The sequence below is a fragment of the Triticum aestivum genome, chromosome 1B (assembly GCF_018294505.1).
Source record: "Triticum aestivum cultivar Chinese Spring chromosome 1B, IWGSC CS RefSeq v2.1, whole genome shotgun sequence".
NCBI classification, from domain to species: domain Eukaryota; kingdom Viridiplantae; phylum Streptophyta; class Magnoliopsida; order Poales; family Poaceae; genus Triticum; species Triticum aestivum.
The window spans coordinates 598351429-598423517 of NC_057795.1; the positions used below are offsets into that span (position 1 = coordinate 598351429).

Genomic DNA, 72089 nt, shown 5'->3' on the forward strand with positions numbered 1-72089 from the left:
TTTGGCATGATTTGTGCTAGATAGTAGGCATATCGAGTGCTGGCGCATAGATTTCTTTTTTATGTCATTTCTCATTTTTTTCATACTTTTAGAAATAAATGAGGAGACTTAATCATAGGAAACATGTCGAACAACGAAGAAACTGGGCCTTCTGACCAAGATGCAGATGAGATGGATTATGAGGGTGAACAAGAGTACCTCGAGTATTTGACTGCTAAGCAAGGTTTGCAGGTTGGCCTCGATGATGGTACTGACGCCGACATCGACACCGATGGCGCCGGCACCGATGGCAGCGCCGAGACCGGCGAGGAAGGTACCAGCGGGGAACATACCGGCGGGGAAGGTACTGGCGCCGATGTCGCTACCGAAAAGAAGCAGAAGAAGCATAGGATACGAAAACCTAACAAACTAGGGATTGGACGACTAGTGATCACAAATATGGCACCTGGCAAGTTTGAGCCATTAGAGTCAGAAGAACCTCGCAAGTGCTATGGGAACCAAGTAGGATGTATGCTACGGGAATGCGCGAGCATCAACGACGATGACTTAAGGAGTAAAGAACATTTGACGCAGTTGCTCCTGACAAAGTTGCACAAGAGATTCAAGTTCCTCGACCGGGATGATAACATAGAACAACCGTGGGATGATCCAAAGATGAAAAATATTAACAATCACGCCATGGGCATGTTCAGCAATGATTTGGCCTCCTAGAAAGGGAGGGTGGAACGAGATATTGAGGCTGAGGAACCCCTGTCCAAGATTCCGGAGGAAAGTCTGACACTTACGGAAGAGGAGTTCGAAAAGTTCAAGGACACTTGCGCTACCGAGGCAGCCAAGGCTAAGGATGCGTAATTCAAGAGCGTTCAGCAAAGGAATACGGGGAAGCATCGCCTCGGAAGCCGTGGCTACCTCGGTAAAAGTCCCATATGGGATAAGGAGGACGCGGAACGTGAAGCCGCGGGTATCCCAGATCCCTTCGCGAAGTTCACCAACCCCTTGGAGCGTGACTTCATCAGGGCCCGCTACAAGTGGGACAAGGAAAAAAAGGTTTGTTACACGGACCAGATCACGAGGAAATTGATTAGACTACTGGTAATTATTCTTTTACCACCTTATATTTAGCTCCATATCTAGTCGACTGCACATTCCTAAACAGTTCACGCTCCTTCTGCAGGAGAAGCAACACTAGCTTGCAGCCGAAAGCCCTACTTCTCCGGTGAGGCCCAAGTGGGACACCCCTCTCAACCGGGCCTTGAACGAACTTAAGGGACTCCCTTTGGGCTAGCAGCCGCAATATGGTCGTGTGCATGGCGCTGGAAACGACGCCACGTGGAAGGTGTTTTACAACGAGGGCCCGGAGGCCAAGAAGCAGAAAAGGAAGTTTAGTTTGGCGGACATCAACGCGAAGGTGAAGCTTGCGGTCGAGAAAAAAGCAGCCGAGGACGCGAAAAAAATAGCCGAGGAGAAAAATGAGTTGCTACAGCAGGCAGTCAATGCAGCTGTAACTGCCTGCAGAAATGATTTTGCTACTAACTTGGTTCGAGCTATCATCAACTGGACGAAGGAAAATCCAGACAAGACGGTACATGATTTCCCGATGCCCAGTTTCGTCGGGAGCAACTCCATGAACAACAACAACACCGCACCATCACTTGCTCACGCAATCGGGCCTCCTCTCGCAGTCGCTCCCGCTCATAGCAGCCCGTCCTCAGCCTCTGGCACGCTAGGTGGGCCTTCGTCTTTGGCTGAGCTTGACGCCGTCATGGTAAGTACATGTTGCACCAACACACACACACACACACACACACACACACACACATATATATATATATATATATATAATATTCCATTTTCGTTGCCTTTCGGATGTTTTACGCCACAGACATATGTGTTTGCAGGCCGAAGAAACCTCATGCACCATACTCTACTTGATCAAAGGCCAGAAGGTGGACGTGGGAAAGGGGATGACAATGAACCCCTTGCAACCCATTTCCACAACCAGCCGATCCCCGCTGGACACTTAAGGGTTAGCTTGTCCAGTGTGAAATTGGGGCACGAGGCTTTGCCTCCTCCAGTATAGCATGTGGGAGAGGACGACGAGACCCCGCCGTAGATTGGAAGCTGCAAGGGTTGGGTGCTTCTATGGCCGAAGAATCTTATTCGTCTGGAGCCAGCCGAGAGCACATCAATAACCACACATCAACAAGCATGTGCGGAGACCACCACCCCGCCTACGCAATTACCAGCTCATGTAGTGCCAGGTGAGAGCGGTGGACGACGTGATGAAGGGGGTGCAATACTACTGGCTGATGTAATCGGTCCTGTAGAACAGAGAATGGATGATGAGACGGAGGTCGACCCTATGGGTTTCCTCAATACAAACGCATATGACTGTGACATAGATATGATGAGTCAACCATATGACGAATCGGGCTATCAGCATGCTAATGAGGATATGGATGATATGCCCGGGCAGGAAGGTCGTTGGAAGGATTGCAAAAAGTCTCTCTTCATGAATTCCTCACAGGACACGCCTGAACATGCCGCCTCAACACAGGCTCAACTAGCCGGGGGGTCGTACAGAGCTTAGCCTGGGAACCCTAGGGCAGGGGTTAAGGAAGGGTCTGGAAGGCGTGCCCAAGAAAAAGGAGAGGAAGAGATCGGGGAAGATAACTGCCTTCAAACAAGCCAGAGCACATAGCAGCCAGACGATGGATTCTGAAGAGCGTGTACCTGTGAAAGGTGTGGCCATGTTCCATCTCACGGGCGAGCCGATGCTACCGCCGAAACCGTTGGAGGCACTATCAGGGGATCTCAGGAGAATGCATGACCATGTGCTATCAACTGAGAAAAGCCTACTAGCCTCAAAGGATCCAGGATATCCGACATACGCGGCTCGTGTGCCTGAGGGGAAGTGCTACGTCGACACACGGCCCGCGGAGGTGTTCTTCCTACGGTTTGACCATATCTTTGAGATGTTTTTGACAAGGCGGCTCGATTTTACAATCGTCCGCCTTTTTGCGTTACATATGAGCTCCGTCATGAAGAGTGAAGAAGTCTCGCAAATCTGTGTGGCGGATCCATACTACATGCACGAGTCTTTCTTGAGTCTCGGCGAGTTTGAGCGTGAAACTGCTAGGGACTACCTCCAAAACTTCATGGTACAGAATAAGGACCAGTAAATTGTCCTCCTGCCTTATCATCCAAAGTAAGTCAGTTCCGGACAACCCTTTCGTACATTTCAATCATTCCTTCTCGCTCGTATGGAGAATAATTTGAGGTGTATTTTCCCCGTAGCAACGGGCGCGCCGTCCTTATCGTTCTTTACCCGCGAGTCTCCCATGTCGTGTATTTTGACCCTTCCAGAGACTACGAGAAAAAGGACTACACCCACATAATGAATATTCTAGATGATGCTCTCCAAGGCTTCAGCATTAGAGGTAGCCACATGCAGATTAGGAAACAAAGGAACAAGAAGATGGGTTTCGCGCATAAAACTAACTTCTCCTGCATCCATGTCCCAAAACCAAGCAAGAAGGATGGATTCTACATCGTCCATCTCATGATTGAGTTCAGTACGGATCACCAAAAGCTTCGCATGACAAGCAGAAATGATGATCATATCCACAAGTGGCTAGAATCTCATGGAGAAGCGGATTATAAACTTAGAGATGACTTCTTTCGCATCCAAAGGGACATTGCAACGATCATCATGAAAGAAGTCGTCGATGAGAAGGGGATGTTCCACCACGGCCCTATATTGCAAGCTGACGTTCGAACTCGCATAGGCATGCAACGTCTATACCTCACGTCGTTCAAGGAGCTAGGGTCCATCCTCGGTGATATGGAAGGATGGAACTTCTAGTGATTTACGATGCCGATGATGATGATATGTGTCGGTTGAACTTGTATACTTTCTGTAGCGATGAAACTTTGTGATGTCCACGGTCCGTCCCGAACTTGCATACCGCTACTTTGTTAGTTTGCGTACGATGAGCTGCGTACCTCTAGTTAATTAGTTTGCGTACTGTATGTTGCATCTAGTTTCTAACCCTTTATTTTTCGTGTTGCTCTAGTATATTTTATTGCATATGATTGTACATCCTCTTCATGAAGATGCATCTTTAACAGGTACCTAGTTTCTTGATGGCGAGATGGCAGTGCTATGTCGTGTACAAAGGGAAGCTTCCGGGGGTGTACAACGAGTGGCCTGAGTGTCAGGCGCAAGTGAATGGGTTCTCGAGCGCCGGCCATAAAGGCTTCAAAAGCAAACAAGAAGAAGAAGCTAGTTACTTGAGGTTCACGCTAGCGTGAGAGAGGACTCGTAACCACCGCCTCATGTACTGCATAGTTCCGCTCTTACTCATAGTGATAGCTCTTCTCGTGTATACCTTTGTTTAGATGGATGACGTTGTAGTCGCAAGTATTCGAGACTTGCATGTATCGCTATTTTCGAGATGATGACAAGATACCACTTTGTGTTGGATGATGATTCTGATGAGACTATTTGTATGTATATGCTATTATTACATTTGTGGTCTCACAGCCATTTGTATGTGTATCATGATGAAATTTGTATGTGCTAAAGATTCTTCTATAAAGCATGTTCAAATACAAAACAAATATGCAGAAAAAAACAAAAACTACTAAAATTAGCAGTAGCGAGTGGAGAAAAGTTAGCAGCAGGGTGACAATAGCAGTAGCGCGCACAGGAAAAGCGCGCTATAGCTATTAGCAGTAGCGAGCTCCCGGGAAGAACGCTGCTGCTACACTTGTATATCAGTAGCACTAGCGCGCACGCGCTGCTGCTACGGGTTAGCTGTAGCGCCTTATTAGTAGCGCCATGTCCCACGCTACTGATATACGTAAAACCCGTGCTGCCGCTAGGCTTTTACCTAGTAGTGATGCCTTATTTACCCCCAGATAATGACACAAGATTTCCTTTTCAAATTCATGTTTTTGAGAAAAAAAAACTTATTGTGCACTTGCCTTCTAATCAATTATTTGCAGGCAGTCCCTGGAATGGGTTTTGACATCATGCGGCCAGGCTCATTAGTTGCAACCTCCCTTATTAATGATGAAGCAAAACCAAAGCATGTTCTTTTGTTAGAACTTAGAAGTCAAGGTCAAATTTGATCTTCTTTTTATGTAAAACATGATGCATTTATGGTGTTCAGAGTTTTATTATTTTTATATACTCCTTAAATAGGTAAACCATGATACGCCAAAACAAACTTCCTTTGACGTCCATTAGACCTTTTGAGTATGCTGATTTATGCCACTCCTTAGTTAATGCTTAGTTAAGCAAGTGTATGTCAGGTTCTCACAATGCGAAATGTGCAAGTTGTTTTGAAAGATGTAAAAGATGTCGACCCACATGATCTGGCCTCTATTTTCATTTCAATAAAATTGCGAGTGTCAGGTTTTCTGTTTAGTATTTCAAATGTTGTTCCTTTTCCTGTAAGCACGTGGCCTTGGTGGGTACCTAAGAGATTGATTTCAGATCAGGAATCTGAGTGAAAAAATAGTCAACTAAAATCCAGTAGATTAGAGCCCAAACTTTGATTAATTCGAATCAAGGTAAAATATTAATACAAGTGCTCTGATAAAGAATAAATTTTTTTCTTTGAAATTCTCATACTGTTCTGCATGTAGATCACTCTTGGTTTACAAAAATGAAACAACAACTATTTAGTCAGAAGTATGCCGGCAAGGTACCTTGGGAACTTATTTCATTGTCTCGTGTTGTAAGGTCATGAACCCCCAACACATTTTCATTTTCTCAAAAGCAGCGAAGAAGCGCAAGACTACATGAGGTATTTTGCTATGTTTAAGAAAACAGTGCACATAATATATCATTAGTGAGAAAATAGACTAAGCTATGAGAAATTTTATGCTAGTGTGTGATTGCCCAAGTGCTTGTTGTAACAGGCTGCCAAGTCCCTCTCTTTGTGGAGTGAAGAGGGAAGGCAACAATCAGTTGGCTGTCAGTTGACCTGCAAGATGAAGGTTACTCCTTCATACTTCCAGGGGTTCAAGTCTCAGTTTGCATTAAAAAGTAGAAATGTTGCTGCAAACATCCATGCAAGAGAGGTTGTACTAAACTTTGATGTAATCATGTATTGAAATTTCATGAAATCCATGTATTTCTGGATGATTTGATAGGATTACATAACGTGTTGCATATATTTAGCATGCCAAATTCACTTCTTACATACAATCCATTTTGCACTGGAACAATAAAAATGCATAAATGACACAGAAGCACAAATGGACTTGAATGGATTGATTTCCAGTATATGAAGTTTACTCTAACATGACCTCAAATATTTATTCTAGCAACGCATCAGTGAAACTGTCACATCTACTTCTCTGGGAATTTTGTGATGCTCTTTGCCTGGCAAAGAATAACGAAACCACATTAATACAACATCAGAAAGTGCATAAACAACATTTTACATTGATGCTCTTTGGCCCTTGGTGTCTCCATTCTTTACCCTACGGTTATATCGTTGATCTACTGAATCTTGCTTCTTCAGGTTTATTTGTTCTTCGGGTTTCACACACGGTCAGCACTACTAGTTATTACTACATCTTCTAAATTTTTTCTGTGGAATGTAGTGAACTTTATTTCAGATAACAGATGAAGTCCATACTATTCAATCCAAATGCTACTTGTTTCAAACAAATCGGAGAAACTGGGATTGGAAACTAGACTATACATGGATAATAGCATAACCAAATTTTGAGCTCATACCGCAAATCCTTTAGTAGTAAAAATAAGCAAGCTGTTGGTGGACCACATGATTTCGATCCTGGCCACTCGTGGTGTTTCAATGCTAGAAGCCGGGGCAAGGGAGGGAGGGCAATAGAGAGGCAGACCAAATTTCTCTTAACCCTAGCTCGAGGCTGCTGCACGGGTACAACAGATGGAAGGGGAGGTTGATGAACTCAGAACGGGGAGGTCAAGTCGCTGGGTTTAGCTAGACTTGAAGGTCTATTTTGCAAAATGGACCAGCAGCTGCCTTTGCACTACATCTAGTCCCTATCTTTTTAATCCAAAGGCTCACGATCCACCAGGGCGCCTGGTGCACCAGTTCGCCTCGTGCACAGGATACGTTCTCTCTCTCCATATTACCATATCTCTAGAGCCAATAATTTTCTCTGAGGAAGTACTGAACTCAATCACTTGCCGCCGTTACTCAACTGTTTTCTGTTGAGGTCTATCATGTAAAGGTAGTAAAATTGTACCGGCATTTCGAGTACCAGGACCATATACATCATGTATTTTCATGTACCAGGACCGTATCGAAGCACTTTTGAACCACGAGGACCTTGTTGGGCCTGTGACTACGAGGATGATATGTGCAATTATCTCGTTGTTGACTTGGTGGGAGATTTTGAGGTACACGATTTGGTCTTCATCTCTTCAAGAGCTTTGCAGTAGCAAGTAGTTGATCACTTGCACGTTGTTGTTGATCATCGTCGTCATCAACCCCTTCTTGATATGGCCGCATGTCTTCCTGTTGAAGGCGCCACAGTCAATTCGGTGAGCATTATGATATTCCTTGAAATCCTTGATCTTCCCGCTCCCATTGGGTGTTCGTGCCTGGAGGCAGATCCATAGGCCCTATGCAGCATATGTCAGCCACGCCCGCCTTGATCTCCCTGTGTTCCGCCTTGAATTCCCTGTGAGCTTTCATGACGGTGTCAGCATGGTTCTTCTTATGCTTCTCCTTGTGCTTGTTGTCCTCCCCGGTATGGTGCTTCATCTTTTTCATCTTATCCTTGCTCTTGTGCTCACCCTTATCTCCTTGCTGGCCTCCTTGTGATGTTGTGGCTTGTGTTCTTTGTATGTTGTGCCCTTGTCGTGGCCGTGGCATTTAGCTTGACCATGTCAAGAGGCTAGTGGACAACAATTTTCTCCAATGGTGGGAGCGGAGCAGACATGATCCAGCTTTCGTCGGACGGCTCTGACTCCAACTTCGGCGGCTTCGGCCTGGGCGACATGAATAGGGTGAAGATCAGGGCCTAAATATAGATAGAGTAAATGAATAAAGTGTATTTGTTTTGTTTATTTCGTTCAAATCGACTAGTTTAAATCTATGTTATGTAATGTAGTTTGAGATGATTGTGCTATCTATGGTTATATTTGTGTTTAAGCAATGCACTTTGAATCAAATTGGGCTAGCGAGGTTCAAATTCGTGTGAATTTTTTAGGGGGTTAAGTTTTGTGCTTCATCTAGGAAATGATATTTAGCGGACCTAATATTTTTTTGATGGAAAGATGTTCATGGCTAGCTTTATTAAAATCAAATCACACTTTCATCATCCACTAGAAGACTATAAATAAAGCTTGGGGGTGTGTCCAACCACAAAGCTGTGGGATCAACACGCCCTTGCTAAGCTAGCACCCGAGCAACCATATTAAACTCTATTACAATGTGTTTAGAAAGAACCTTCCCAAACTCTTCACTCAAACTTCGACATTCTTCAGCGATAGGAGCAGACACCATAGAATGTCCAATATTTAGGTTTGACGCTTCTACGACAACCAAATTATCCATCTACACAAGGAGTTAATTAATTTCTATAGTCAAGGCCAGTTTCAAACCTACCACTAAAGTTGTTGCTTCCACCGAAAAGATATCCCCAACATGCTCAAGTTTTGCACTAGAAGCACCTATGAGCATACCCATATGATAACAGGCAACATCTCCACATTAACCATCATGATCATCCTAAGAAAAGAATCTACATTTAGTACGAGTTGTCCAAACATAGGCTTCTTCCATCGGTTTAAGCGTGGGGCAGGTATCGGCTTCCCATTTGCATGTACATAGTTCAACATAAAACGCTTGAACGACTATGTATGCATCATCAGCGCCTCTCGTTGCAGATGAGTAGCGCCCATCTCCATCATTTTTTTCTCTTCATCATCACGGAGACCTGCCCAGTATCAAATAAAAGAACATGCATAACATATAAATTCAGTCGGATATCTAACCATTTTCTGATCAAAACAAGCTCTATTACACAATTTCCAGATGGCCCCGCAGATCGTTGCGACCCTGCTATCTCTACATTCCTACTCAAAGGGATATAATGAGGTATCCACCAGAAGTATTGTGAGAAGCGGGTTGGCCAAGCTACAATTGGGAAACGTTACATGGAAAACAAAAAAAATCTACGCACACGCAAGATCTATCAAAGAGATGCATAGTAACGAGAGGGGAGAGTGTGTCTACGTACCCTCATAGACCATAAGCGAAAGTGTTTCACAATGCGGTTGATGAAGTCGAACTTTCTTCGTGCTCCAACGATTTAGTACCAAATGCATGGCACCTTCGCATTGTGCACACGTTCAGCTCGGTGACGTCCTCCGCCTTCTTGATCCAGCAAGACGGCAAGGTAGTAGATGAGTTCCGATAGCACGACAGTGTGGTGACGGTGATGGTGATGTGATCTCCGCAAGGCTTCGCCTAAGAACTACAGAAATATGACCGAGGGAGTAAACAGTGGACGGGGGCGCTGCACACGGCTAAGACAATGTTGTGTCCTTGTGTGGTGCCCCCTCCCCACATATATATATAGGTGGGGGGAGAAGGCAGCCTAGGGCATCCAGGGCGCGCGGCTGGCCGCCGGCACTAGGGCTCGTACCCTCCTGCGCCCCCCTTTCCTTGTAGGACCAAGGGGGAAGGAAAGAGAGGAGGGAAGGAAGGGGGAGTCCTACACCACACTTTCCTTTCCCTCCCCTCTTTCCTTCTCCTCCTCATAGGGTCGGCCACCATAGGGGCGCCCTAGCCCCTTGTGGGCTGGTGCGTTCCCTCTCTTGGCCCATAAGGCCCATAGCTTTCCCGGGGTGCCCGAAACTCCTTTCCGGTGACCCGATAAGCACCTGGTACCCTCGAAACACTTCCGGTGTCTGAATACCATTGTCCTATATATCAATCTTTACCTCTCGACCATTTCGAGACTCCTATTCATGTATGTGATCTCATACGGGACTCGAACAATATTCGATCACCAAATCACATAACTCATATAATACTATATCATCATCGAACATTAAGCGTGCGGACCCTACGGGTTCGACAATTATGTAGACATGACCAAGACATCTCTCTCGTCAATAACCAATAGGGGAACCTAGATGCCCATATTGGCTCCTACATATTCTATGAAGATCTTTATCGGTCGAACCGTTATGACAACATACGTAGTTCCCTTTGTTCATCAGTATGTTACTTGCCCGAGATTCGATCGTCGGTATCTCTATATCTAGTTCAATCCCGTTACCAGCAAGTCTCCTTACTCGTTACGTAATACATCACCTCATGACTAACTCCTTAGTCATTTTCTTGCAAGCTTATGATGTGTATTACCGAGAGGGCCCAGAGATACCTCTCTGATACTCGGAGTGACAAATCTTAATCTTGATCTATGACAACTCAACAAACACCTTCGGAGATACCTGTAGAGCATCTTTATGATCACTCAGTTACGTTGTGACGTTTGATAGCACACAAAGTATTCCTCCGGTGTTCGGGAGTTGCATAATCTCATAGTCAAAGGAATATGTATTTGACATAAAGAAAGCAATAGCAATAAACTGAATGATCAATATGCTATCACATAATTCTCCTAACGACGTGATCCCATTATCAAATGACAACGCATGTCCATGGTTAGGAAACCTTAACCATCTTTGATCAATGAGCTAGTCTAGTAGAGGCTTACTAGGGAAACGGTATTTGTTTATGTATTCACACATGTATTTAAGTTTCTGATCAATACAATTCTAGCATGAATAATAAACCTTTGTCATGAATAAGGAAATATAAAATAACAACTTTATTATTGCCTCTAGGGCATATTTCCTTCAGTCTCCAACTTGCACTAGAGTCAATAATCTAGTTCACATCGTCATGTGATTAACACCCATCGTTCGCATCGCCATGTGACTAACATCCAAAGAGTTTACTAGAGTCATTAATCTAGTTCACATCGCCATGTGATTAACACCCAAAGAGTATTAAGGTGTGATCATATTTTGCTTGTGAGACAGGCTTAGTCAAGGGGCCTGCTACATTCAGATCCGTATATATTTTGCTATTTTCTGTGTCTACAATGCTCTGCATGGAGCTACTCTAGTTAATTTCTCCCACTTTCAATACATATCCAGATTGAGACTTAGAGTCATCTAGATTAGTGTTAAAGCTTGTAACCCTTTACGACAATCCCTTTATCACCTCCATAACCGAGAAACATTTCCTTAGTCCTATAAGGATAATTTTGACCGATGTCCAGTGATCTACTCCTGGATCACTATTGTACCCCCTTGCCAAACTCATGGCAAGGCACACAACAGGCCTGATACACAACATGGCATACTTTATAGAGAACCTATGGCTGAGGCATAGGGAATGACTTTCATTCTCTTTCTATCTTCTGCCATGGTCGGGCTTTGAGTCCTACTCAATTTCACACCTTAAAATACAGGCTAGAACTCCTTCTTTGACTGGTCCATTTTGAAATCCTTCAAAATCTTGTTAAGGTATGTACCCATTGAAAGTCTTATCAAGTGTCTTGACCTATCTCTATAGATCTTGATGCCTAATATGTAAGCAGCTCCACCGAGGTCTTTCATTGAAAAATTCTTATTCAAGTATCCTTTTATGCTATCCAGAAATTCTATATCATTTCCAGTCAATAATATGGCATCCACATATAATATCAGAAATGCTACAAAGCTCCCACTCACTTTCTTGTAAATACAGGCTTCACCGTAAGTCTGTATAAAATCATATGCTTTGATCACCTCATCAAAGCTTATATTCCAACTCCGAGATGCTTGCACACTTTGTTAGCACCTTTAGGATTGACGAAAACTTATAGTTGTATCATATACAACTCTTCTTTAAGAAACCCATTAAGGAATGCAATTTTGACGTCCATTTGCCAGATTTCATAACTGTCGAGAACCTTTTGTGACAAGTCGAGCTTTGTAGATGGTGACATTACCATCAGCGTCTGTCTTCTTCTTGAAGATCCATTTATTCTCAATGGCTTGCCGATCATAGGGCAAGTCCACCAAAGTCCACACTTTGTTCTCATACATGGATCCTATCTCAGATTTCATGGCCTCAAGCCATTTATTGGAATCTAGGCTCATCATAGCTTCTTCATAGTTCATAGGTTCGCCATGGTCTAGTAACATGACTTCTAGGACAGGATTACCGTACCACTCTGGTGCGCAACGTGCTCTATTCGACCTACGAGGTCCAATAATAACTTGATCTGAAGTTTCATGATCCTCATCATTATCTTCCTCTCTAGTTTGTGTAGGCATCACGGGAACTGAATTCTTTAATGTGCCACTTTCCAATTCGAGAGAAGGTACAATTACCTCATCAAGTTCTACTTTCCTCCCACTCACTTCTTTCGAGATAAACTCCTTCTCTAGAAAGGACCCATTCTTAGCAACAAAGATTTTGACTTCGGATCTGTGGTAGAAGGTATACCCAATAGTTTCTTTCGGGTATCCTATGAAGATGCACTTCTCCGCTTTGGGTTTGAGCTTATCAGGCTGAAGCCTTTTGACATAAGCATCGCATACCCAAACTTTTAAGAAACGAAAACTTATGTTTCTTGCCAAACCACAGTTCATACGGTGTCGTCTCAACGGATTTAGACGGTGCCCTATTTAACGTGAATGAGGCTGTCTCTAATGCATAACCCCAAAATGATAGTGGTAAATTGGTAAGAGACATCATAGATCGCACCATATCTAATAAAGTACAGTTACGCCGTTCGGACACACCATTACGTTGTGGTGTTCCAGGTGGCGTGTGTTGTGAAACAATTCCACATTGTTTTAAATGAAGGCCAAACTCGTAACTCAAATATTCGCCTCCATGACCAGATCGTAGAAACTTTATTTTGTTGTTACGATGATTCTCCACTTCACTTTGAAATTCTTTGAACTTTCAAATGTTTCAAACGTGTGTTTCATTAAGTAGATATACTCATACTTACTTAAATCATCTATGAAGGTCAGAAAATAATGATACCCGCCGCGTACTTCAACACTCATCGGACCACATACATCGGTATGTATTATTTCCAATAAGTTATTAGCCCGCTCCATTGTTCCGGAGAACGGAGTTTTAGTCATCTTGCCCATGAGGCATGGTTCGCAAGTATCAAATGATTCATAATCAAGTGATTCCAAAAATCCATCTGCATGGAGTTTCTTCTTGCGCTTTACACCAATATGACCTAAACGGCAGTGCCACAAGTATGTTGCACTATCATTATCAACTTTGCATCTTTAGCATCAATATTATGAATATGTGTATCACTACGATCGAGATTCAATAAACCATTCACATTGGGTGTATGACCATAGAAGGTTTTATTCATGTAAGTAGAACAACAATTATTCTATGACTTAAATGAATAACTGTTGCAATAAACATGATCCAATCATATTCATGCTCAATGCAAACACCAAATAACATTTATTTAGGTTCAACACTAATCCCGAATGTAGAGGGAGTGTGCGATGGTGATCGTATCAACCTTGGAATCACTTCCAACACACATCGTCACCTCATCCTTAACTAGTCTCTGTTCATTCTGCAACTCCTGTTTCGAGTTACTAATCTTAGCAACTAAACCCGTATCAAATACCCAGGTGCTACTACAAACACTAGTAAGGTATACATCAATAACATGTATATCAAATATACCTTTGTTCACTTTGCCATCCTTCTTATCCGCCAAGTATTTGGGGTAGTTCCGCTTCCAGTGACCATTTCCTTTGCAGTAGAAGCACTCAGTTTCAGGCTTGGGTCCAGCTTTGGGCTTCTTGACGGGAGTGGCAACTTGCTTGCCATTCTTCTCAAAGTTACTTTTCTTTCACTTGCCCTTTTTCTTGAAACTAGTGGTCTTATTAACCATCAACACTTGATGTTTTTTCTTGATTTCTACCTTTGCTGATTTTAGCATCACAAAGAGCTCGGTAATCATTTTCATCATCCCTTGCATATTATAGTTCATCACGAAGTTCTAGTAGCTTGGTGATAGTGATTAGAGAACTCTATAAATCACTATTTTATCTAGAAGATTAACTCCCACTTGATTCAAGCGATTGTAGTACCCAGACATTCTAAGCACATGCTCATTGGCTGAGCTATTCTCCTCCATCTTGTAGGCAAAGTACTTGTCAGAGGTCTCATACCTCTCGACATGGGCATGAGTTTGAAATATGAATTTCAGCTCTTGGAACATCTCATATGTTCCATGGCATTCAAAACGTCTTTGGAGCCTCGATTCTAAGCCGTAAAGCATGGCGCACTAAACTATCAAGTAGTCATCATATCGAGCTTGTTAGACGTTTATAACGTCTGCATCAGCTCCTGTAACAGGTCTGTCACCTAGCGGTGCATCAAGGACATAATTCTTATGTGCGGCAATGAGGATAGTCCTCAGATCATGGACTCAGACCGCATTATTGCTACTATCATCTTTCAACTTAGTTTTCTCTACGAACATATCAAAATACAGGGGGGCTATATCGCGAGCTATTGATCTACAACATAGATATGCAAAAACTATTAAGACTAAGTTCATGATAAATTTAAGTTCAATTAATCAAATTACTAATAAACTCCCACTTAAATTGACATCCCTCAAGCCATCTAAGTGATACGTGATCCAAATCAACTAACCCATTTCCGATCATCACGTGAAATGGGGTAGTCATCAATGGTGAACATCTATATGTTGATCATATCTACTATATAACTCACATTCGACCTTTCGGTCTCTAGTGTTCCAAGACCATGTATGTACATGCTAGGCTGATACGTCCATTTTGCACCATGCTTTTATATCGATATTTATTGCATTATGGGATGTTATTACACGTTATGTCACAATACTTATGCCTATTATCTCTTATTTTACAAGGTTTGCATGAAGAGGGAGAATGCCGGCAGCTGGGATTCTGGCTGGAAAAGGAGCAAATATTAGAGACCTATTCTGCACAAATCCAAAAGTCCTGAAACTCCACGAAAGTCATTTTTGGATTTAATAAAAAATATTGAGCAGAAGAAATACCAGAGGGGGGCCACCCACCGTCCATGAGGGTGGGGGCACACCCTACCCCCCTGGGCGCGCCCCTGCCTCGTGGACCACCTGGCAGCCCTCCGGTGCCCATCTTCTGCTATATGAAGTCTTTTACCCTAGAAAAAATCATAAGCAAGCTTACGGGACGAAACTCCACCACCACGAGGCGGAACCAATCTAGGGCTCTGGCGGAGCTGTTCTGCAGGGCAAACTTCCCTCCGGGAGGGGGAAATCATCACCATCGGCATCACCATCGATCCTCTCATCGGGAGGGGGTCAATCTCCATCAACATCTTCACCGGCACCATCTCCTCTCAAACCCTAGTTTATCTCTTGTATCCAATCTTTGTACCAAAACCTCAGATTGGTACCTGTGGGTTGCTAGTAGTGTTGATTACTTCTTGTAGTTGATGCTAGTTGGTTTATTTGGTGGAAGATCATATATTCAAATCCTTAATGCATATTAATACCCCTCTGATTATGAACATGAATATGCTTTGTGAGTAGTTATGTTTGTTCCTGAGGACATGGGAGAAGTCTTGCTATTAGTAGTCATGTGAATTTGGTATCATTCGGTATTTTGATGAGATGTATGTTGTCTCTCCTCTAGTGGTGTTATGTGAACGTCGACTACATGACCCTTCACCATTATTTGGGCCTAGAGGAAGGCATTGGGAAGTAATAAGTAGATGATGGGTTGCTAGAGTTACAGAAGCTTAAACCCTAGTTTATGCGTTGCTTCGTAAGGGGCTGATTTGGATCCACATGTTTCATGCTATGGTTAGGTTTACCTTAATACTTCTTTTGTAGTTGTGGATGCTTGCAATAGGGGTTAATCATAAGTGGGATGCTTGTCCAAGAAAGGGCAGTACCCAAGCACCGGTCCACCCACATATCAAATTATCAAAGTAACGAACACGAATCATATGAGCGTGATGAAAACTAGCTTGACGATAATTCCCATGTGTCCTCGGGAGCGCTTTTCTCTATATAAGAACTTGTTCAGGCTTGTCCTTTGCTACAAAAAGGATTGGGCCACCTTGCTGCACCTTATTTATTTTATTGCTTGTTACTCGTTACAAATTACCTTATCACAAAACTATCTGTTACTGATAATTTCAGTGCTTGTAGAGAATACCTTACTGAAAACCGCTTGTCATTTCCTTCTGCTCCTCGTTGGCTTCGACACTCTTACTTATCGAAAGGACTACGATAGATCCCCTACACTTGTGGGTCATCATAGGCTCATCAAGTTCAACCCAAGTATTCTGCATGTGCAAAACTGTCTTACACCCGTTGTATGTGAACGTAGAGTATATCACACCCGATCATCACGTGGTGCTTCGAAATGACAAACTTTGGCAACGGTGCATACTCGGGGAGAACATGTTTATCTTGAAATTTAGTGAAGGAATCATCTTATAATGTTACCGCCGTTCTAAGAAAAATAAGATGTATAAAGGATAAACATGACATGCAATCAAAATATGTGACATGATATGGCCATCATCATCTTGTGCTTTTTATCTCCATCTCCATCTCCAAAGCCTCGTCATGATCTCCATCATCGCCGGCTCGACACCTTGATCTCCATCGTTGCGTCGTGGCTGTCTCGCCAACTATTGCTTCTACAACTATTGCTAACGCATAGCGATAAAGTAAAGCAATTATATTGCATTTCATACAATAAAGAGATAACCATAAGGCTCCTGCCGGTTGCCGATAATTTATAAAACATGATCATCTCATACAATAACGTATATCACATCATGTCTCACTACTAGAAAAACAGCTATAGCCAATATGGACACTAATGGCGCACTATACATGTGGTGCGCCATTACTAAATAGTAATGGCGCACGTAGGTGCGCCATTAGTAACCAAAACAGTAATGGCGCACCAGGTGATAAGTGCGTCATTACTAAGTTTGACCAAGGTTTGACCCAGTCATACACATAGTAATGGCGCATTTTGTATAGGTGCGCACTTAGTAATGGCGCACATTTACAAAGTGCGCCATAACAATGTGTATGACTGGGTCAAACCTTGGTCAAACTTAGTAATGGCGCACTTTGCATAGGTGCGCCATTACTATGTCAAACTTAGTAATGGCGCACCTTCACAAAGTGCACCATTACTAACTTTGACCAAGGTTTGTGATATGTGGTCTAGTTGTTGGGAAAATTTACAAATATGAATTTCGACTTTATTTGCAAAATCACTCTGGAATTTAGTAAAATGGGCATAACTTTTGCATACGAACTCGGATTAAAAAGTTTTTTAATATGAAAAATCATCTACTTGAAAAGTTACATCCGAATTCAACCGGGGGAACCCCGATGAAGATTTTTAGAATCCCCCAAAACCTAACAGAATAAAAGATACGGGGCTTTTAAGATCTAGAGGGGGGAAATGGAAAAAAAATTCAAACTTAGTAATGGCGCACCATTTGCTAGGTGCGCCACTAGTAACAGAAAAAAATTGGTTTCAAATTTTTTTTAGAAAAAATGTTCAAAATATGATACGTAATATGACCGGGAAGTTTGAAATATTTTTTCAAAATTTCATCACACTCATGAACAAGAACAAAGTCCTAGACATCAACAAGGTTTAATAGGATTGATATGATAGATATATCAACAAGTGCATGTTAAGTGAGCTGGTGCTGGGGTTGGATAGAACTGAGAAGTTAAGCGTCCTGGGGATGGAGTAGTGTGAGGATGGGTGACCTTTTGGGAAGTTTGACCAGGGAGTGCAATTTGACTTGAAATTAAGCATATTGACCCGAGATTAAGAAAAAAATGAAAAAAAATGATGAAAAAAAATGAAAAAAAAATTGAAAAAAAAAATTCTGAAAAAAATTTGAAAAAAAATTGTTAGTAATTCTATGTGGTGCGCCATTACTAAGTCAGATAGTAATGGTGCACTTCTAGGCACCAAATGTGCGCCATTACTATTTGTTACTAGTGGCGTGTTAATAGTGGTGCACCTATAGTGCGCCATTATTAGCAAAAACTGGTGCGCCACTAACAGCCTTTTTTCTAGTAGTGTCTTGACCATATCACAACACAACATGCCCTGCAAAAATAAGTTAGGTATCATCTACTTTGTTGTTGCAAGTTTTATGTGGCTGCTACGGCTTACCTATGGCAAAAATCACAACGGTGTTTCATCAAATTTGCTATTTTAACCTTCTTCAAGGATCGGCCGTAGTCAAATTCGATTCAACTAAAGTAGGAGAAACAGACATCCGCCGGCCACCTTTATGCAAAACTAGTTGCATGTCTGTCGGTGGAACCGGTCTCATATGCGTGGACATGTAAGGTTGGTCCGGGCCACTTCATCCCACAATACTATCGAATCAAAATAAGACGTTGGTGGCAAGCAGTATAACTATCACCGCCCACAACTCTTTGTGTTCCACTCGTGCATATCATCTACGTATAGACCTGGCTCTGATATCACTATTGGAAAATGTTGCATGGAAAACAAAAAAAATTCTACGCACACGCAAGATCTATCAAGGAGATGCATAGAAACGAGAGGGGAGAGTGTGTCTACGTACCATCATAGATCGTAAGAAAAAACGTTCACAACGTGGTTGATGTAGTCGAACTTTCTTCATGCTCCAACTGATCTAGTACCGAATGCATGGCACCTCTGTGTTCTGCACACATTCAGCTCGGCGACGTCCTCCGCCTTCTTGATCCCGTAAGACGGCGAGGTAGCAGCACGACAGCGTGGTGCTGGTGATGGTGATGTGATCTCCGCAGGGCTTCACCTAAGCACTACGAAAATATGACCGAGGGAATAAACGGTGGACGGGGGTGCCGCATACGGCTAAGACAATGGTGTGTCCTTGTGTGGCGCCCCCTCCCTTCCCCCCCCCCATATATATATATATATATATATATATATATATATATATATATATATATATATATATATATATATATATATATATATATATATATATATATATATATATATATATATATATATATATATGGGAGGTGCAAGAAGGTAGCCTAGGGCAACCAGGGCGCGGCCCAAGGGGCTGGCACCGGCCCTAGGGCTCCTGCCCTCCTGCCCCCCCCCCTTCCTTGTATGACCAAGGGAGAAGGAAAGAGAGGGGGAGAGGGAAGGAAGGGGGAGTCCTACTCCACACTTTCCTTTCCCTCCCCTCTTTCCTTCTCCTCCTCATAGGGCCGGCCACTATAGGGTTGTACCAACCCCTTGTGGGCTGGTGTGTTCCCTATCTTGGCCCATAAGGCCCATAGCTTTGTCGGGGGTGCCCGGAACTCCTTTCTAGTGACCCGATAAGTACCTGGTACCCCCCAAAACACTTCCGGTGTCCGAATACCATCATCATATATATCAATCTTTACCTCTCGACCATTTTGAGACTCCTCATCATGTCTGTGATCTCATCCGGGACTCCAAACAACATTCGGTCACCAAATCACATAACTCATATGATACAATATCATCATCAAACGTTAAGCGTGCGGACCCTACGGGTTCGAGAACTATGTAGACATGACCGAGACACCTCTCCGGTTAATAACCAATAGAGGAACCTGGATGCCCATATTGGCTCCTACATATTCTATGAAGATCTTTATCGGTCGAACTGTTATGACAACATATGTAATTCCCTTTGTCCATCGGTATGTTACTTGCCCGAGATTTGATCGTCGGTATCTCTATACCTAGTTCAATCTCGTTACCGGCAAGTCTCTTTACTCGTTCCTTAATACATCACCTCATGACTAACTCCTTAGTCATTTGCTTGCAAGCTTATGATGTGTATTACCGAGAGGGCCTAGAGATACCTGTAGAGCATCTTTATGATCACCCAGTTACGTTGTGACGTTTGATAGCACACAAAGTATTCCTCCGGTATTCGAGAGTTGCATAATCTCATAGTCGAAGGAATATGTATTGGACATAAAGAAAGCAATAGCAATAAACTGAACAATCAATATGCTAAGCTAACGGACGGGTCGTGTCCATCACATCATTCTCCTAATGATGTGATCCCGTTATCAAATGACAACACATGTCCATGGTTAGGAAACTTTAACCATCTTGGATCAACGAGCTAGTCTAGTAGAGGCTTACTAGGGACATGGTATTTGTTTATGTATTCACACATGTATTTAAGTTTCCGATCAATACAATTCTAGCATGAATAATAAATATTTATCATGAATAAGAAAATATAAAATAACAACTTTATTATTGCCTCTAGGGCATATTTCATTCAGCTACTGTCCCCATGCATTTACAAAAAACACTCCATACATACTTGGCTGCAGAGCAACCAAAGAAAAGATGGTTTATATCTTTATTATCAGGGAAGAAACTACACAGATGATCACCCACCCATTTCCTTTCTAGCATGTTATCCATCATGGCTATTGCATTATGCCAGATTAGCCATAGCCAAAATTTGTTTTTTGGAGGAATTTTGGCTTTCCATAAATGTTTAAATGATCTATCAAGATATCTCTCAAAGAGATGATCATAAGTCGATTTAGAAGTGAACTTTCCTTTACTATTCCTTTCCCAAATTGGAACTTCCTCTCCTACATCATCAATAGACACTTGTAGCAGGATTCTTCTCAATCTATTCAACTAGATCATCTGGTCTGCAGAAAGTCGTCTTCTAAAATTAAAATTACAGCTTTTGCCAGTCATATCTATCACACAGACATTTTGTTCCATACACACATGACATGTCTTCATCGTATCTACTTTTCCATACACTTTTGCTCTTGTTTTGGACTCTAATTTGCATGATTTGAATGAAACTAACCCAGACTGATGCCATTTTTAGTAGAACTACCATGGTGTTGTTTCTTGTGTAGAAATAAAAGTTCTCAGAATTGGATGAAACTTTTTGAGTTTTTTGACAAAATATATAAAAAATACTGGAGCGAAGATCCACTAGAGGAGGGCCACCAGTTGCCCACAAGACAACGGGGCGCGACCACCACCATGGGCGCGCCGTGTTACCAAGTGGGACCCACGTGGCTCCACTGACCCTAATCTCTAGTCTATAAATATTGTCTTCTCGAGAGAAAAAAAATAAGAGAAGAAGTTTCATCGCGTTTTATGATACGGAGCCACCGCGACCTCCTGTTCTTCATCGGGAGGGCTGATCTAGAGTCCATTCAGGTCTCCGAAGAGGGGGGGTTCATAGCCATCATCATCACCAATCCTTGTTCTTCGCCAATTTCATGATGCTCCCCATCGGGATTGAGTAATTCCTTCGTAGACTTGCTAGACAGTGATGGAGTTGGATGAGATTTGTCATGTAATCGAGTAAATTTGTTAGGGCTTGATCCCTAGTATTCACTATGTTCTAAGATTGATATTGCTATGACTTTGCTATGCTTAAGGCTTGTCACTAGGGCCCGAGTGCCATGATTTTAGATCTGAATATATTTGAGTTATTGGTCCTATCTTGCAAGTTGTATGCACCTATTACGTGTTATGATCCGCATATACCCCAAGGTGACAATGATTGGGATTCTTTCTGGTGATTACGATACTATGAGGAGTTCATGTATTTACCATGTGTTGATGCTTTGTTCCCGTTCTATACTAAAAGGAGGCCTTAATATCCCTTAGATTTCCTTACAGACCCTGCTGCCACGGGAGGGTAGGACAAAAGATGTCATGCAAGTTCTTATTATAAGCACGTATGACTCTATACGGAATACACACCTACATTACATTGATGAATTGGAGCTATTGTGTACGGCTCTAGGTTGTGACTGTTATATATGATGAATGTCATCCAACACAAATATCCATCAGGATCCAATGTCTATGCTTTTCGCATATTGATCTTTGCTAAGTTACTTTCGTTGTTGTTGCTGCTACAATCACTACAAAACTGCCATCGTTACTGTTACCACTACCATTTTTAATGTTACTGCTCGTAATAAACTATCATTCTAGTGTGCTACTATACACTTTGCTGCAAATATTTAGTTCTCCGGTGTGGTTGAATTGAAAAATCAACTGCTAATACTTGCAAATATTCTTTGTCTCTGCTTGTGTTGAATCAATAAATTTGGGTGATGTAACATCCTGGTTTTTTCCCTTTCTTTTTCTTTTGTATTTCTTTGAGATTTTTATTTGGAATTCCTTTTCTGTGGCTTTGTGATCTTGAAGCTTGGGAAGATCATCTCTTCTTACTTCCCCAAGTGTCTTGTCATCCCCAAATCCATCCAAGACCATGTCATTTCCATCTTAGCCCAAACCCAAATTCTTTTTATTGGGAATATTCTGTTTCCTATTAAAAAAATAACCCTGTCTGCCCTAGGTTATGGAGCAACCAATATTTCTGCCTTTCTCGAATTTCCCACAAAATTCTATAAATTCCTTTGGACCATATGGACCTTGGATATGTAAAATATTCAATATTGCATGCTCATGGTGAGCACACCATCCAATCTCTGATTCTGGTCATATTTTTAGATTGTGAAGCAACTATATTTTATATTGCTCCATAACTTCTGAAAATTTACCAGAGCATCCTCATACCTATATAACCCCTCTCCACTAAATTTGAGCTCATTTCATCTAGCCATTAATTCTCAATATTTTCCCAAGATTCTGTCCAAAGAAGAGCATTGTGTAGGAAGTACCATTTTTATTAATCCAAATAGTATGAAATTATTATAGTACCTTCATATGCCCAAATAACTCCTCTCCACAAAATTTCAGCTCAATCCAACACTCCATTTGAGTGCATCATCCAATTCCATTTTCTGGATCAGATTGGTAGTTGTGAAACAACTATATTAAATATTGGTCTAAATCATCTCAAATTTCACAGGATTATAGTCCTTCATACCCTAAACCTCTATGGCATCTTGTTTACCTGTTTACCCATTCCTTTTTACCTCATCATCTGGCCCAAGTTTGCTACAGAAACTTTAGCTAATGCATCCCATCAACACAGAGTATCTTTCTTTGAGCCATCACTTCATAGAGGTCCCATTTGGGATGGATTACATGCTTGACACGGTCAAACACGCTTAGTCACCATACATGTGTCGGCGCACGCGGTGACCACGCAGTCTGGCATGCCAGACGCGCGCTCTGCTCATTTAGCCGTGCCTAGAGCATCGTTTAGCTCCGACCCCTCCTCTGCTCATCATTCTCGGGCGCCCCATCATGTCCCAGAGCTTCGTGGCAGCCATGCGCTTGCTCTGGACCCCTCTCCCCCTCCTCTTTCCTCCCTAGTGCGCCACGACGACACTGCCCGTGACATTGTGGCCGACCGGACTTCGCCCCTCCCGCGGCTGCTCTCCCTGCTCCCCTGGCACTCCTTTGGCTCTCTCATGTCACCGTCCAAGCCTGCCCCCAAGCGCACGCATACACGGTCGTGCCAGAGCCGCAGCCACGCGTCCACGGCATTGTCGGCCCGGCTATGTAAGCCATCCCCGAGGCCCTACTAATACTCAATCAGCCTCTCCACTCCCCTCGACGCCTCCCCGACCCCTCCATTCGTCTCTAGAGTTTTTCCTTGCTCGCCACAGCCACCATGGGCCACTGCCCCTGCCGGCTAAAATTCAAGCGAGCGGAGCCCTCCCTCTCCACTCTGCCACCACCACAGACCTCCACCTTCACCATAGATCTCGCCCCGCAGCCCCTTTCTTCCTCCAGTGCCTTGTGACATGTTTCCCATCATCGGTCGACGCCACTCTACAGCACGGCCAAGGCCCTCCTTGTTCATGGGCTCACCGGCGAGCGTGTGCCCTCTAGGCGGGTGCGCCTCATTCCACTGAGCACCCGGTGGCAAGAGCTCGGCCAGAGTGGCCGGGCCGCCGAAGGTCGCCATCGGAGCACGCGGCTGCTCTCTGTCCCGTGGGCGAGCACGTGGTTGAAGATGACAACTCCCCTGCCAATGGGTCCCGCACGTTGGCCTCACGCGTTGACTCAGCTGACCCGGTGATGTGGATAAGTGAAGGTGTACTTCGTGGTTTGCGTTTTCTATAGTTGAAAGCATATTTCCCTGCCGCATAGAGCTAAAATACGTCTTCTGTGTAGGAAAGCGTATTTCCATAAGTACATTTTCTTTATTCGGTCAACGGCCAAAACCCTTATATTGTGGATGTTCGTCCGTTAATCGTAGAAATGGACCGTTTTTTTATTTTTCTGCCTAAAGAACGAACGGCCGTATCTTTGCAACCATAACTCCGAATCAGGTGATTCCAAATCCCACATTCTTTATTCATCGAGCCTGTTCTGTTGGTGCCATTTTCATTATGTTTTCATAATCTAAAAATGGCCATTTTGCCCTTGCCCCTTAATCAGCTCCGTTGAGAGGGAAATTTTTCCGGTAAATCTTTCCACAAGTAGACCGTACTTCTTCCCGATGAATCCTTCATCCCCAGGCAAGCCACAATAGCCACTTGCATGATGGCCTTGAAGTAGCCATGGTTTTCCAATTGAATATTTAAATACTTTGTGCATGTTAACATTTTGTGGATGTTTTATATGCTTGTGAATCCATGCTTATTCTCATGGTGTATTTGTATCTACCTAGTTAAATGATTAAATGCTAATGTCATTATTGTCATGTTTCATCCTTGTAACTATTTCATTTGCTAGTGATAATGATATGCTCACATGAATAGTTATCGTTTGTATGCTAATACATGTGATATTCATGATCATCACTATGTCATGCTCATTTGCATCCAATAGCCTAAATGGTTTAATATTGTTGCTTCATATGTTAAATGGTTACCCATCCTTGTCTAGGTTGTTATCATGCTCATATGCATTGTCATTTTATCAAGTTATTTTGTTATGACTCAGCTCATCATCATTCAAGTTTAACCGGACAGTAATCAAACTTGAACAAATCTATTGGTTGGGTCATGTGCTATCAAATCAAGTTGACCAGTGCAGCCACACTTGCCTTATTGGGGGGACCTAATTCGGTCTATTGTCATGCCTCTTGTCAGTGCCTCCAACTAGGAAAGGTTATGTGTGCGTGCTACACTGATTAGGTAGGCGGCCATAAGCCTTGTGTGCCCGAGTTGTTTTAGGTGCCTTTGTCCCTGTTTGAGACATTTTTATTTTAGTTTGGCCACGACGGTGGTCGGCCACGAGAGTGGTGGATGTCAGTAGTTGGCATCGGGGCCACCCATGACTTAGCCCAAAGGGGAGTTTGTCGGAGTGGCCGGGAGAGTGTCATGCAATAGATTGGTTTTGCCGGAATGTCGTTGGTCCACCCAAATGGGAGCACGAGGCCATGAATTCCATGGTGTGGATAGTGTACTAACCTCTGTAGAGGTATAGTCTATCGATAGCCGCGCCCTCGGTTATGGGCCCATTTTGTAGTAGGTCACACTATGGGTCAATAGTAATAATAATCTGTATAACAAACAAACCTAGTTCTATGAGGAAAGAATTTGGTTGATCTTTATGTGATCATGTGTGGATCATGATGGTATCGTGGATAGTGATCTTGGTTGATAATATGGTGATCGCGTGATGACCATGGTGGTAAGTAAGATTGATATTTATGGTGGTTATGATATAACCTCCGAGCAAAGTAAGTTGTTCCATGAGACCTTAAACACCGACCCCCCTCTGTATGATAGGTTTTAGTATCATCATGTTAATATCATGAATTATGTACATGCCATGCTCATGTTGTTCTAATGGTATCATGTTCATCAATTTTTAACCTGTAAATGCCATGTTGTTGTTTGTCTTGATTGTTTTGGTTGTTGTGAGCTTGCGAGTACATTCAAAGTACTCACCTGGCATGTCATGCCAAATTGCAGGCCTTGCAATGATTGATTGCTTGTCGAGGATCCCGAGTTTGTGAGCTAGGATTGCATCCTAGCCAGAGTCCCTCGGAGTGGAGTTCACCGCCGTCATCGTTTTTCCGCTGCTAGATGTTATTCGCTTCCACAACTTGTTCCACTGATAGCATAGAGATGCATTAGCAAGCGTAGTGTCATCATGCCGATGTAATCCTTTGTAATACATGAACCCTTGTACCCATGTTATTTGCAATAGAGAGCTGATTTATTCTATTCCAATTAGTGTCGTATTCCAGAAGACTTGATCTCTGGGCTGGAATATGGGGTGTTTTGGTTCCTCTGAGCCGGGGTGCCACAGGTGAAATACTACCCTCAAAGACTGTCGCGCTCCACTATACTTGTGTGTTATCAACACACCATAAAGATTAGCAAATTGGCATCTTAGGACACCACTACTAATCCTTCTATCGTTCTAGAAGTCTGTTTGTTTTCCACTGACCACCTTCATACTTCTCCCTCTCAAATATATATCTCTAATCTTCAAGAAATCAATCCAATATGGGGAATCTCTGGTAGTGAATTTAACCTATCTAATTCCTTGGGAGATCTTATATTTTTTTCCTAACAATCTCCTACCAAAGCCCCTCCTTGCTTTCAAGTTCCACCACCATTTGCACAACAGGCTGATGTTGAACTTTTCTGGATTTTTAATCCCCAAACCCCCTTTCCTTTTTATTCTACAGACCATACTCCACTTCACCAGATGATATTTCTTCTTGACACTGCTTCCTTGCCAAAAGAACTTCCCGATTGCTTTTTCCATCCTCCCCAAATTTGTTTAGGGGAATTTGTACATAGAGAAGCCAAATACAAGCATGTTGGTCAAGCAAGCACCAGTCCTAATCACTCTACCCCCAAGAGATAGGTCACCTGCTTCCCATCATTCCAATTTATAATACATGCACTCTTCTATAGGTATCCAGTCTTCCACATGCAGTCTGCTACCAAATACAGGCACACCCAGATATTTAATGAGTCATTTCCCTTCTTTGCAATTCAGCGTCTCAGCATACCTTTTTTGCTTTAGATCATCATGTATAACCATAATCACTTCACTTTTTTGGAAGTTAATTTTCAACATAGACATTTGCTCAAATAGATAAAGCAATAACTTCAGGTTCCTCACATCCTCCATCTTATCTTGCAACAGGATGATGGTATGATCAACATATTGTAGGATGGCAACCCCCTTATCAATCATATGAGGAATAAAACTAGTTATATTCCCATTCTCCTGAGCCTTTTGAACCATTCCTTGTAAATAGGTTGCAACTATATTAAAGAGGAAAGGAGACAGGGCCCCCCTGCCTCACCCATTTATAATTGCCAAAAAATCCCTACACAATCATTTATTTTTACATTGAGATTTCCCCCTTTCACCATAGTTGAGAACCCATCCCATCCATTTTTCATTGAGTCCCCTATCTTTTGAGCACTGGAAGAGGAATTCCCAATTTAACTTTATCATATGCCTTCTCAAAATCCAGCTTCAGCACTACCCCCTATTGTTTCTTCACCTTAACGTCATGAACAACTTCATGTAAGGACATCACCCCATCCATAATATTTCTCCCCCTAATGAAAGCATTCTGACTTATTTATATGAGCTTTTTCATATATGGTTTGACTCTATCACCCAATGCTTTAGGGAACATCTTGAAGAACACTGGCAGCCAAAAGACATATAGGCTTAAATTTTTGTGTTGTGTCAGCATCGGCTCCTTTTGGTAGCAAGGTAATCACTCCAAATTTTATCTGATATAAATCTAATCTCCCTTCATAGAAGTCATGGAAACACATCACGATATCATATTTCACAATATTCGAACAAGCCTAGTAGAATTCAATAGGGAACCTATCACACCGTTAGCTTTATTCTTTTTAATTCCATCAATCACCGCTTTCATCTCCTCTTCACAGAAAGGTCTAGATAACTTAGCCCTATCCTCTATGTTAATTTCTTGGCATCTGTCCACACATCTTCTCTGAGACAACATTTAAACGCTTCAGCAGGACTAAAGAATTTCTTATAATAAGTAGTAGCATGGTCAACCAGAGCCCCAGTCCCTTGAATCATTATGTACCCATGCTTTAAGAAAAAGATTTTCTTCCTCCTTTTTCTCCCATTAGCAATTCTATGGAAGTATCCAGCGTAATTATCCCCTTTCAATAACCAGTCCTCACTTGATCTTTTTTGCCAATATTCTTCTTCTTCCAATAGATTACACAAGGAGCTTTGTATAAACCTTCTTCTCTCCATCTACTCTCTTGTTAGAGTTTGGATCTCTTCCAGCTCTTCTAGATCTTTCAACTCATCAACCCATTTAGCTTTTGCTCTCAGTGTGTGCCCCCTTCTATTTTTACCCCACCCTTTCAAATAGATGCTAACTTCCTTTAATTTTTTCTGCATTACCTCCAAACTGTCGTTCGCACAAATGGGTTCACTCGATATTTGTTCCACTATCCCCATGAAACCTCCCTCCGCAACCACCCAGTCTCAAATCTGAAGGATATTTTTTATTTCCTTCTCCTCCATTGTATCCATAATCAAAGGATTATGATCAGAAACAATTCTTGTTAGTTTATGCACATTTGTAGGGAAAACAGTTGTTCCCACCCTTTGCACATGAGTATTATGTACAATTTCTCCAAGTTGGGATTCTATTGATTACTGGACCAAGTAAAATCACCTCCTGCTAGGTGCATTTACCTTAACTCATATAAGTTGATAATGGGGTTGAATGTATCCACATGTTTGCCCCCATGAAAGACTTATTTTTCTCTTGAGAGGATCTCAAAAGGTTAACACCCCTATTATCGCAGGGATTCTTTGACCATAGAACATTGCAGCTAGTTCAGTAAGGAACTCCTGCTTGTGTTCATCTTGAGCAGCTCCATACACTATCACCATAGCCCAACGAATAGCAGTCCAGTATCAAATAGCTGGATAAAATCCCCTTGAGATGATCAAGTGATGTTAAATCTACAAGATTTAACACCACCAAGGATCCCTCCAGATCTCCTGTTAGTAGGTAACCAATGACATGAAAATTGACTAAGAGGGTCAATCTTCCTAAAAAAAAGCTAGGAGGATATTTTTTGTCATAGTTTCCTGGAGCCCTACAAAATCCACATCATGATCCCTCATATTTTCCTACAAATATGTGACCAACCCTTTTTTCCCACACCCCCCACAGTTCCATATAAGGCCTATCATTGAGAATAGGTATTTTTTTTCTTTTACCCCTCTCTTACTAGTAGCCCCCCCTCATGCAAAGGATGAGAAGGTCCTTTTATCATACCTTGTTTAACCATTCCCCTGGTCACCATTCCCCCATTTTTCACAGGCATTGTCTTGTCCTTTCTCATTTCATCCTTTCCATCTTCTTCCGCTTTTTGAGGTTTGATCTAGATAGCATCACAGTAAAGGAATTTTCCTGCATTTATTTGTCTTCATTCTCCCAATCTAAAAACTTGACATGACTCTTCTGTCTCTTCTTATCCAACTCATTTTATTCTCAATGTTATCCCTAGAATCTCCAAATCACATTAATAAATGCAAAGTATTAACATCAACGCCTAATTCAAGAGCCGTAACTACACCATCATGATTGGATAAAACAATAAAAGAGTTGTCATCATTTTATCATACCTTCCCCTTCTTGTTGAGATTTTCTTGTCTCGGCTTTCTTCCTCATGTCTTTAGCATCATTATGCTGATCTTCAATCCTTGAGCTCCTTCTTGTTGGGGCAGTAGGTGTTTCATCTCTCCCTACTGTGACATTTTCCATCACATTTTCACCCTCCTCCACCCGTGAATCAATAATAGCAGGTTGAGAGCTATGAAGAGGTATTGACTCATGTGAGTCCAGAATCTTGTGCACCCCTTCCACCCCTACACCATCAATCACACTCGACATAGTTTGTTCCTGCTCAGCATCACTGTGGTTAGATTCATCCTGTTTTTTTTTTCTCATGTTCATTTTCATTATTTTTCACATCCTGGTCCCCTTCTTCCATAGTCCCCAAGATTGTTTGATATTTATTTTCCAGTTATCACATTTATCACAGTTGGTCTTGGCTATTTGTTTGATCAAATTTGGGATTGACATCTTATCACCAGGGTTTTATCACACCTCCAATGCCTTGTTGTATGGTAGCCAAGGCACCAATCACTTCCCTATAGACCTCATCCCCTCATCCAATTCATTCTTGTTGGTTGTCATAGATTCTACTAGATCCCCTGCAGGTACATGAACAAGTGGGACATTGTCACTCTAAGAAGAGCCCCATGTTTTTCCACCTCCATGTCACCAAGTTTCCCTCGGAAGGCCAAATTCACTTTGGCTCCAAATGATATACTCCCTCCAGTAGCCCCAAATACCTGTCTATTTCTATTTCTGGCATCCCTCATGAATCCATTTCCTCTTCTATTTTGATCATTCCTTTTTCCTAAGAAGATGATGTACATGAGATGGTATTAAAAAATACTAAATGGGAAGGTAGGCCAGTGTGCTTTGAGATTGTAACGTCCACGTGTCTTTCATTGGAGTGGGTATAACTCCCAACAAATGAGACTTGGTGTCACAGATTTTTTTTCTCTGGCTAGTAAGATGCAACACTAAGGGATCTGCTAGCGTTTATAGTCGACGATTCACGTTTATCTCGCGCAAGCGCAGCGGCACAACATCAGATCCAGAAAAACTCGCACCATGGAGTTCCACTTCCGCGCTGGCGACGAGCGTTATCCGCCGATGGAGGTCGCGGCTATGTCGGCCAACTCCGAGACTGCAGGTAAAGTCTCCTCGCTGATGACGGCTCTTGGCTCTTGATGCCTCTCTTCCACTGATCTTATTGCCTTTGGTTAAGCCACGCGCGTGCATGTCGGACTCATCGGCGGCGACGACGCTGGGTACCACGGGGAGATCTCACCACCACTGGTGTTAGATCTGGATGAGCTGCAACGCCGGGCGACAAAGGAGAGGATAAGGGAACGGATCCTGCGAGAGGAGGCGGAGGCCATGGCGCTCGAGGCCGAGGTCCGCCGTGAGCTCATGGAGGAGCGTGCCAGTTTGCTCACGGGGCTGGCCGGCGGGTCGGAACATAGGGCGGTGCCCACGGTGGCATCGGTGAAGACGGTGGTGCCGTACTTTCATGAGGTTTGCTAATCTCGGGATTCAACCTTCTGCTGCTCTAAGGATTCAACCTTTTGAATCTAGGTCTCCAACTCTTTTTTATCCCCTAACTTTTCCAAATTATGTGTTCTTCTTCAATCTGTGCAGGCCGGGTCGAAAGTAGAAGTCTCTGCTGTTGTGCCAGGCAAGCAGAAAAACCCTGATGTACATGATACATCTGCTGTTTTGGCGGCCACGGGAAGCAAGAAGCCGAAGCCAGGTCTAACTTGCACAGTGTGCGACATCGCGGCAACCAGTGAGGTTGCCCTGCAAGAGCACCTCAGAGGGAAGAGCCACGGGAGGAAGGCCGCTAAACTTGCGCAACCATTGCCTGGAACAGGTCAACCAGTGGAGGATGCGGTAATAAAAAGCAGCATATATACACATTTCAGTTTGATATCTCCGCACTGAAATACAAAATTCAAAGTGTTGTTTCCTTTATGATGTCCAATATCTAATTTGTCGAACTCAATTTGAATCTTGTTCTTTAGGTGAAACAAATTTGGAAATAACGCTCAAGCGTTCATATGTGATGTTAAAAGCATCATAATATCTTGCTACTGCATAAGTTATATGGATCTCCGAATCAAATTGTCCTAAATTGTGTTTTCATTTGAATTGTACTGGCCTTACATCTTCATATTCAAGTATATATGAATTCATGTTTGTTTTGAATACATGAACACGTATGTTGTCTGGGCTTGAGTTCATATCCTAGGCTACTGCAATTCTTTTTTGTTGATACCTTGATGCCCTACTAATAATGTCGTTGTATTCAGTCTTCACTAGTATTCTTGAATTACCTACATTTTACAGCCTAGCTAGTTAGAGTGGCTTGGTTAGATGTAACGTGTGACACTAGTAAATCACACATCTTGAGGAAAATAAATAGGTCTCAATTGCTTCTGATACTATGAATACATACAACAATTCTATATATCTAGAGAGATGTATATATATTTGGTGGTAAGACTTGCAACAATCCAAGATAAAGCTTTACATGTCATGTTGTTACCAAATACAAATAATTCATACTAACCTTCTACAAGTTTTTTCCTTTCAATAGTAAAATAGATCCACTGATGGTGGGTCATTCGGGGGCATTGCCCCCCCCCCCCCCCCCCCCCCCCCCCGCGCGCTTCCGTCTGATATAGATTTGAGATCCGTGTAACATCTTTTAGGTTTGCCATTGATTAATCTTTTGTTTTTCTAATTGCACTAAGACGAGTTCTTAGCATTAAGTAGTAACAAGGTTAAATGTTGATACTATGTATACATATGGATCTTTTTTGGGGAATCTTTTTTGAGTTCATGGGGAACTTCTTTTAGGCATATAAATCTTAATCATCAACCAACTTTTTTGTACTTTTATAGAAAGTTAGTAACTTATACTACTTTTATACTATTATGGAATTTTGGTTAAGTATTCATGATCTGACATTTTGATACCACTAGTCTGACATATACTCTGTTGGAACCGTATTAGTATGATGTTAGCATGCTTCATTAACTGCATCCCTATGAAGGAATGATGATAGCATAGTGTTTGCATGGATCACGAGGCATGCATTGAACCGAGATAACATGGGGTGGCACTGCCACCAGAGGGGTGGCATAGTCACCGGGGTGTTAAAAATCCACATAATAGTATATATATATATATATATATATATATATATATATATATATATATATATATATATATAGTTTATATATTTATATAGTTTTTTTCATTTGCGAGAGATAAGACTATTTCTTATATGTGTGAATTGACCGGTGTTTGTGTTTGATGCAGTTCAGCTTGAAGGTAAAAGGGTCGGCAGCCTTACCGGCCAAGGGGACAAACCCTGGTGTTGTTGACGCTTCGATGGCTCTCGCTGAAAAGAGTGGTGACAACTTGGGCTTGAACTGCATGGTCTGCGGCATCACAGCAAGCAGTCAGAAGAACATGCAAGATCACCTCAAAGGGAAAATTCATATGAGGAAGACTGCCATGCTCGCGCAACCATATCCTAAGGAGGATGGGGTAAGGAATATGGTTTAGACTTTGCCAACCCTACCCAAATTCAACAAAACAATATATATGTGTGTTTTACTGTAGCATGGTTAACTATAATATTCATAAGTTCATATGAAGCTACTTGAATCGGTTGTCTTTCCAACTCATTTATTGACCACAATACTGCCTCCTTACAAATATGTAACACCCCCTCAAATTATGAGCGTAACTTTGACTAATAAGATCTGAGTTGTATGCCACAAAAAATATATCACTGATTTTGTATCTGAAAGAAGTTTCAAATGCTATAGTTTTTGTGGCATATAGCTGAAATTTTATTAGTCAAATTTATAGTTGAAGTTAGGCTGAAAGCTAGAGAGGGTCTTATATGCTTGAAAGTAGGTATTATTCTGATCCTATTAGTGTAAAGTGCTCGTTCTTTTGTATACAAAAGGGCCCAAACTGCAAATCAAGTAGTAATACATGGCCAAAGTGTATCATGATTTCTGGAACATAAAGAGGTCTCAAAGGCTATTTAAGCATGATTGCTGAGAAACCAATTTTATATGTTCTTACAACTGTCTTTGGTGCTAATTTCTAGTCTAGTAAAATGTTTGCATTCTTCCATTATCTTTGAACATTGAGAGGCGCGAGAAGCACCGGAGCTTGCGAGAAGAGATTTTCTAAACCTAGGAACATATGAACCCTATAGCCTTATAAGGCTAAAGAAGTTTGATAAAATACACCGCATGAGACATGTGGTTAGCAAAATCAAAATACATAGAGGATGGATACAAGTATATGCATCTAAAATTTAAAACTTAAATATGACCTTACACTGTTCCTTGTTCATCTAGGTCTCATAGAGTCCTATTTAAGTTTTAAAGTTTGCACGCGCATACTTGTATCCTTTCCTAATTGCACGATTTATGTCATATTTTGCTGAAACTTATGTGCATATTTTTAGGGTTTATAAGGTTCAGATGTACTCCCTTCATTCCATAATTCTTGTCCTGGTTTTAGTTCAAAAACATAGATTCATCGTCAATGCCAGTTCAAAGACTTGGTATTTCAGGAGATTCCACTATCAATGTTGCAGCGAGGGATGTGCCACTAGTGTCTTTCCAAGTTTTTTGCTAGTGCCATCTCAGTCCTTTTCCTGTCAATCTCTCCTTCCCTGACCATGTGATGTTTTGGTGTTGCACTCTCCTTTCAAACCTTGGTTGGTTTTATCCGGCATTATATTTTGACATCTTATCATTTCTCAAGACGTGATTGGGAAAAACCCAACCAAGGTTGATCGTCTGAACGGTCTGAAAAGACAGCAGAACATGAAACATCACATGGTCAGAGAAGGAGAGAGTGACAGAAAAGGGACTGAGATGGCACTAGCACAAAGCTATGAAAACATTAGTGGCATATGTCTGAATACACCATTTTTGTTTCAAAGTGTGATTTTGCCTCTGTTCTTCCTCAGGTCTCCATAACCTAAATGGGTGTCTGCTTAGTGGAGTTTGTGTTTTTTCATGCAGGTCTGCTCAAAATCAAATGCATCAGCAGCCATGCTACCGGCCAAGCGGAAGAACTCCGACGTTGTCCCAGCCGCATCCACCCTTTCAGCTGGGCCAAGCAGCAAGAATCAGAAGCAAGATCACCGCAAAGGGAAGGCTCACATGAAGATGGCGGCCTCGCTTGCGCCTGGAGAAGCGGAGGAAGAGGCAGAGGTGGAAGGCGGCTACACGCCATGGAAGTTCGAGATGGTGACCGAATCCGGGACACTGTGCGAGGTGGTGCAGCTGAACGGCTCCATCCTCTGCGAGGTGTGTGACCAGCAGGCCCCGGACCGCGTCACCATGATGTGCCACCTCCAGGGGAGCAAGCACATCTCCAAGCAAGCCAAGCAGAAGCAGTGCGAAGCCGTGGAACCACCGGCTGCCGTCGCTGCTGATGGCGATGGGCCAGGATCAGAAATGGTGCCCATGGAGGCCAATGGCGTGGGCCGGGTGGACGGTGGCTCCCTGCTGTGCAAGCTCTGCAACGTGAAGGTGGCGTCGGAGTGCGACATGGAGTCTCACTTGTCCGGCAGGAAGCACACCAACAAGGCGAAGGTGGCTGCAGTTGGTGTCGGTGCATGTGGCAACGAGTCAGGATCAGAAACTGTGCCCATGGAGGCCAATGGCGTGCGCCGACTGGAGGGCGGCATCCTGCTGTGCGAGCTCTGCGACGTGAAGGCCCCGTCGGAGTGCGTCATGCGGACTCACCTGTCGGGCCGGAAGCACACCAACAAACTCAAGGCCGCCGCTGACGCCGGTGCAGGACAGGAGGTGAAGAAGGCCGCCATGGTCGGCAGCTCATCCAAGGAAGCCACCTCCATCGTCGTCAACAGCAGCGATGACTCAGTGAAGAAACCAGCAGCGGGAGAGATTGAGGTGGTAGTATCATCGGCAACGCCTCAAGTGGACGTCGCCGCCCCGGTCTGCGCCCGTGTCTCCTTCGTGGCGCCCATGGAAGTAGACGAAGGTGCTGCCAAAGCTGAAGAACAAGAGAAAGCTGATGCCGAGGAAGAGGGAGCCGTGGAGATCGACGGAGGCGCCGCCGTGACCGGCGAGGAGTATTACATCAAGGCGGAGGGCAAGCTGTTCGTCACGCTGCGCCAGGCGGACGACAGCCTCTCGTGCGGCCTGTGTGGCGTGCACGGCTGTGACAAGCGCGGCATGATCAATCACATCTACACCAGGGACCACTGGCGCAGAGCCCGTCTCGCCGAGGAGAAGGGGCGGGCGGTGACCAACAACGGCGCCGGCGCCAGCCCCGGCATCCCGGTCACCGGCGGAGCGGCTCAGGTCGACAACTGACGGCAGCCGTGCGTGAATTTGGGACGGCGATGTGTGCTGAAGTTTGCTTTGATATACCTTTATGTGTGTATGGACCTGTTGAGACTCCAGTACAACTGTTGAACCCTCGTGTGGGTTAAGTCTCAAGTGTGAGTGAACTTGGAACCATCTGAGCATTTTCTGCCAGTACAACTTGTTTTAGACTTCAGTAGAATTTGTTTCCAACTATTTTCTGCCTGCATCTTTTGGTAGTACTATTTACTAACTTGTTTTCAAATCAGCCATACTAACGATGCCTGGAGAAGATCGCTCCCAGCCACACCATTATCATGATAACATCAGTTTGATCAATAATCTGGCTGCTGATACAGCGCCCATCAGGAGAAGGGAGAAGTTCAAAACAGCAGGGTTACAGAGGCGGGCATGATAAGGATGTAAATGAATAAACAGAACTGCAGAGCCATGCATGAAATATTGCCAGCGAGAAGGGCCAGGGTTTTGTGCAACATAATACTCCCTCCGTTCGGAATTACTTGTCATAAAATGGATAAAAATGAATGTATCTACAACTAAAATACATCTAGATACATTCATTTCTTGGACGAGTAATTCCGAACGGAGGGAGTACAAATCAACACGCAGTGGCTATTCAAGGATGGCCTGTTGTCGATAACAAGATGGTACGGCCTATTCAGCATGTCTTTATAAGGACTACTCTACATGACTTCAGACGAAAGCTAGAAAAACTTTCTGCCCAAAATAACCACATCTTGTTTTTTACATGGTTTAAAACCTTTCTGCTCTACTGGATTTATTGACGGTAAACAGAGCACATTATCTGAAGAAAGAAGTGCAAAAGTACAGTACATGTACCCTCTGTTCAGCAGGCCAACAGACCGAATGACATGGACTAAAACGTGATGTGATACATACCCCCATCACATGAGTTCATCACAGTAGACTGAATTGTCGAGGAATGAATTGTTTATAGAATGCTTGCTAGTCCTTCCTTCTTGGCAGCCGGCCTGTTCCCAGGGAATGCAGTGCGGGATACATCAACGAGGGCCTTGAAGCTGTATGGCTCATGCATCGACAGCTCCGAAAGTACCTTCCTGTTGAGTTGGACGTTCTCCTTCATCAGTCCATGCATGAAGTTGCCATAGTTCACCTGGGCAGTAAGTTCAGACAATACATCAGACACATGTGTGTGTGTGCGTACAGTAGCAAAACTAGAAACCCGGTAGCTTATACTTTGTTATCGTATTCTGCTTGGTTTCTTTGGGAAAAAAATTTAACATGAGAATGCAACAAATTTCATTTCATCGTCAAACCTTGAATGTAAATAGATACTACATACCCCATGGAGTCGTGTACCAGCATTGATGCGCTCGATCCAGAGAGACCGCATGTCCCTTTTCTTGTTGCGCCGATCCCTGTATGAATATTGCAATGCTTTTTCTACACGCTCCCTGGCGATTCTTATGCAGTTTTTAGCCCTTCCTCGGAATCCCTTGGCTAACTTAAAAATCTTCCCCTTGTTCATCTTTGAGATCTTGGCTCACACAGTATTTACTCCCTATATTCACAACATCAAAGTAAGAAATTGGAGCAAATTATGAATTACTGTAATGAAATAGAAGTTCAGAGTACACGCCAATACTTCAGACATTTATTCCTCGAGAAGGGAATGCATATGAATAAAACATACTTAAGGACAGTTATTTTCAGCCTAGACTTCTTCAGGAACCAGTTTAAGCTTCTCTACCCACAGGAGCTGCGGCATAGAGAAGTCTATAGACTGTAAGTATCAGTTATTCTGCCCCTTAGTTTATTTTATTTTCTGATGAAAAGTCCATGGACTGTAATTATGTGAATCTTAAATTATATTGTGTAATTTCTTGCTGTGTTTATCATAGATATTATTAACATTATAAAATAAATAATACAACAAAAATAAGATGTAATTTGTACTTGACAACAAGTTAGATAAAAAGAGGTTGTGAAGGCATTACAAGGGTTTCCCCCAAGAAAAGCAGTCACGATAAAAACTAATCATCAAGGTACGACACTAGCAGCAATAGCATCATGAACTGTGCCGACAGTCTGTTTTGAATGACTCCACCTATTTTTGAATCGCTTACACTCATAATTTCTCTTTGTGTGCTCACTAAACTTGCTTATCAAATAAACATACCCAAGTAAGTTCAAACATCTGGTGGGACGGTTATATACATGTACTTCTTCGATACGCACATCAAGAAAAACTATATGGGTCATAGGATCCAAAGTTACTTTCGCCTTTCCCATTCTCGTCTATGACAAAATGAATGTTAAAACTGGATATGTGCTTGTTTAGTGTCTACCAGAGATGAAAAAAAATTGCGCTAAAATAGGATCGGGTACTGTGTAGTACTGTATTCCAATCGACAGTTTCCACTTGGAATTGGCCGTCAGATTAAAAAATAACGTGAAAATTATAGCAAATGCAAGCAGCAGTAGATGGTGCAAATGTGTGATCTGCTTGCTAATTCAAATCCTGCCACCGACAAAGAATCATTTCCAGCCAATCCGACACTATCCGGCGGCAGGCAAGGGGCGTCAAGGGATTCGGACGGTCGCGAGCTACGGCAAACAAGCACGCGGATTCAGTGGCAGGAGCCGGGCCGGCCATGCCGCGCGCGGTGGAATCATACACACCTAGCACGCGCGAGCGGGAGATGTACATGTGTGTGCAAGCACGTACGTACCGAGAAGCAGGGAAGAAGAGCCGGTGCGGAGTCGTTCGGGGCGGAGCAGCTCGGAGTAGAGGGAGGCGACGGAGACCGGCGTCGGCGGCGGGCGGCGGGCGGCGGAGTGAGAGCTCGGGCGCGTGAGAGGAGAAACCTAGAGCTTTGTTTTCTGTGGATCGAGCGACACGAATGTGGGCCGAATCATTTTCTTGGGTGCCAATCCGGCCCACAAGACGTCGATAGCACCCGCGCCGCTCACAAAGACCGGCCCGTTTAGCTGCCGCGCTTGTACATCACTAGCCTCACACACGTTCAACGCAACAATAGGCCAGTCCATAAAATTAGCCTCGGACGTTTGTAAATAAAAAAAGGAAAGCAGACAACGCTGTGTGCATGCAGAAAATCAAATAAAATTTTGAAATATTTATTAAGTTTTTATATAGTTAATAAAACTAAAATAAATGGTTATTTATGGAATCAAAACTGCTCTCACACTTTTACAAAATGTTCATGTAATTTAAAATAGGTTTCTCATACATTAAAAAGTATTATAAAATTTGTAAAAACAAATCATATATTTTTAAATAAATCATGAAATTTAAAAGTTTTTCTTACATTCTAAAATCATGTACTCCCTCCAATCCGAATTAATTGAAGCAACCTCTGTACAATGTTCATTAATAAAGAAATTGTTCACATGTTTCTTATGAAAATTTTCATATGATATCAATAAGTGTTCACGCTTTCAAGTAAGTGCAATAAATAAATTCCAATAATACTAAAAAGTGGTGATACATATTTCCTAAATGTTCATGTATTGTTTTACAAAAATGTTCTTGTCATTCTAAAGAGCGAGCACGGGTGGGCCGAATCGACGATTGATCGGCCCAGATCTGATTTCTAGGGCCCAGCTTATGTTAGCAACGTCCATTTTGAAAGAAAAGAACATGAGGAAAGGATGGGGTTGTTTGAGACTATTCCACTCCACCAAAATCAGCTTTATTTCCTTTCAAAAAAAACTGCTTCATTTCCAGTTCAAAAAGAAAATCAGCCTCACTTCACTATATTCACTTTGGAGTAGTTCCACTCGGCTCGAGTTTCGAGAATGGAAAATTTTGGTGGGAAAGTTTTTTTTTTTGAGGAATCTCGCAATCTTTATTCAATCCAAGGAAACAGTCATAGGTACAGTTTCTGGGTCATGGGGTGTGCCCAACACACCCCAACCAAACATGACGCCCTATACCTAGCTTACAAGCATATTTTGCGAGATTATGAGCCTCGAAATTGAAATTCCTACGCTCATGAACAAAAGAGCAAGAACTAAAATTATTAAAATGACTCCTAATTTCATGCACAATGGATGCATCCGGACCTCCGGTGCCCCTGTTGATGTCGTTAATCACCTCCTGGGAGTCCGAGGCCACATAGATGTTTCGCACCCCAAGGTCGTCAGCGAGTGCTAGTGCCTCCCGACAAGCATAAGTCTCCAAAAGAAGAGGATCCCCGTGTGTAGTGATAAATCACCGCCGACGATCCCAAGTAGACTCCGTCCTGGTCCCGGCATAGAACTGCCACTGCTCCTCCTCTGCTTCGCCTTGCCACCGCCCCATCTACATTGATCTTGACGCTGCCAGCCGGCGGTCGAAGCCACCTCAATGGCCTTTCTTGGGCGGGTAAAATACGGGCTGGCTGATGCTCCTGAGTAGTAATGAGGCCAAGATCGCTAATGTAGTTGTTGACAAAGTTGACAGTCTGTTGTGGGCTTTGGAAGATTGCTTCATATATAGCTTTCCGACGAGCATACCAAATCGACCATAGAGTGATGACCATACGTGTAAAGTTTACATGGTCCATCGACTCGTGCAGCTGGAAAAGCCAGATTCTCGCATCAGCTTCCTCGTTCTCGGTCATGTTGGTTACGATGGTGTCTTGAGTTAACGCCCAAACACACCTCGACATAGTGCAGGAAACAAGAGCATGTCTCCATGAGTCCTCGCAGCCACACAGCGGACAAGCGTCGCGGGTCGACATGTTCCTCCGGTTCAAAATGTCAGTAGTTGGCAGTGAATGGTGTGCCAACCTCCATAAGAAGATTCTGATCTTTGAGGGAACTTTTATTTTCCACAGCATGCTCCATGATGCCTCATCTCTATCGGAGCTAGATGTACCGCCCCGACCTTCCAACCATTCCTCCCTCTGCATTTTCGTTCGTTGCAAGAATTTATACGCCGAGCTTACCGTGAAATTTCCCTTCTTCTCCGGAAACCAAGCCCAGAAATCCTCTATATTGCGTGTGCAAACTGGTATCCTCAAAATAGCTTCGGCGTCGATCGGTAGAAAAACCTGTCTAATGACTCCTTCATTCCAAGATGCAGCAGCCGGTAGCATTAGCTCGGAAACGTACCTAGGAGTGTCGGCCACGAGCGAAGTAATCGGTCGTGGAATCATCTTTTTTGGTATCCAGTTGTCAACCCAAATCTTCGTCGTTTGGCCGTTGCCAATCCGGCGAATGATTCCTTGCTTAAGCAGATCGCGGCCCTCTATGATTGCACGCCAAATCTATGATGGTTTTGAGCCCACCTCTGCCTCTAAAATTGTTCCCCCGGGGTAGTAAGCAGCTTTCAAAATTCTTGCACTCAGGCTCGTTGGTTCTTGTAGTAATCTCCAAGCTTGGCGTGCCAACAGGGCCAAGTTAAACAGTTCAAGATCTCTAAAACCGAGGCCTCCCAAGTGCTTTGGTCGAGTCATGATATCCCAAGAAACCCATGCAGGCTTTCGTTCACCTTGTTTGCAGCCCCACCAAAATTTCCGGATAATAGATTTTATGTGGTTGCATAAACCTCGTGGCAACTTAAAACAAGACATAGAATAGACCGGGATAGCTTGGGCTACCGATTTGATTAGCACATCCTTTCCGCCAGCTGAAAGGCACTTACTCATCCACCCTTTCACCTTGTCCCAAACTCTATCACTCAAGTATTTGAAGGTTCCCTTCTTTGAGTGACCTACATCAGTTGGCATGCCCAGGTATCTGTCACTCAATGATTCATTTGGTACCTAGAGGAAGCCTTTAACAGCGTTGCGAACTATCTCTGGACATCCCTTGCTGAAAAAGATGGAAGATTTGTCCTTATTAATTCTCTGCCCCGAGGCCATACAATAACTATCCAACAAGTTTGACACTGCTTCTGCTCCATCAACGCTCGCCCTAAAGAACAGCAGGCTGTCATCCGCGAATAAAAGATGACTGACCGCCGGTGCAGACGGTGCCACCTTAATGTCGCTAAGCTGGGATGACTGATTCTGGGATTTTAAGAGGCAGGAAAGGCCCTCTGCTGCTATTAGGAAAATGTATGGAGAGATCGGGTCTCCCTATCGTATACCTCGTGAGGGTGTAAACACCTCAGACTTAACGCCATTGAACATGACTGAAAAGGTTACTGAACTCACCATAGTCATCACAATATCAACCCATGCTGGTGCAAAACCCAACTTGTGCATAATAGCTCTCAAGTATGTCCAATCCACACGATCATAAGCCTTCATCATCTCGAGTTTCAATGCAGCATAGCTATTATTCTTTGATCTACTCCTCTTCATGAAGTGCAGACATTCATAAGCTGAAATTATATTGTCTGTTATTAAGCGCCCTGGTACAAACGCCGATTGCTCCTCGGATATGATATCCGGTAATACCAGCTTCAGACGGTTTGACAAAACTTTGGAGGCAATCTTGTAAAAAACATTACATAAGCTTATCGGTCAGAATTGAGAAAGCAACGTGGGGTTTTGTACCTTAGGGATGAGAACCAACAATGTGTCATTTATGCATGCCGGATTCTCTTCTCCTTTTACAATTGCTAGCACCGATTTAGTAACCACCCCTCCACAAATATCCCAATGCCGCTGAAAAAAGTGTGCTGGGAAGCCATTCGGACGCGGGGATTTTGTGGGGAACATTTGAAACAAAGCTTCCTTTACCTCTTTATCACTATAAGGTGCAAGAAGGGTTTCATTCATAGCATTAGTCACTTTCATCGGTACGTGATCAAGCACATCGTCCACCCCCTGAACTCCCTCTGAGGCATATAGTGTTTTGTAAAACTCGAGGGCCATCTGTTGCATCTCTGTTAAGTCGTCGATCATCTGCCCATCCGGTCGTTGTAGCGCCTTTATTAGGTTCTTCCTCCGGCGCATTGAGGCTCTCATATGGAAAAAGTGAGAGTTTCGGTCCCCTTCCGAGAGCCACTGGACATGGGATCTTTGCCTCCACATGAGTTCCTCCCGTAAGTATAGCTCGATCAGACGATCATTAATCTTGACTTCCGCATGCGATGTCCCAACACGCGATGCATCATTACACATTCTTTCCGGCTCCTGCTTTAAACCTCTGATTTCCCCTCGTACACTACCAAATGTGGTACGGGACCAATCACCCAAGTTGTTTGCAAGAGCCTCTAGTTTAGCCTGTACCTCATGCACATGCAAGTTGTGGCCGTTGGGCTCCCAGGCCGTTTTAATGGTCGTCTTGAGCTCAGGGTGCCTGTCCCACATGACTTCATACCGAAATTGATTTCTCTTTTTCCTACTTCTCGGTGGATAGAGCTGGACCAGTATCGGCGAGTGATCCGATGTTGCGGCCGTCAAGTGCTCCACCGATGCCGACGGAAAGAGGCCGCACCAATCAACTGAGCCCAGTGCCCTATCCAGCCGTACTCGGGTGTAGGAACCACCCGCGACTCTTTTTTTGAAAGTCCATTTAGTTCCTTTGAAACCAAGGTCGACTAGACCGCACACATCTACTGCGTCCCTAAAACCCTGAATTTGAGACTAGCTTCTGGAACCAATGCCGTCATGCTCATCATGTTTCAGGGCTTCGTTAAAATCTCCCACACACACCCATGGTGGGAAAGGTGACTTGGCAAAAGATGATTGCTCCTTCCTTATCAATCCAGCGACTATGTTCGAGCTGTGGCGGTTGGAGCCGCTGGCACGAGCGAGAGATGTGGATGTGGGAGATGGATTGGCTGCTCTGCGTCATTGATTCCATCATCGAGCTCACCCCGTCAGTCTAGTAGATCCTCAATGGCAGCGCCTAGCTCATCTAGATGACCACACAATGATAAATGAGGGGACCAAGTTCTGCTACGTGGACAAGGGGGTCATGGTCGAGGATGAGGTGGGGGGGGGGGTTGTGACCGTCGTCGTCCTGCGGGCGACCGTCGTTGGTGTGGCAAGAGGACAAGTGGTGGTTGTGGTGCCCGCGGGTGCCGCCCAAGCGGCTGCTTGAGGAGTCCAGGAGGAAGCTGCACCAGAGCAGGGACTGCGCGAACCAGGCCCCATTGTGGTATGCGCCAATAAGACCACCAAAGGCATTTGTGGCACTAGTGGTACACAGAAGTCATGGGTGATAATTGGTCCGCTGCTTCGGGCAAAACCGATTCCCTGGGTGTGACGAGCGGTGTTTTTTTTTTGAAAAGGGGGGACTCCCCGGCCTCTGCATCAGAACGATGCATACGGCCACCTTAATAAATAAGCAAATAGGTTCAACAAGGTCTTACAGTCTGAAACAAAGTCACGGCAAGCTCACAAAGAGCCACAACGCTAAAGACAAAAAACCAAGAGGCCACAACCGGCTAGCATAACAAAGATAGGAAAACTAATCGCATATCCTATTACATGATCGCCATCCAAACCGATTGAAGATATCCCATGCTACCAACTCCCACCAGATAGATCCAGTAACCAAACGCTCCCTGGCCTCCGTCGGAGTGAGTAACGATCACATACGGATCAGCGCAGTGGCTCGGAATATAACCTGCAAAAAATGAAAATTTGTTGTTCTGTTAAAAGCCAAATCATTTCTGCAGTTCCAATTTGCCCATAACAAAGCACATACTCCTACGCGAATGTGTCTAGCTGTTTCGGACTCTATCCCAACAAGCCACGTTCCAAATAACGTACTGACAGAATTCCAAGGAGTAATGTTAAAGGCAATGTGCACCCTCTGCCACAAAACTTTGGCCAACGGGCAATCAAAGAAAAGGTGTTTGATAGTTTCATCCCGATCACAAAAACTTTGGCCAATATGCAACTGAAGTTTTCATGTGTTTCAAAATGTGTTATGGCATTGCTAGTACAGGTTGCTACTTTGCATCGTCCACCGTTTCTATTGTTGAATCATACGTGCTTTTTCATCATGCGGTTTCCAGACTTTTCTCGTTTCCTTTTTTTTCTTTGTAGATTGGAACACCTTGCATTCCAGAAATTACGGTGGACCAGCCAAATCAGCGGCCACATCGCGGGTTACATCGCATGAGAAACGTGGCAACCAGACATGTTGATGTTGGCCATCGAGGTAGTAGCTCCGGCAATCAGAGGCAGCCAGCACATGCATGCGCTGGGGCATTACATGATCTGGGACGTACAGTACACTACACTTTGGTCAATGAAACCTAATTGCAACTGGAATTTCGCTTCTCTGAACAGCACACCTAGGATCTGCCGTTGTGGAGGCAATAGCCTGCTTCAGGGTAGGCAATCCGTCTCAAAAATGCACGACCCATACCCAATTGCTCCGCTAGCTCTATGGCCTTGAGCAGTGTGAGGACGTCGGCTTGCAGGGCATCATGCAGGTTTTGCAGCGATCCAGCCGCTGCCATGAGAATCACTCCATCAGGTCCTCTGGCGATGACGCCCCAGCCTCCCGGACTGGTAGCTGCATGGAAGAAAGAAGCATCAAGGTTTATTTTGACCACATCCATGCATGGGCGGTGGCGACCAGCGGCTCACGGATTCCCGTTTTTCTCTTGTCTTTGGGCCTAAACATTTTTATGGTTTGCTTTATTCCTCTTTCTCCACCTGGACCAAAGAAGAGAGATCACCCGTAACACAGATTCCTTAGCATGATTCTTGGTGGGTGAAACTCTATAGGCAGAGCGACTTTTCTCGTTTCCTCTCTACTATATATAGCTCTTTGTTTTGTGCAGACCACAGTAGCATAGCATGGTGTGCATTTTCCAAATCATCCCCGCATATACTGCATACTCGATCAAGTTCATATCTTCTTTTGTTGGCAAAGAATCAGTGGCACTTCTCCCAGCGTGATTATACAAAACATCGAACCGTCATTCGGAACTGCACCAAAACACCTAAACCATGATAGCTAAGCTCAATGAAGGGACCATACAGATTGTCTCAATTTGGAAGCAAGTCAGGGCCACTGAGTGAAGGGATCAATAGAAGATAAGTTTTTTTTTTTTGGTTTCAGGGTATCAAAGAACTTATATTTAAGAACGGAGGGAGTATTTTTGAAAGGAGAAATAACTATCAACGCCTCGAGGAGAAACGTATACACAGGCGATTCTCATTCCAGCTAAATTCTCAACTTCTGATGAAGCCATGACTCTACACAGTTTCCGACAAACAACAAATTCCCGCACAAAAAATACTGGAAAAAGGGAATAAGAAATGTATATACAGGCGATGCTCTCACATATCATGAATCAGGACAGGTACTCAAAAGGTTGGGGCGGCTGGGGCTCGTCGTCGTCGACGGCCATGGCAGAGGCACCGGGCACCGGCTGCCCTGTCGCGGGGGCGTCGGTGAGCACGACGAGCTCCTCGGCCTCGCTGGGCTGCATGTCTCGTAGGAGGATGAACCCGCCGCAGGGGGCGGGCCTCACGGGGACGTATCGGCTGCCCTCGATGAACTTGATGAACTTCTCCTGCAGGGGGACGACGCGGGCTGGGTTCGCCAGGATCTGGAAGGCCGGTTCTGGCTCTGGAGCCTTCTTCTCTGCAGTGCTGTCCACCTGGGAACAAAGATTTCAGAGAGACGGGTCAATCCAAATGAGGCAGACACTGGGGTGGGTTCATTACTGAGCAGCACAAGGCTGCATATTAACAGCTAAGGGCCAAGGGCGTAGCTATGTTGTACTTGCTGTGATGTCTAGTCCGTAAGAGGATGCTGATACAGTAACCAAGATGGTTGTGATGAAGTAAAACGACTAGAATGTGGTTTAATTAATTATAGGCTGAACCTTTCGAAGTTTGTAAAATTCTTGGGTGATGGGAAGAGGGTGAAGCGAAGCACAGATTAAATGAAGTTTTATTCTTACCTGCATTGCATCAGCTGCCTTGCCAGAAGTAGAACCGGAAGCATCTTCCGTTGACTTCTCCTGGTTAGCAGCTTTGCTTTCTGCTTCTGCTGCTGTCTTCTCCTGGTTAGCAGCAGCTTTGCTTTCCGCATCCTTCTTCGCCCTAGATTTTGCCTTGGCATAGGTTGACAAAATGGCTGTGGGCAGCTCGACAGCCGAAGTTGTAGCCTGCTGGGTCGTCGGTTTCGGATACTCAAAGAGGGACGGCTTAGCATGTGACATAAATTCAAACTTCGGCACTTCCAGATTCGAGTTGAGACCCATGATGGCCGTTGGCGAGAAGGCCAGGCTGATGAAGTATAGGAGAGGGTACCAGTACCAGAACTGGGTGAAAACAGCGAGGCCAATCACAGCAGTGAGCTTGTCATGCTTGTTCCTCGAGCGAAGTTTGATTGTGACATTCCTGCCACCGGCATCTAGAATGCCAGAAGCAAGTATGGCGCCCATTTTGCTCATGGTGTCCTCGTGCTTGTCAAGAATGATCTTTTCCAACTGACGCCTAAATGTTCCAACACGAGAATCAAAGGACTCATTAGTCTGGATCATGACCATTGCCATAGCAATTAGAGCCCCCTGGCGTACGAAGTCAACAACGTCTGATGTGAGAGGCTCCAACAAGGAAATGGCATCACTTAACCCTGTGCCTGCACAGGATATCCCAACAGCTAGGGCTGCACCATAACGAACATGTGGGTTGTACGATTCAGAGAGCAGGGACACAATTCTTGGAGTCTGCATTATCAGAACAGAAGATGTAAGTTGTGGATCAAAGCTATTGATGATTCTTTATTTTAGCATTTTTTTCTATTAGATGCCAAAGAGGTGCAGCAGCATAAATGCATAATGAACACCAGGTCCATGTTGTTCCTTGGAATAAAATTGAATAGAGGGCAGACCTGCTCAGGTTCGTTGTATAGAACAAATCCAAGACCCATAACTGCAGTCCTACGAACATCATCACTGACGTCCGATACAGCGAAGTGCAGCAGCTGATGGATAGCTTTGTTGTTTGCAGTTCCTCTGTACGCTAGAGCCAATGCATACATACCACCATAACGTAGTATGGGATCTTGATCTCTAGTCATTTGTTCGATCAAGGTGTCAGCTTCCTCCTCCCTGCCATACATTGTCAATGCGATGCCAAGTGCCAAACCCCTGCGGAGCGAGAGAGAAAGATGTCAGAAACAAGAGCTAGATGCATCTTCAGAAATACCGCAACAATTATTGAACAGCACTGACCTGATAATCTTTTCATGCTGTGTATCATGTGCATAAGCAAGCATCTCACCGGCCTTCTCACTGGCTGTGCCAACCATGAGCAAACCCATGCCGATACCAGCTGCTTCACCAGCTACTGCACTGTCTGTGTAAAGGACATTCTTTATGTCCTCAAACACTTCTTCATCTGCTGTCCCGAGAGATGCAAGCCCAAGTCCCAAACAGGCACCATGCTGGATGACCTGTATAATAATACAGTTTTGATTAAGAAAATTCACAATATAATTAGCATTACGCAAAAAGGACAAGGAACAAAATGTCACCTCTGCACTGGTGTTGCGAAGGCTTTCACGGAGGAATTGTTTGATTCCTTCGCCATGGTTGGCATGAATCAAACCTAAAGCATAGAGGGCACCACCTTCTGAATATGGACTGCCACCACCAACTGCACCATTTTGAGGTAGGTACGGGGCCATCAAAGCCCGACCTTGCTGAAGGTGGCCTCTATGAATGACACCCAGTCCAGCTGTCGCACTAAATTTAGCCCACTTGGTTGCCTTGCTTAACCATTCCTAAAAGACAATACCAAAATGAGACATTACAGGGGCAAAAAAAAAACTCTGCATGACAACAAAACAACCAGATTTTTTTTTACCAGATTTTCTCTTAAAAAGGTATCTACAGTTGTTCCTGCATGCATGATCGCATTGGAACAAACAGTTGCACTATGGCAAACATTGCCACTCGTTTCCACAGCCTGCTTTATTGTCTTCAGAATTAGAAGATCAGACCTACCAAACAAACAAACCCATCAAGGTGATGTCAGATATAGAAGTTGCAAGAGACCAGGGTTCAACGTTTAGGACATAATAAGTTTACCTGTTGTGGCTATACAAAAATTGCAGCGTAAGCTGAATAGACTTCTCCCCTGACAGTATCCCTTTAAGTTTTGCAAGCCTATCAGCATGCGCTGCCTCATTTGGATCCACTGGGTGAGCATTTCTGTTTGAAGTAGTTGTGCCATCTCCCATCTGAACATCACCCGCTGGTTCTGTGCTAGTTGTACGCGCGTTAACAGTCTGATCAACCGGTAAAGCTGACTGGCCAGGAGTCTGTGAGTCCAGGCGATTCCCCACATTCAGAAGGAAGGCCTGATTTTCATTTTCCACTAGATCAAAAGCAATTTGGTATGCAATGAGAGCATCATCCTGCATAATGAACACAATATCTCAAGTAAGCAACAGAGACCACAATGTAAGTAGTGGTGGGCAGAGTAAAGAACAAACATATACCTGGCTTCCAGAAAGTAGTGTGTCCAATATATTCGCAACAGTTTCATGCTCGCCCAGAACCATAAGGCACTGGCAGATGCTCAGATAATCTGGATGCGGCAAAGTCTGGTATATTTTAACAAGACAGCGAAGAACCTGGCAATAAAATGAATTATTAGATCAACACATAAAGAATGTTAATTTTTGATTATTGTAAACTAAACTACTTGCTTTTTAACTTAATAAACCAATCATACTGCCAAATAAATTTTAACATAAAAAACTTAGGATACCTCAGAACGATATTCACGGTGACTAACATATTGATGAGAAAAGTTGATGCAATATGAAAGAGCCCCGTGAATATTAGCACACTGAACAATTGCTTCCTCCAGCTTATCCAGTCTCCTGCATTCAACAGCCATACCCATGGCCTGTTGGTATTTCCCATCAAGAATACACCTGCAGCAAAGAGTAACATTAGCTAAATACTCCATCTGATAAATAAGAGTATATGTGCAAACGGTAGGATATATTATCATACCTCTCCAACATCCTCTCCACTATGGCCTCTAGTCTAGGATCCACATTCTCTTCTTCCTCCATAGCTTTAGAAGCTCTTGTCTTGAAACTCGCATATTCATCTAATGCTTTGGCTGAAAGAAAAGAAGCACCAATTCAACACAATGAGCAAAAGAAATTCATGTGAAATAACATCCAGAATGATTGAGAAATAAAGACAAGTCGTCACCTAAAAGAGCCAGAGCATAATCAGAATCCTCAGAAACATCAAACAGAGGTCCAGCACCAAGTGCATACGACAGTGCATCGTTTAACTCGCCCAGGTAGTAGAACACCTACATGATAATGATACGCAGCAGTCATCAATATAAGCAATGCAAAATACGCCGCTTCTAGAAAAGGTATAAAATAACTTGAGATCCTACCTTAGAAACAACTAGTGCAGCAAGCTGTCTCTGGTCAAATTCGTCGTCTTCATACATGCTCTCGCTGCAGGCAAAAGGATATGATGGAAACAAATTATTGATTTGCTTCCTTGGAAATTCAGACAAGGAATTTATAATCTGAGCTTGGGTAACAAACAATAGATTGACTTCCCAAAACATGTGTCATCCTAAACTATTGCAACTTTGCAAGTAACAGTTGAATGGTCAGTCTGTCAAAGATGTTTCTTAGCACAGGGCAGGCATTACAACTGAACTGATTATAAGCAACCGAGCGAATCGAACTCGTAAAACAACTTGCACCAAACTGAAAGTTGAAAGCTTTCTGAATTGTCTCCCCTCCTCAGTTGACACCTCACTCCTACAACTGTCAGTTATATCTATCAAAGTGCAAAGAGTTGAAATTTTTACGACTGCTACCAAATACAGTAGCATCGTTTTGTGAATTCGCTTCGAACTCTCACGGAGGGCACATCCGCGCACTCGGACCGGACGAGGCCAACCAAACGAATCGCGGGACGGAAGGGAAATCCTCGTCAACCGGCCGGCATCTAGGGCGGCGGCAACTAGGTATCGCGGGGAGGATACGGGAGGGGGGGAGGGGTCTCACATGGCGGGGATGCTGGTGGAGATCTCCGGGTAGAAGAGGTGGACGACGGAGTTGAGGCTGGCGAGCGCGTGCAGCTTGAGCTCCTCCGCCGGCTCGTGGAGCATGGCGAGGATCCCGCCCGCCGAGCTCACCGTCGCTGTCGCCGCCATGGCCGCGTCGGCGAAGAGGTTGGTGTGCGCGATGGTCTGTGGTTCGGTTCGGTGCGGGGCGTGTCGTGAGTTGGAGGATGAGCACGCGAGACCTGGTACGCCGTCGTTGGGTTGCGGGCGAATATAAGGGCAGGACGGCGCGATGGGTCGGTCGACTCGACTAGGGAGTCGGGCGACCAGTCCGACGCCAAATCCTTCTGCGCTCCGTAACGAAACGGGCCGGCCCACTTAGCAGTGGTATAGGAGTGGTCTGGCCGGTTTCTTTTGTGTGTTTTCTGTCCGTTTTCTGCTGGCGTTTGTTCATTTTTTAACTTTTCTGTTTTCTATTTATTTTTCTTCATCTTAATTTTCGTGAATTTTTATTTTTAAAATTCGTGATTTTTTATATTCACAAATTTTGACCAAATTAGTGAACCTTTTCCAAATTATCTAATCTTTTACCAAATTTTACAATTTTTCTGTAATTCGTGACTTTTTCAAATTTTGTTTTTTTAAGTAAAAAATTCCAAATTCATGAACTCTTATCCAAATTCATTAAATGTTTTAAATTCTTGCTATTTTTCAAATTCATGAACTTTTTCAATTTTGTGAAGTTTTTTCAAAACCCGTGAACAATTTTTTTGAATTATATGCTTTTTGAAATCACATGAACTTTCTCGAAAAGGAAAATGGTTAACAGTCTAAGTCAAAGGTCAACTTATCGGAAAGTGAACCAATCAAACCATCAACCCTCTCAGCCACTCGCTCACCCGTGCCATGTGGTGAGCACCACTTTGTTGGGACGGCCCACAAGCCCTCTCACGTGAGCATCATTTGCATAACAAGGGCAGCAGGTTCTGAGGAGGAGGTCTATAGTCCTACTATGTTTGTTGACTTCATTCGCGATCAGGCGGAAGAGTCAGTTTTCGTCCGCACCTGGCTGAAGATGACGTTTTCGTCCAAGCATGGGCCAAAGATGGACTCTTTGTTGCGGCTCTGGGCGAAAATCATCTCTTTAGTCAATGTTAGACCGAAGAGGGCTTCTAGGTCCACCTCTTCACGTAAACTGCCAACAAAGTTGCATGTCGTTCTTAGGGCGGACGAAAAGTTGCTCTAGAGAAACAATTCGAGGTTTCACGGAAAATCAAGGGGACAATGTCCTAGTGCCGACATTGGGGACGAGTTTTGATACTTTGGGAGAAGCCTACGACTTTTACAACCTGTACTCTTGGGAGAAGGGATTCGGCATTAGGTATGGAAAGATTTGACTAGGCCTCCTTTGGCTTGGAGGAATTTTAGAGGACAGGATTCTTATAGTTTATTTTTTTTCTTTAGAGCCCTTTGGTTCATAGGAATGGATTCCTATTCCTACATAGGATTGCTTCCTATCCTCCACATTTCATAGGAAAATAAAAATGAGCCTAGACTCAATGGAAAAATTCCTTTGGTGTCAACCAAATGGCATCTCGTTTTCTATTCCTACCCATAGGATTTGAGATACATGTCATCTCATTTCCTACAAAATTCTTATCCCTAAGATAATCATATCCTATGAACCAAAAGAGACCTAAATGTTGAGAAGACGAAGCGCATGCAAGAAGTTGTTTGTGGGTGTGCGGTGAGTACATCTTACTATAATGTATGATGTGTTTGCACAAAAAACTGGACAGAAAAATGAAATGTAAATATTTCGCTAACGTTTGAATGTGGTGTTCTTGTTCATGGTAAGGCGGGGTGGAGAACACAAGGTCTTGCCGTTGTGAGTGCCCTACACTGATAAGATTGTTGAGATCAAAGGACAATGGCTGGTACATAGCAGAGCACCATGAGCAGCACACTCGTTTGTTGTCCCCGACGTATGGGCAGACAATACACTGGCCGTCTGCCCATCACACAAGCATATAAATGTCTACAACCGGGATTTGGTGAAGAAGCTTCGGCAGCAATGTCAACCTTGCAAAGGTGTACAACATTATTGGTAGCTTCTTTGGATCCATGGAAAAGGTCCTTTCACAAAGAGGGCGTTGAAGAATCTGTGTGGTAAGATAAACCATGAGCAGGCAGAGGATGATGTAAGGAAAACAATGGAAGTTTTTGCCGAGCTTTTTGCGAGAGATCCACACTTGCACCCTTCACCATGTGCAAGCTGACAAGGGCAGTAGGGTCACATCGTTGATGTGGGCAAATAGAAGTAGTAGAAAGCAGTACACCTTCTTCGACAATGTTGTTATGTTTGACATGACTTACAACACAAACCTCTATAATACGCCCTTTGGGCTTTTCGTCAGAGTTAACAACCATTTTCAAAGCATAATACTCGCGGGAGTGCTAGTCCGTGACAAGATGGTGGAGACATTTGAGTGGGCTATCTCTGAGATCGTTAGGATGATGGGAGGCAATGCGCCAAAACAATTTTGACAGGTACAAGTTTATGCACATGATAGTGCTAATTGCAATCGGATGAGGTTAGCACGCACACACACACACAGAGAGAGAGAGAGAGAGGGAGAGAGAGAGAGAGAGAGAGATAGATAGATAGATAGATAGATAGAGAGATGGCAGTCGTTTCGAGGAAGAAGAAAGCCTCGATGTTATCCCGAAACTCTTCGTTTGGGAGTGGAACGAAGAATTCATCTTTGTTTTTTCACGGGTAGAATTCATCTTTGGTGCTGCCGCGGACGAAGACCGTCTCTTTGGCCCAACAGGCCATGAGGATACCTCTTCGGTCGAGGAAAGAGTCTTTTCGGTCCACGAGGGAACGAAGAGTGATCTTCAGTCATGGCATGACCCATGAGGTTTAATATAAAAAAGTCCAAAGACAAATTTGCTATGGAAACATCATACCCTAGAGTTTTTATGGGAGGATGAGCCCCAGACTTCATGGTTGAATGCCTTTCAAACGATGTAACTATATTACCTATGCAATAAGGTATCCATGATGGCATTCCCCCAAAAAAGATATAATAAATTATACACTCTCGAAACTTCCACGTTCCATCAAGATATTTATCAGACCATATGTATTTCTAACAATATATGCATGAATAATAAGACAAGCGCGAACATATACGTATACCTATGATACATCAAAGTGTCATAAAATTGGTCAATGGAGGGCGTAATTTCGTTTAGTTTGTATCTTTATGTGGTCTAGGTGGAGCTCCCATATTGCCTAAGTTTTGTACGAGGAAATATCTCGAGGGTAAAAATTAACATGACTTTCCTTTTAGAATATTATTTAAGCCTAGTGTACAATAACATCATAGTTGAATATTCAATTGTTGTATTTGAATATTTAAATGTACAATTATATTTTTAATTTGGTTAAAGATAATAGAAATATACCATTTAAGACCATGCTTAGGTGCATTTAGTTATAAAGTAGTAAAAAATGTTCACCTCGGTGTGGGTGCATGGCGGTTGCGGAGATGATGTACGCCGGCGGCTAAAGGTGCGGCCGGATATAAAGGATAACGCAGGCTTGCGGACGATGAGCACGTGACCAGACGAGGTACGCCAGCGTTGTGGGCGAATATAAAAGGGGGGACGACGCGATGGGTCGGTCGACTAGGATAGGGAGTCGACCAGTCCGACGCCAAATCCTATTCTGCGCTCCATAACGAAACGGGCCGGCCCACTTAGCACTGGTAGTGCGGTTTTCCTATTATGGTGCCGGTTTCTTTTGTTTGTTTTCTGTCCGTTTTCTGCTGGCATTTGTTCATTTTTTTAACTTTTCCGTTTTCTATTTATTTCCTTTTTATTTTTCTTCATTTTAATTTTAGTGAACTTTTCTTTTTAAAGTTTGTGATTTTTTTAGATTCACAAATTTTGACCAAATTCGTCAACTTTTTCCAAATTATCTAATCTTTTACCCAATTTTGCATTTTTTTCTGAAATTCGTGGCTTTTTCAAATCCATGAATTTTTTCAAATTTTGTTTTGAAGTAAAAAAAACTAAATTCTTGAACTTTTTTTAAATTCATGAACTCTTATCCAAATTCATTAAATGTTTTAAATTTTTGCATATTTTTCAAATTCATGAACTTTTTCAATTTTGTGAAGTTTTCTCGAAACCCGTGAACATTTTTTGAGTTCTATACTTTTTGAAATCACATGAACTTTCTCGAAAAAGAAAATGGTCAACAATCTAAGTCAAAGGTCAACTTATCAAAAAGTGAACCAGTCAAACCATCAACCCGCTCAGCCACTCGCTCACCCGTGCCATGTGGTGAGCATCAGTTTGTTGGGCCGGCCCACAAGCCCTCTCACGCGAGCATCGTTTGCTTAAACAGGGCAGCATGTGCTGAGGAGGAGGTCTATAGTCCTACTGCGTTTGTTGACTTCATTCGCGATCAGGCGGAAGAGTCGATTTTTGTCTGCACGTGGCTAAAGATGACGTTTTCGTCCAAGCATGGCCAAAGATGGGCTCTTTGTTGTGGCTCCGGGTGAAAATCATCTCTTCAGTCAATGTTAGACCAAAGAGGGCTTCTAGATCCACCTCTTCACGTAAACTGCCAACAAAGTTGCATATCGTTTTTAGGGTGGACGAAAAGTTGCTCTTTGTTTTGTTGTGGATGAATTTTTTTTTTCTGATTGCCCTCATCATTCCCTCTCACGCCCTTTTCCTTCCCGCCCTTTCCCTTCCCGACATCCCTCCCCCGCCCTTTTCCTTCCCGCCATCACCTCTCTTGTGCTTTTTCTTTCCGACATCTCACTCCTCCTCCTTTGTTCCTTTCCACTCGTTCTCTTGCCTCGCTCATTCTATTAAACTCCTCCCCTACTTGTTGATTATGAATGTCCCAAACTTGTCCTCCATCGTCCTCTGATTAGCCTTCCCTCACCTTCATCTTCTTCAAAATTACCAGAATCTATATCACCCGCTAATCTATCATCATCCTTCTCTTCCATCACCCTGTGCATTTCCTTCCCTTTCACATTCCCATTAGACAAACCACTACCACCAATTACTACTGATTGACTGCTCAACCCTACTTCATGACCAATGAAAATGTGTAACACATAATTTGACTCTACATCGGGATGGCTAACATCCACTGGTTGTGACCCAGGTGGATCAATGTCATTATAATTAGACGACTGGCTACCTTGGTCGGGTTCATAGCATATACCCCATCGCCATCCAACAAACTCTCCTACTTCCATCAAGATATTTATCAGACCATATGTATTTCTAACAATATATGCATGAATAATAAGACAAGCACGAACATATACATATACCTATGATACATCAAAGTGTCATAAAATTGGTCAATGGAGGGCGTAATTTTGTTTAGTTTGCATCTTTATGTGGTCTAGGTGGAGCTCCCATATTGCCTAAGTTCTGTACGAGGAAATATCTCGAGAGTAAAAATTAACATGACTTTCCTTTTAAGATATCATTTAAGCCTAGTGTACAATAACATCATAGTTGAATATTCAATTGTTGTATTTGAATATTTAAATGTATAATTATATTTTTAATTTGGATAAAGATAATAGAAATATACTATACCATTTAAGACCATGCTTAGGTGCATTTATTTAGTTATAAAGTAGTAAAAAATGTTCAGCTCGGTGCGGGGGTGTGGCGTCGCGAGTTCGGTTGCGGACGATGAGCACGGTTGCGGAGGATGTACACCGATATCGGAAGGTGCGGGCGAATATAAAGGACGGCGTGATGGTCGACTAGGATAGAGAGTCAGACTAGTCCGACGCCAAATCGCGCTCGGGGCGCAGACACCCCCGACCGAAACGGGCCAACCCACTTCGTACTGTACCGGTATGCGGTTTCTAGTTTTTTTTTGTGGCCGGTTCTTTTGTGTTTTTTTTCTGTCTCTTTTTTGCTGGTTTTTGTTATTTTTTTTCTTTCAAGTTTTGTCTTCATTTTTCCTTCATTATTCATTTTTATTTTCATGAAAATTTCTTTTACATATTCATGATTTATTTTAAATTTGCAAATTTTGTCCAAATTTGTGAAAAAACAAATATCTTTTTCCGAATTTCAATGTTTTCAAATTCATGAATATTTTCCCAAATTCACAAAAAAAAATCAAATTCATGATTTTTTCCAAATTAACAGTTTTCCCTAAATTTCCTGAACTTTTCAAATGTGTTAACTTTTTAAAAACCCATGAATGTTTTTTCCGAATGCTGCAATTTTTAAGATCACATGAACTTTTCAAAAAAAGTCAATGGTCAAGGGTCTAAGTCAATGGCCAATCTGCCAAAAGGTGGACCAATCAAACCATCAACCCGCTTAGCCACTCGCTCACCCGTGCGTGTGGTGACCACAGGTTTGTTTGGCCAGCCCACAACGCTCTCTTGTGTGAGCACCGTTTGCTTAATTGGTGCACAAGCGCTACGAAGGAGGTCTCTAGTTTGAATGTGTTTGTCAACTTCATTCGCGGACAGGCCGAAGAGCCAGTTTTTGTCCGCACCTTGGTCAAAGAGGACATTTTCGTCCACATATGGGCCAAAGACGGGCTCTTCTTTGCGGCTCCGGACGAAAATCATCTCTTCAGTCATTGTTAGATTGAAGAGGGCTTCTAGGCCCATCTCTTCGCGTAAACTTCCTAACGAAGTTGCATGCCATTCTTAGGGCGAACAAGAGTTGCTCTTCCTTTCTATTGAGGAAGAAGTCTTTTTTTATTGCCCTTCATCATTCCCTCTCACGTCCTTTTCCTTCCCACCATCCATCTCCCGCTCTTTCCCTTCTCGTCATCCCTCTTCTACCCATTCCCTTCCAGCCGTCATCTCTCACACGCCTTTTCTTCTCTACATCTCACTCATCCTCCCATGTTCCTTCCCACCCTCTTGCCTCGCTCATTCTATTAACCCCCCCCCCCACTTGCTGTCTCTGAACGTCCCAAACTTATCATCCATTGTCCTCTGCTTAGCCTTCACATAACGAATTTCATAGTTATATGTTGCTTTCACCGCATTTTGGTGTGCTTCGCTTCCATGTCTTTCTTCTCCACTATCTCATTTATACATGAGTTTTTTATGAGAGTTGAATTCAGGTTGGGATGATCAACTAGAATGTTTTTCCTCACATAATTATATGGAACAATATTAGTGACAACCCAGTGCATGTTTCACTTGGGCATGTGGTCGTGCACCTTGTCGAGAACCATTTTAAGCACATTTCAAAGTTATAAGTTTGTTTGACTTGATATGTGTGTGTGAAAACCCTATGCACCGACATAGCCCGCTCCATTATGTCACTTCATTCTTCAGTTGTTTCTTTATGGCATAAATAGCGAAAACTCAAAACGGTGCCCGGGCTCATCTGCTCCCTCTCAGCAAAAAAAAACAAAAAAAAATAATAGAAATTTTTTAAAAATTCCAAAAAAAATTTGGTGGTAGATAATTTGACGCGTGAGGTGCGCCCCAAAATTCAACTTATTTGGACATCTGAGCAGCTCCCGGCAAAAAAGACAAATCGGGTCAAAACAGTGCGTGAACAGTGAACATTTTTACAGACCCTGATTTTGTCTTTTTTGCCGAGAGCTGCTTAGATGCTCAAATGAGATGAATTTTGGGGCGCACCTCACGCGTCAAATTATCTACCACCATAAAAAAATTGGAATTTTTTGAATTTTTCTAGTATTTTTTTAAATTTTTTTCTAAGCGTAGGTGCAGATGAGCCCGGGTGCAGATTAGCCGCACTCCATAAATAGCACCTATTTTGGACCTGGTTCTAATGATATTCCCATGCAGACTCATGGACTCCCATCGATTCATGGTCAGGCCGGTTGAGAGGCCCTGATTCCATGCATAAGGAATCGACACCTCCTACTTGTCGTCATCCTCACTCACCTTCATCTTCTTAAAAAATATCAGAATCTAGATCATCCGCCAATCCATTCTCATCCGCCAATCCATTGTCATCCTTCTCTTCCATCATCCTTTGCATTTTCTCCCCTTCCCCGTCCACATTAGCCAAACCACTAGCAGCAATATTAGCCAAACCACTAGCAACAATTACAGATGACTGACTCCTCAACCCTGTTTCACGACAAACGACGACGTGTGGCATGTAATTTTACTATTCATCGGTTGTGACCCAGGTGGCTGAATCTCATTAGCCGACTGACTACCCTGGTTGGGTTCATACACCCGGCCGCCTTCCAATAAATTCTCCTCCTTCGGCACAGTGAATCATCCGTTTTCTGCAACGCCTTAACCAGGTCAACCACTTAGGCTGGTCATAGTGAGAAGTAACTTAGACTAGTAACATGCATATGTTACTACCTCTATAGTGCATATTATCATAGATTAGTATCATAGATGGTTTCATTTATTGCTATGCATGACACATAGTAGCATCACATTTATTATGTTACGGTATCTACCTATGTTACTATAACCATCTTTCTCTTCTTTAATTGCCTGCCACATAAGCATGTTTGCGAGTTCCAAGTGCATGATACTACTTATGTTACCCCCACTATGGTCAGCCTTAGGCTGGTCATAGTGAGAATAACATAAGTCGTAACATACATGCCACATAAGCAAAAAAGATGATGTGTCAGGTAATTAATGAAGAGAGAGGCAAATAGAGTAACATAATATGTTACCATCACATAGCGGTTTCCAATGCAAAACGAGTCTACAAAGTAATAAATGAGGTGATGCATGACACACATATGTTACTACCCACTATAGAGGTAGTAACATAGACTAGTAACATATGCATGTTACTAGTCTAAGTTACTCCTATCTATCATGTTCAACTCCCACAAAACATTTTTACCAGATTTGGTCCATACTGCATAAATACTAACGGAGCACTCGTTGGGATCAGACCCAAGACTTGTTGTCAACCAGTATTTCAACTTGTTGCCATAGTAAACAGTGCAATCCACGGACTCAGACATGCCACCTGCCATACAACTCCATATTTGCCATTAAACACATTGAACAAATAGTCACTCCTAACAATGGTAACCAACAGGGGTGCCCCTCGAGCAGCAACTGCAATGACATCCTTCCTCCCAACGGTGGCCCAAACCCTCCCCAGACTGTGCCCTCCCCTCTGGACACAGGCGAGGAAAGAAGACCTCGCAGCACGTATTCTGCCAATGCCTCCCAGCCTCCACGACACCAGCAAAGGCCTCCCTCCCCGTGCTTGACCCAATCTAAATCGGTAACAGCCGGCCAAATCGATACCCTGGGAGCTTAGTGAATTTAGAGATTCATCTGCTGTTGAGTACACAACAATTACCTCGCGATATGGATGAACAAGACAATCACATCCCTGGATCTGTAGAAAGAAGGGCTTCATCTAGGCAGCAAATGAGGTTTCGACAAGCAATGATCAAGTTCAGACTCCATTTGTTTGCAAGAGCAGCGCGAGCCGAAATTGCACCATAATACTCAGTGGTACTCTTCCAGCCGTCCATCTCACACGCACAGACACATTGTTCACATCGATAATAACAAGACTAACAACGGAATCGCCAATCAATCAATAAAATAGAGTCAATTAAAACACAAGGAAAATGACAAGTAGCCAAGAGCTATAGGAGGAACCTGATGGTGGAGACCACAACATACTAGTACAAGTTCCCACATAAGAGGTTCCGAGCAACTATATCAAAGAAATGCTTTATTATTATTCCACGGTTTGTCAACTTCGGAGGCTACAAGAACAGCAGGCGTAATGTGTCGTCAAACAAAATAAGACCCCAGAACAGGGAGCAATCTAGAATCATATAAGAAACCGACCAACAACTGACAAATATAGCTGCTCCAGGGCATACCCCCCCTTCCTACATGATGTCAACACTCTAGGCTGCAAAACTTAAGACAGGGACAATCATTTTGCCTTTATTCTCTTCGTACGGAGGAGTTAAACTCCTCCTTTACCTCAAACAGACGCGGCAGCTCCCTGATGCTTGTGCACAAACTCGATGCCCTTCTCGATGCTGGCCTTCAGCTCAGGCTTCAACGCCTCGAGTGCCTTGGCCTCGTAATCGGTCACTCCCTCCAGGTCGGAAGAGATGATGGACTCGACACCATTCTTCCCAATCTTAACTCTGGACGCAAAGAATGGCAGCTCAGTTAGCTCGGACTGGACATACGTGCACTCGTAAACATCTGGATCACCAGCCAGTGCACGGAGTGATGACTCGACAAATCTGGCGGCGGCATATGCCATGGACAAGGTAGCAGATCCAGCACCGGCTTTCGCCTCCACCACCTCTGTCCCCGCGTTCTGTATCCTCTTTGTCAGCTCTTCGGTTTCCTCATCCGTGAAGGTAACAGATGGCCTAGTCTTGGACAACAGAGGTAGGATTGTGATTCCAGCATGACCACCAACAACTGGGACATCAACGTCAATGAGCTTGAGGTCCTTCTTCTGAGCTACAAATGTGTTAGCCCTGACAACATCTAGGGTGGAAACTCCGAAAAGCTTCTTGGGGTTGTAGACACCCTTCTGTTTCAGAATCTCAGCAGCAATCGGCACTGTGGAGTTGACTGGGTTGCTGATAATATGGATAAAGGCCTCAGGGCAATTGTCTGCGACAGCCTCAATAAGCGACTTGACGATGCCCGCGTTGATGTTAAACAGGTCATCACGAGTCATGCCTGGCTTTCTTGGGACCCCAGCAGGGATGACAACAACATCCACACCTTTCAAGCAGTTGGCTAATTCTGCGGGGCCAGTAAAGTCCATGACCTGAGAAGGTGTGTTGCAGTGGCTGAGATCAGCAGCGACTCCCTTGACATTCGCAATATCATACAGGCGCAGTTCTGAGACCAGAGGAGACATCTTGATTAACAGGCCCAATGGCTGTCCGATGCCCCCAGCAGCACCAAGCACTGCCACTTTGTAAGATGCCTCAGGGAGTACCTGAGCCACAGACTTTGCCTTTGGCACAACCCTTGTGGTGACAGACGCCCGAAGAGGTGCGGTCTTGCCAAGGAATGAGGATCCCAATTCGAAGCCAATTGATGACGATGACGCCTTTAAGCCGCCGTAACTTGTGGTTCCATAACTCCTTGGCCTTGAAACCAAAGTGGCCTGAGCACTAACTGAAGTCATGGTAACAGCTGATGCCATGTCCAACTGCAGGAACAGAATTATATGAGATTAATATACAGTGGTAACATGCAGAGTCTAATTACATGTTCCATCTAAGAAATTTGAACCACACTAATAACCTAATATACAGTGGTAAAAGCAGATTCTAATTACACAATCCATGGAGTAGGTATAGGAACACTTGAAACAAATGGTAATGAGAGTAAAACAAGGGTAGTTGATTGTAAGTTAGACTACATATTTTCTTGCGATCATCATCAATGGAACAAGTGATGGCAAACTATTTCCCCCCTCCACTCTGAACATCAAAGGAAACAACGGTAGTACTAATTAATTATGAATTACTGCAGTAAAATAGCAGTTCCAAATTACAGACAAACACTTGTGTCATTTATTCCCAGAGTGCGAATTGCACACAAATGAAACGTATCAGGAGATAAATTTCCCTAGTTAGCATCAGGCAGCACCTTACAGAATCAGCAAAAGTTATTTCATCCTCTATTCAGAATGCAGCGATTAACGCTTTTGCTCAACACGATGCAGGCTGTACGATATTCAGGCAATCAGATCCCTGGATCTGTGCAAGGGGAGTCGTCTGTATTATGGCACTGCACGAAAATCTTGCACAATGGCTCATCCAATCTCACAACAGAAATTAGCAACCTATGACGCCACACAATACGTTGCCACGAGCAGGGCGGATCTAAATAGTGCGGCGACACACCCGGAAATTGCGAAGGTCCCCTCCCCTCCGTACCCTGGTGGGATCGATTGATTTGACAACAGATGGAAAACAAACAACCTAGCTAGCTGCTCATACCTCAAAGGAAGGGAGGACCCAACCCAATGGCCAAAGGCTGGGACGGGGTGGAGATAGCAGCGGGATGTGATGTCCCGGAGGCCGATGAAGTAGGGGAGCGGCGGCGGCGAAGCGCGGCCCGAGGGGGCGGGGTTGAGGGGGCGTCGGCGGTTGGTGGGCGGAGGCAGGTGGGCAGAGGCAGCGGCCTTGGCTCACCCTTTGCTGTTTTTCTTTGGTTGGGGGCAGGTGGCTCTGGACTCCTGGTGATAAATAAATAGCTGGGCAGCGGCGGTGGCGGCGCAAGAGAGAGAGAGAGAGAGAGAGAGAGAGAGAGAGAGAGAGAGAGAGATCGGCTTTGATTTTTGTTTATTGCGCTCGCTCGCTCGCTGGACGGTAGCCTCGGAGACAACGGGCTCGCTCTGCCGTTGGCCGTCGCTCCTTTCTCCGTCCGCCGTTAGGCAAAAATGCTACACGTACAGGCTCTTTGTACTTTTTCGAGATGCTCTTTTTTTTTGTTTTAAAAGGAGTGTATTACTCAAGAGCAGGAGAGATCATCCCTACACAGGCTAGGGGATGTTAGCCGGTCCAGAGCGGAGCCAGACTACCGTACGGTCTTCCGTTTTACCAAAATTTGCTGACACATGGCTTATATTATTTTGCTCTCTAAAAATATGAGTAACACAACACTCCCTATTATCCAGAAGCTCCTTGACCTCTGAGACCACCATAGCATGCTCGGAGCGATCTTATCCAGTCGCCTTGATCATCGACACGGCCTGCAAGCGGTCGCATTCAAGGGCGGTCGATAGCTCAGTCCACTGTAGGGCTAGGCTGAGGCCTTCCCGGCATCCCTCGAGCTCGGCATGTAGAGGGCCAGAGCACAAACGCAAGGAGCGGCAAGCAGAGAAGATGATGCCGTCGTCATGGCCGCGCAGGACCATCCCAATGTCCGCCCTGCCATCTTTATGTGTGAAGGACCCATCAACATTTAGCTTGGCCCATCCAAACGGCGTCGGTTGCCATTTGCGCGGAATCTTCGACTCTTTCGACACATGCGGTAATGGTTGCTCCGCCCCGTCAGTTGCACAACCATCTTGCCCTTATCCCAGTCTTTTGCTGGATATTGTTGTATGCCTAAAGAGATGCTCTTGTGCTTCTCTAAAAAAAATACAGTTGTGCTTGTATGCTGCTTTAAAAATTAGTGTAATATAGGACGTTTTTTTCAGTTTAATTTGAACTATAAAAACATATTATATTTTGATACCAAGATAGCATTAGTTATTCCCTTCCTTTAAGCTTCAGAGGATCTATATATCAGATTATTATTTTTAGTTTTTCATCATATTAGTCTCAGTTTTTTAGGGTATATCAGTTTCATTTTGATTTAAGGTGTTTTGAATCCCATGGCACATTCGATCCACGAAGATGCGAGAGAGAAAATCAGAGGCCATGCATGCACTCTTGTTATATACTATTTACATGTACCATACTACCATGCAAACATGTGAAGCATATTTTATTGGGCGGTTTTAACCCCACAAAACTCTTGCCCTTCACTCACCATCTACCTTGATTGTTGGGAATTTTGAGATGAGCCCTTATAAACCAAAAGAGAGGGAGTAGTTGGTATGACAATACCTTACCAAGGCGATCATCACTAGGTGAAACCAAAGACATACTCTTACAAGTTGTTTTGAAGACCGAAAATAATTTAGCATGTACTCCCTTCGGTCCTTTTTACTCTGCATATTACATTTGTGTCAAGTCAAACTTTGCGAAGTTTGACCAAATTTATATTAAAATATATCAAAATCTACAATACCAAATATATATAATGTGAAACTAAATTTCATAATGAATCTAAGAATGATGATTTGGTCAAAGTAGAGATACTTTGACTTCGGACAAAACTTATATGCAGACTAAAAAGGATCAGAGGGAGTATAAACATAAAATAAATGTACTATTTCATACAAATTCAAACATAAAACTATAGCACAACTTGAGAACAAAAACAAAAATAATTGTGTTAATGGTCCAAATCAGTGGGCAGTTGGAAATAACTAACATACTATTCATACCCTCTTTTTTACTATGTGTATTAGATCTCCTTACGAGAAGCCTTTGACCGACAATTACACTATAAGTACCTACTTGCCCATGTGTTGCAATAGGGGTATACATATTCTAGTGGTTCAACATCAATCGTGTCCAACATAAATCTTACACAGATCATATCTAGATTTTAGATTTGATGATTTGTATGGGTAGGGGAAGGCAATGAAAGTTTTGATTTACTTGGCATTTTGGTAAGATTTGATTTGATTGAGTTAATGCATGATATGGGAGAAGGGGCGCGTGGAGGGGATGGATCTGAGGGCGAGCGTACAATGACCAGGTCCTCTTTAATAGTAGAGATATGTAACTTTCATGACACAAAATCATAATTATAAAGAAATACTATGGAATATGAATATAATGACAACAATTTTATGTCACATAAAGTATACGCTAACAGAGTAATCCTAGAAACACTAAAAAAGCAGAGTAATCCTAGGTGTAGTGAGTTTTAGAGTTCCTCTTCAACCAAACTTCGATCTGCATAATGAACCTTAAGTTGTATTTTACTTTCTTGTATCTTGTCAGATTTTGTATCCCCCCCCCCCAAGTTTCATGTCTTTGAGAGACAAAGAAATTTGAAAACGGGAGAATGCCTTTAGGATGAGCGGAATCGGGAAAACAATTCAATCTAGTGTGATCCACCAAATTGCAAACCATAGCATGCACTCTTTCTTTTAGATTTCATATATATTCCTCCTCCAAAACGCTTTGCCCTAAGTATATAGCAGTCCTTTCAGGGAATCAGGCAAGGGTTCTGATGCATTACTTCAGAAGTGAAGTATTTTGACTTTACCACCATTGTACTTCTTTAGAGGAATCATGTGCTTATTGACCTGGCTTGAGATTGTAACATTTCAATTTTGATGGCACCCTCATATTTTTTTGCAATGTCACTTAACTAAACATATATTTGAATCCACATCCTCCTATACAAAGCTACAAACATGCACTTATGGTTCCAATAGATGATATAGAGATCAGTTAGTTTTTGTAAATGTGAACCTCGTTGCAGCAACAATAATAGATTGTATCCGTTAGATAATATTGAGATTGCAAGGATTATTTCCTTGGCATCTTGCATCTAGTCAAGTCATTTGAGATTTTATTAATTTGATGTCAGGTGTAATTGATTTTATCTGAATATAACCAAACATATGTGGTTGGTCACCGAGATGTGGTGTTAGTGTAGATGCGACAATTTTGAGGGTTTTTATCTTTAGTCAACATGTGAGTTTCATACATGTCTTGCTTTTAACAATGATATGTCTATGTAGTGGAGCACATGACATTCTTGAGTTGACTTGTGTTCGGATAAATGGAGTTGTTGCTTAAGGAGCAACTATATCACTCGCCGCGAGTGATCCTTCATCTCTATCATCATTCTATAGTGCATTTTGCAAATATAAAGTTACCATGGTACATATTAAGTTGCCATGAGACTGTAACCTATAAATCCATCTATGCACTAATGCTACTTCTCTTCACCACCATTGTACCAAGACAATTAATAATACTAAATATCTACTACATCTAATTAATTTTCATGCAATGAGTAAAGTCACACCTACTTGAGTGGGGTATCATGCATATTTTCTCTCTACATATGCCAAAAATTTGAGATATCATGTAATGAGTGACCCATGTAGTGAGGCTAGAAAATGGAGGGCATATGATTTTCTTGTCTTCTCTAGAAAAAACAACTTGAGAATATGGTGATACATTCGGGATGAGCGGTATTGGGGAAAGGGTTCAACCGAGCTCCCTTGCTGATATTACAGTAACAAAGATAGTTCCTCTTTAGACAAACATATTGTTAAATCCGATGAGTTTGAACCATTCCCTCATTCTTCTTTGTTGTGTTTATCTTCCTTTTCCCGATTTGGCACCAACGAAGGTCACATGTGCCAGCCACTCCTCTAGTTGGTTGTTTTAGTGGACGATAGCGAATTGGCCTCCACAATTAGCTAAATTTGCTTCGACTTAACATAAATTGGTGTACTAGTTCTGGAAATTAAGGGAATTAATTATCCCATCAAAATAATTTTCCTGACCATGCATCTTTCTTTTCCTCTTGTATGAGTATAACTTTGTTTCCGGTGTGACATTAATTTACTTCTGGCACAACTAAAATTTGCTTCGGTCTATACATAGATTTTCTAATGTAATCATTTGTAGCAAAGTCGTGCTTCCATCGAGTAACAAATTCTGTCTCCATGATAACAAAAAATTGCTCCAATTTAGCACAAAAAAGGTACTACGTAGTGGCAAAATTTGCTTCCAAATACAATACTTTTTTAATTTCATCAACCAAAGAGTTCTTTCCATAGAAATATGGATTTGTTTCCATCAAACATAATTTTATTTCAAATGACATGAGGATATGTTGACGTGATGATGAACATTTGCTTTCGTTAAATGAAGAATTTGCATCTGACAAGCTTAGTTAAACCTGATGAAGATAACAAACACGCCCTTAATGTATAAGTTGAGAATTTGATTCTTCATGTGTTGACTTGTTCTTCTTTAACCACAAAAAGAAGCAACCATGACAAATAGATAATTTGTAAATGTGTTATCAATTTAAATGACCAAATTACAAGGACGACTATATATGTATCATATACATGTATTATCACATGGAATCACATGCATCTTCATCTCTACATGCATGTAAACAAGAGTAAGTACATATAACACATATGGAGAGAGATCAATTGTTGTATAGTGAGTAATTGGGAGGTAGGACATGTTATTCCTTTCTCTTCCCGGACCGAGTACGTTGGGCTGTAGTTCACGTATGTGCTCTCGTACGCATTCCTCCACATGCAGACGGTTGATTGGTTAGAGCTGCGAGAGGAATTGAAGCTACCTGAGGATGGGGTTGAGGGCCTCCATGAGCTTCTCCCAGGGGTGGTTGTGGACGCCCTCGTACGTGGTCACCACAATGCTCGTGTCCTTGGCCAGCCGCTGCACTTACTTATTCACGTTGCACGTGTGGTGCGTGCACCTGTAGTAGCTCCTGGATCACCAAACAAATGTCGGCATGCATGCATGTATTAGTCGGTGAAAGACAAAACATGATGTCTTTTAAGGAAGAAAAAACTTACTAAGCAAGCTGATGAAAATACTACTACTACTACTTGGCATTGTTGTTCGGTTGTAGCAATTAATCAGTGCATGTAACTGCAGGCGCTGACATGTGGTGTGTGTTTGCAAGTGTTGCTACAACACATTACACTTGTGTACAACTTTTCGGTACTTCATTTGTTTCACAAAGCACACTAATTGAATTGCAAAATTAAACTATATGTGCTTCAATTTGATTGAGTGTGTTTGTTGAATGTCTAATAGGGCCAATCATATTACAATTTGAAAATCTAGGGATCAAATCTTCAGCAAGGCGACTATTATTTGGGAACAAATGCTTGAACAACTTACAAAGGAGGAAGAAGGCACTAGATTCACATGTTTGTACAATAGATAGTATTAAGATTGTACATGTGAATCTCATTGCAGCAACATTAATATATTTTATCCAATAGATAGTATTAAGATTGCAAGGATTATTTCCTTGACATCTTGCATCTAGTCAAATCATTTGAGGTGTTATTAATTTGATGTCAAGTGTAATTGATTTTTATCTAAAAAGAATCAAACATCTGTAGTTGGTCATCGAGATGTGGTGTTAGCGTAGATGTGATGATTTTGAGAATTTTATCTTTAGTCAATATATGTGAGCTTCAGACATGTCTTCCCATTTCAGAATGATATGTCTATGTAGTGGAGCACATAACATTCTGGAGTGGACTTACTCAAAACTTCAAATGAATGGAGGGTTGCTTAAGGATCATCTTGTTGGGGAACGTAGTAATTTCAAAAATTTCTTACGCACACGTAAAATCATGGTGATGCATAGCAACGAGAGGGGAGAGTGTTGTCCACGTACCCTCGTAGACCGAAAGCGGAAGCGTTAGCACAACGCTGTTGATGTAGTCGTACATCTTCACGATCCGACCGATCAAGTACCGAACGTACGACACCTCCGAGTTCAGCACACGTTCAACTCGATGACGTCCCACGAACTCCGATCCAGCAGAGCTTTCCAGGAGAGTTCCGTCAGCACGACGGCGTGATGACGGTGTCGATGATGCTACCGACGCAGGGCTTCGCCTAAGCACCGCTACAATATTACCAAGGTGGAATATGGTGGAGGGGGGCACCGCACACGGCTAAGAGATCAAGAGATCAATTGTTGTGTCTAGAGGTGCCCCCTGCCCCCGTATATAAAGGTGGGAGAGGAGGAGGGGGCGGCCAAGGAGGAGGAGGTGCGCCTAAGGGGGCAATCCTACTCCAAGTAGGATTCCCCCCTCTTTCCTAGTCCAAGTAGGAGAGGGGAAGGAAGGGGAGGAGAAGAAGAAGGAGAGGGGGGGGGGGGGGGTCGGCTCCCTAGTCCAATTCGGTTTGGGCTAGGAGGGCCGCGCACCCCTAGCGGGCCGTGCGCCCCTAGCGGGCCGCCTCTCCTCTTCCTCCAAATGGGCCCATGAGGCCCAATAACCCCCCGGGGGGTTCCGGTAACCCCCTGGTACTCCGGTATATGCCCGAAACCCTCCGAAACCATTCCGGTGTCCGAACATAGTTATCCAATATATCGATCTTTACGTCTCGACTATTTAGAGACTCCTCGTCACGTCCGTGATCATATTCGGGACTCCGAACTACCTTTGGTACATCAAAACACAAAAACTCATAATACCGATCGTCACCAAACTTTAAGCGTGCGGACCCTACGGGTTCGAGAACTATGTAGACATGACCGAGACACCTTTCCGGTCAATAACCAATAGCGGAACCTGGATGCTCATATTGGTTCCCACATATTCTACGAAGATCTTTATCGGTCAAACCGCATAACTACATACGTTGTTCCCTTTGTCATCGGTATGTTACTTGCCCGAGATTCAATCGTTACCTAGTTCAATATCGTTACCAGAAAGTCTCTTTACTCGTTATGTAATGCATCATCCGGCAACTAACTCATTAGTCACATTGCTTGCAAGGCTTATAGTGATGTGCATTACCGAGAGGGCCCAGAGATACCTCTCCGACAATCGGAGTGACAAATCCTAATCTCGAAATACGCCAACTGAACAAGTACCTTCGGAGACACCTGTATAGCTCCTTTATAATCACCGAGTTACGTTGTGACGTTTGGTAGCACAAAAACTGTTCCTGGTAAACGGGAGTTGCATAATCTCATAGTCATAGGAACATGTATAAGTCATGAAGAAAGCAATAGCAACATACTAAACGATCAAGTGCTAAGCTAACATAATGGGTCAAGTCAATCACATCATTCTCCTAATGATGTGATCCCGTTAATCAAATGACAACTCATGTCTATGGCTAGGAAACACAACCATCTTTGATCAATGATTTGGTAGACCAGTTCCAACAGCTGTCTCACTTGTACGTTTGGTTGGAGCGGCTAGGTATTTGAACCTGAGGACACACAGTCCCAGACACACAGTCCTCACCGTCTTCTCCTTGAGCTAAGGTCACACAGACCTCGCCCAATCACTTGTGGTAAGTCTTCAGGTGACTTCCAAACCTTCACAAACTAGGTCACTCGGCGATCCACAATCCCTCTTGGATGCTCTAGACCATGATGCCTAACCGTCTGGAAGAAGCACAGTCTTCAAAGGTAACAAGCGTCGGATCCACGCATGATCAATCTCTTCAGTGATGCTCAATCACTTTGGGTTGTAGGTGTGTTGGGTTTGGGTTTTCCTTACTTGATGATTTTTGCTCAAAGTCCTCGGAGGATGGGATGCTCTCAAATGACAAGTGTCAGTTTCTCTTGGAGCAGCCAACCAGCTAGTGGTTGTAAGGGGCATCTATTTATAGCCTAGGGAGCAACCCGGCATGATAAGACATAAATGCCCTTCAATGATATGACCGTTAGGTGGGTAGATATTTTGGGATAGCTGGCGCATAGCACAACAACGGTCGGAAATTTGACTCTCAAATTCCTCAAGGCTATCATGTTCCTCACTGTGTAGGAAATTCGCACTAGCGAATTCCTAACTCCTCAGTTAGAACAAATTCCTCAGAAACCAGAAGAACTTCGTCTCTGTCACTGAAGAATATGACTGAACTGTATGAGATTTCCAATGGCTTCACTCGAAGGGATTGGTAGGTGTAGGATTTTGAGTTGAGGATCACATGGAAATTTTTCCTTAGTATTTCCTCGACCCCCTTTAACAGTACGGTATTTCCTATGACTCAAGAAAGAGAAAATGAAACTACAAAAACAATAGTCTTCACGCTTCATGTTCCTCGAATGATTGCCAAGTCTTCAAGGTCACACCAATTTCTTCACTTTCAAAGTCTTCAGAAAGTCTTCGGAAATCCAAAGTCTTCAGTTGAAGAACTTCATTTTTAGGGGTCGACTTTTTCTGTAAATATCAAACTCCTCATAGACTTATAGACCTGTGTACACTCACAAACGCATCAGTCCCTTAGCCTATAAGTCTTCAATACACCAAAATCACTAAGGGGCACTAGATGCACTTACAATCTCCCCCTTTTTGGTGATTGATGACAATATAGGTTAAGTTTTCAACGGGGATAAACATATGAAGTGCAAATACTGATATTGAGGAATTTGATTGCAAGATATAGAAGAACTCCCCCTGTAGATGTGCATAGTGAGGAATTTTCTTTTGAAGCAATGCACACTTGAAGAGTATAATCATGGAGATCTCCCCCTATATCTTGTAATTCATACACACATTTGACATATAATATGAAGAATTTGAAATGCATGATGAAATATGGTGACTGATGTAATTCAGCATGCGTACATTGGCATTAATGAGGAATAAGCATGCAGAAGAACTCAGCAAAAGTATCAGGCCACCATAGAATTTTAGTTTACAACTCGATCCAGTAAAGTCATCAAAAGAACGAGAGTTGTAACTTAGCAAAAAAAAAACGCCCATATAAGGTAGACCCGCTTGAAGACTAACT

At 43.2% G+C, this 72089-nt stretch overlaps 4 protein-coding genes across 5 annotated transcripts; 1 reads left to right on the plus strand and 3 right to left on the minus strand.

The window, feature by feature from the left end:
* The first annotated feature begins 30662 nt into the window (after positions 1–30662).
* Positions 30663–36216, plus strand: LOC123141311 (uncharacterized). Its single transcript, XM_044560492.1, has 5 exons — positions 30663–30795; positions 30871–31160; positions 31284–31535; positions 32971–33201; positions 34707–36216. The coding sequence occupies exons 1-5, from the start codon at positions 30714–30716 to the stop codon at positions 36027–36029; spliced, it is 2178 nt and encodes a 725-aa protein (XP_044416427.1). The 5' UTR covers positions 30663–30713; the 3' UTR covers positions 36030–36216.
* Positions 36217–36654: 438 nt separating this feature from the next.
* LOC123141322 (50S ribosomal protein L20) lies at positions 36655–38934 on the minus strand. The gene is made up of 3 exons (XM_044560501.1): positions 38756–38934; positions 37366–37584; positions 36655–37176 (listed from the first exon to the last, which is right to left on the minus strand). Exons 2-3 carry the CDS (start codon positions 37549–37551, stop codon positions 36994–36996), a joined length of 369 nt encoding a protein of 122 aa, XP_044416436.1. The 5' UTR covers positions 37552–37584; positions 38756–38934; the 3' UTR covers positions 36655–36993.
* Positions 38935–46055: 7121 nt separating this feature from the next.
* LOC123141332 (26S proteasome non-ATPase regulatory subunit 1 homolog A) lies at positions 46056–51231 on the minus strand. Of its 2 annotated transcripts, XM_044560518.1 has the most exons (13): positions 50961–51231; positions 50333–50396; positions 50137–50242; positions 49930–50041; positions 49679–49847; positions 49407–49541; positions 48994–49322; positions 48770–48905; positions 48438–48686; positions 48136–48356; positions 47793–48051; positions 46858–47628; positions 46056–46551 (listed from the first exon to the last, which is right to left on the minus strand). In XM_044560518.1, exons 1-13 carry the CDS (start codon positions 51107–51109, stop codon positions 46243–46245), a joined length of 3009 nt encoding a protein of 1002 aa, XP_044416453.1. In that variant the 5' UTR covers positions 51110–51231; the 3' UTR covers positions 46056–46242. The 2 variants fall into 2 exon arrangements, with proteins under 2 accessions (XP_044416453.1, XP_044416446.1); XM_044560511.1 differs by having other exon boundaries at positions 48136–48686.
* A 9452-nt stretch (positions 51232–60683) lies between these two features.
* Positions 60684–63237, minus strand: LOC123141350 (malate dehydrogenase, chloroplastic). Its single transcript, XM_044560526.1, has 2 exons — positions 62961–63237; positions 60684–62164 (listed from the first exon to the last, which is right to left on the minus strand). Exon 2 carries the CDS (start codon positions 62156–62158, stop codon positions 60962–60964), a length of 1197 nt encoding a protein of 398 aa, XP_044416461.1. The 5' UTR covers positions 62159–62164; positions 62961–63237; the 3' UTR covers positions 60684–60961.
* Positions 63238–72089: the final 8852 nt, after the last annotated feature.

Excerpts from the sequence above, each read along its gene's own strand:
- LOC123141332 (XM_044560511.1), bottom strand. The coding sequence starts at position 51,109 with ATGGCGGCGACAGCGACGGTGAGCTCGGCGGGCGGGATCCTCGCCATG. Across the intron at positions 50,243-50,332 it reads CTGCACTAGTTGTTTCTAAG|GTGTTCTACTACCTGGGCGA; the intron begins GTAGGATCTCAA and ends ATTATCATGTAG. Across the intron at positions 48,687-48,769 it reads CCTTTTTAAGAGAAAATCTG|GAATGGTTAAGCAAGGCAAC; the intron begins GTAAAAAAAAAT and ends ATTGTCTTTTAG.
- LOC123141350 (XM_044560526.1), bottom strand. The coding sequence starts at position 62,158 with ATGGCATCAGCTGTTACCATGACTTCAGTTAGTGCTCAGGCCACTTTG.
- LOC123141311 (XM_044560492.1), top strand. The coding sequence starts at position 30,714 with ATGGAGTTCCACTTCCGCGCTGGCGACGAGCGTTATCCGCCGATGGAG. Across the intron at positions 30,796-30,870 it reads GGCCAACTCCGAGACTGCAG|CCACGCGCGTGCATGTCGGA; the intron begins GTAAAGTCTCCT and ends CCTTTGGTTAAG. Across the intron at positions 31,536-32,970 it reads GTCAACCAGTGGAGGATGCG|TTCAGCTTGAAGGTAAAAGG; the intron begins GTAATAAAAAGC and ends TGTTTGATGCAG.
- LOC123141322 (XM_044560501.1), bottom strand. The coding sequence starts at position 37,551 with ATGAACAAGGGGAAGATTTTTAAGTTAGCCAAGGGATTCCGAGGAAGG. Across the intron at positions 37,177-37,365 it reads CTGGTACACGACTCCATGGG|GTGAACTATGGCAACTTCAT; the intron begins GTATGTAGTATC and ends CTTACTGCCCAG.